The sequence below is a fragment of the Megalops cyprinoides genome, chromosome 12 (genome assembly GCF_013368585.1).
Source record: "Megalops cyprinoides isolate fMegCyp1 chromosome 12, fMegCyp1.pri, whole genome shotgun sequence".
NCBI lineage: Eukaryota > Metazoa > Chordata > Actinopteri > Elopiformes > Megalopidae > Megalops > Megalops cyprinoides.
The window spans coordinates 29775258-29845916 of NC_050594.1; the positions used below are offsets into that span (position 1 = coordinate 29775258).

At 42.8% G+C, this 70659-nt stretch overlaps 5 protein-coding genes across 6 annotated transcripts; 2 read left to right on the top strand and 3 right to left on the bottom strand.

The window, feature by feature from the left end:
• The first annotated feature begins 18586 nt into the window (after nt 1-18586).
• Nucleotides 18587-20181, top strand: chrm5a (cholinergic receptor, muscarinic 5a). The gene has a single exon (XM_036542594.1). It carries the CDS (start codon nt 18587-18589, stop codon nt 20165-20167), a length of 1581 nt encoding a protein of 526 aa, XP_036398487.1. The 3' UTR covers nt 20168-20181.
• A 588-nt stretch (nt 20182-20769) lies between these two features.
• Nucleotides 20770-25051, bottom strand: zgc:194887 (uncharacterized protein LOC571819 homolog). Of its 2 annotated transcripts, none has more exons than XM_036542778.1 (3): nt 24888-25051; nt 24254-24414; nt 20770-23061 (listed from the first exon to the last, which is right to left on the bottom strand). In XM_036542778.1, the coding sequence occupies exons 1-3, from the start codon at nt 24950-24952 to the stop codon at nt 22367-22369; spliced, it is 921 nt and encodes a 306-aa protein (XP_036398671.1). In that variant the 5' UTR covers nt 24953-25051; the 3' UTR covers nt 20770-22366. The 2 variants fall into 2 exon arrangements, with proteins under 2 accessions (XP_036398671.1, XP_036398672.1); XM_036542779.1 differs by having other exon boundaries at nt 24254-24419.
• A 1016-nt stretch (nt 25052-26067) lies between these two features.
• Nucleotides 26068-29100, bottom strand: LOC118787178 (ER membrane protein complex subunit 7-like). Its single transcript, XM_036542643.1, has 5 exons — nt 28735-29100; nt 28402-28524; nt 27857-27995; nt 27644-27724; nt 26068-26704 (listed from the first exon to the last, which is right to left on the bottom strand). Exons 1-5 carry the CDS (start codon nt 28962-28964, stop codon nt 26555-26557), a joined length of 723 nt encoding a protein of 240 aa, XP_036398536.1. The 5' UTR covers nt 28965-29100; the 3' UTR covers nt 26068-26554.
• A 641-nt stretch (nt 29101-29741) lies between these two features.
• Nucleotides 29742-35158, bottom strand: katnbl1 (katanin p80 subunit B-like 1). Its single transcript, XM_036542086.1, has 10 exons — nt 34990-35158; nt 33588-33718; nt 33072-33109; nt 32551-32827; nt 32258-32373; nt 32112-32162; nt 31915-32004; nt 31700-31804; nt 31494-31587; nt 29742-30168 (listed from the first exon to the last, which is right to left on the bottom strand). Exons 2-10 carry the CDS (start codon nt 33702-33704, stop codon nt 30136-30138), a joined length of 921 nt encoding a protein of 306 aa, XP_036397979.1. The 5' UTR covers nt 33705-33718; nt 34990-35158; the 3' UTR covers nt 29742-30135.
• On the top strand, nt 34132-58362 carry acp7 (acid phosphatase 7, tartrate resistant (putative)). The gene is made up of 15 exons (XM_036542085.1): nt 34132-34614; nt 36148-36260; nt 36887-37020; nt 38244-38444; nt 39686-39868; nt 40252-40277; nt 42544-42641; nt 51836-51898; nt 53210-53324; nt 53659-53772; nt 54744-54810; nt 55348-55415; nt 56582-56653; nt 57113-57250; nt 57511-58362. Exons 3-15 carry the CDS (start codon nt 36912-36914, stop codon nt 57574-57576), a joined length of 1320 nt encoding a protein of 439 aa, XP_036397978.1. The 5' UTR covers nt 34132-34614; nt 36148-36260; nt 36887-36911; the 3' UTR covers nt 57577-58362.
• The last annotated feature ends 12297 nt before the right edge of the window (nt 58363-70659 follow it).

Genomic DNA, 70659 nt, shown 5'->3' on the forward strand with positions numbered 1-70659 from the left:
TTTGCTTCATACATCTCAATTAAAATCCTGGTGTCCCATGACACGGAAAAGGTACTTTTTATTTTTTGTTAGTTTTGATAACTTAGGTGCTTGCTGTATTTGAATGCAAAAAATACTGATCACCAAGTAAACTGTAAGATTTTGCATGCAGACCATTTTTTCAAGCATTATGTTATGTGGGGCTAAAATGTAGGACAAATTGACTAGTATGCACTTTAATACTGCCATCGTCAACAGGACCAAAGGAGAGCCGAGGCTGTATCAGCATGCAGAGGAAAAGCAGGCTGTGTTTTATTGACTGCTTTGTGTGACTAAACAGTGAATAGGCGCATAGGTCTCTCAGGTAACACTTACTGCAGTTCTGGGCAGATGTCACCTTCTGCCTCATCCAGTCACGGTCCTTGGCTTTGACACAAAACCTCTGTGGGACAGTGTGATATCAGTTTTCCTAAACTTTGAACAAAATGCAGTCCCTCAATAACAGTTCAATCACAGCAAACCCTGATCAAATATCCTTTGTCATAAAATTTTCAAACTGTCATGGCAAGAAAAATGTGTGATTAGCTCCTTTGGGTAGGGGTGAACTTGGCCTTTATCTTGGTGAGTTATTTGTATGTCTTGTGGATGACGAGACCTACCTCCCTTACTCTACTGCAGTCTATAATTGTACAAAACATCCAAACAAGATTCTACTGTGCATCTCATCAGCACTCCCTTATTGCTTGAAAACTGGCCATGTTTCTCATATTTTGAGACACATTTAATCAGAGTTCAGAGTCATAAGTCATTCAGTTGAAAATCTGTTACAGTGGCCTGTAACCTATAGTTCACACGTACTTAGTAACCAGTCAACTTTGACATTCAGCTTTTCTAACCATATCATAGAAATACAAAGAAACAAAAATCTTACAGCAAACAGTTTTTCGTTGGAATGTCCTAGTTGGGGTAATAGATGCCACCATTCACATAACAGTTTTCAAAATCTCTGTGCCAACGTTGAAAACTGCAAAAGCATAAATGATGTTATTTTGTTTGAAAAAACTACTCATGTTATTGTTTGGCTCTCGGAACGGATAAGCCTGTTTCTGACATGAAAGAGGCTGTCCTTTGATGCGAATCCTAGAGAGGACAGTCTGGATAAGCGGCGGGGAATTTGTAAATCCACTGAAACAAGGCCCGCTATCGATTAATCAATATTTGAGGGGGGGGGACCGCGCTGGGAGACGCAGCAGAGAAGGAGACGCCTCCCTGATCTTCTGAAATGCTGAGAGCCTGGGTCGCGCGAGCCGCTTCAATCAATTACAACAGGCAGGGCGCCCCTCATCACGCTTCAAAGCCCTGATCGCCAAAATCCTCCGCTGTCGGCGTGGAGAGCGAGAGGTTCCTGGAAAGGCCGGCTTCATTAACCCTCGGCTGAACTGACTGAGGCGGAGGCGAAAGGTGCCCATAAACCGTGTGGCTGCCTCCCTGCTCATTTATCAGGTGGCCATCGCTTGATTCAAGCCCTTTCAAAGGTGACAAATTAAAGCCGTTATTCTTACTTGCTCGGGCAGACACTCTTATCCAAGGCTAACTCAAATGGTTTAAATTTAGCATATAATCAATTTGCATAGATGTGTATTTTATTACCACAATTTAGGATAATTGCCTTGCCCAAGGGTACAACAGCAGTGCCCTACCTTGACTAAAGAAGTCAAGCTTGGATTGCTACTACAGGATTGCACGGCAATCCCCCCCCCCCACCCCCCCCCTTGTTGTTTTTTGTTTCCAGTTCTGTCAGCTCTGTGGAGGAGGAACAACGCTGGCGAAGTCACACAGATATCCGCATGTGTATTTTTGATTGCTCAAACCTGGTTACGCGTGAACCATCCAGAGCGACTCCGCAGAGTCATTAGCATTGTAAGGACGGCCAGCTTTATTCCTGTAAAACAAAATTGCAGAACGTAACCTTTAAAGCGGCGTACGAGGCGCGCAATTGGGTCAGCGATAAGCGAGACGGCGCGGACTGATGCGCAAGGGCTCCGCAGCCGTCGGCACATATTGCCCCGGCAGATAAGACAGCGACCTGCAGAGAAGCTCAGGTCTGAGGGATAAGGACAGCGGCGTATCACCGATCAGCCATTAGACAATGACTCCCATCACATCTCTTCATTTTGGAATGAATTGTGCTGCAAGAGTTCAGATTTCATTCCCGCGGGCGTCACCTTGTTGGCTTGATTCACTGCTTTTGTCAGTCGTTGACCCTTGACATCATGTCATTTAAGCGGCTGTGCTCTGGCAACGCTGATCTATTCTCCCTCTGTTCATTGGCAAAGTTAATAATGCATTTAATATTGATGTCAGTGCAGAATCCATAAAAGATGTGTTTCTACCATCCAGCTTTCGGTAGCAAGGGGGACCAGGCTTCCACAGAGGGACAGCAGGAGAGGGAGAGGGAACCGACCTGCTTTGGATGAGGCATGAAAAGTGCTTTAACCCTCTTTGAAAAAAAACAATCCCCACATAAAGAGCCTATATTCCTACATAAGCGCCTGGAAATAGGAAAATCCCGATCTGCCTTCATCATCCAAAGTGGAGAGGCAGAATGCAGCTCAGCTGTGCATCATCCATGAGCCAGCCCATGCTTCAATCCTTGGTGGGGCTGCCTAGCTGAGCACTCAAAGGGGGGGGATTTGGACACAGATGTGACAGGATTTCATGAAAAGCGCACGGCACATTCCCCTGTAGCTTTGCGGTGGCATCATTATCTGAGAAGACGATAATAATATGGCTCGGCTGGAGTCCTTGCCCTGTGGTCGCATGCTGGGACTCATCTGTGCTTTCTGTGTCATTAGCACATCGCAGCCACTGTGAAGCTGACACGCTTTAGCTGACCCGAGCGGGGCTGTGACAAGCAGGATGACAATGGCCGTGGTTTCCTCCCAGTCCCGTGAATACCACGTTCCATGATAAGGGGCTAAATATGTAAAAATATTCACCAGGGAGAGAGGATGTCCTACATCCTTGTTGATCTACAGTATCCATGCTATTCTTGTTCAGACCTTTTCCATGCTGACCTTTTGAAAAAACATGTTACAAAACACACTGAAGCATGATTTTATTTTTTTTCTCTTCCTTTTTCCCGATTTTCCTTTCCCTGAAGTCTTATAATCCCAAGATTTACAGATAAGGAAACATACTGCTCCCAGAGGAGACAGCAACGCGAAGACAGACATGACAAAACAATAACAAAACTGATCAGTGTATTTTGCACAATTTTTGCAGCATTAGCGGGTACAACATCAGCATATTGGCATATGACATCTGGATTAAAGACACAGGGGTAGCTGGGGGAGGTTATGTTTTTAAATCCCTGACCACACACCCCACCCCCTCATCCCAACTGCTGTTAAGAATATGCCTCAACAAACAAAAGGTCCACTAAAAAGACTCTGGCACACAGTAGCAGCCTTATCTTCGCTGGCCAGGTCAAACTCTCTGCGTGAAAGAGGGGAAGGAGCAGCGTGATTGGTTCCTCATCACACAGAGCTGTGTACAGGGACTCTGATAGGAGCCGCTCGCCGAAAGCTGTTCAAACACATGGATACCAATTGCAGGTGACAAAACAGGCTGCCTCTCTTTCTTGTCTTTTTAAAAGCGGAGGCAGCGTGTTGGACTACAGGGAGGCTAATTAATGGACTCATTATGTATTAGAGGCGTCATCTTATCAGAGCCCTTCCTGCCTACCGCAGCTCGCGCACAAACCGGTGGGTCCTCCCTCCCCCGCCCCAACCCCCCACCCCATCTCCCCTCCTCTCAGAGCCAGCCTCCCCCTCGTTCAGCGCCTGTATGCTCACTGTCCCGAAACACGATGAGCCATCCTGCCCTGTGGGAATTTCTCCTCCCAGTCAGCGACAGCTACATCTGTGTCTGTCAGTGAAGGCAGCGAGTAGCAGCAGTAGCAGCAGCAGCAGCAGCAGCAGCAGCAGCAGCACACAGATCCTGGCTGCTCTCCCTGTGCCACTCAGCTCCAACTTCAGCACAGAGGGAGGATGATCGTTGGCCGCCTGCTCCCGGTGAAACTTCTCACCGCAGCTCTGCCCCGCACACTCACTCCACCTTGGGACCTCTGACCCCCCCTTTAGACTTACAAAGACACACTAAGCAGCGGGGGAGGACCCCTGGCCACTTGCAAACACTTTTCTGTCCTTTTTTTACTGCTCTGGCGTTTGCGGTCTCATCTCTTCAGCAAGGCTGATGCTGGTCCATTTTTCAGCTTCTCTGCTGACCTGCGCAGCCCCCAAGGATGGGGCTGGGGTCCTGTGACATCATGCAAGGGAATACCAAGGGTGTCTGATTAGTTTCCACGCAGTTTGGACTTTGCGACATTGAGCTGAAGGCAAACACACTGAACGCTGGAATAACTGAACGCTGAACACCTGTCCTCAGGTGGGAAGAGATGCCACTGTGAGGTTGCTGTCAGAAGATGTTCACTGTGAGTATGCTGTCAGAAGATGTTCACTGTGAGTATGCCTTTCTCTTCTGCTTTGCCTTACTGTCTTGGGCGCTCGGAAACAGAAGCTGATTCACGGCGATGCTTTTAACTCATTTGAAAGCCAGCTCAATCAAGCTGAACACAACCTGCTACATGCATGCTCCGCCACACGTCCAAGAGATCTGATCATGTATTTTTAATGCCTCCTTTTAACTTAAAGAAAGGTACCAGATGTTTCGAACTGCCCAGTGAGAAAAAAAAAAAAACACATCACAGAACAAAGTTAGAGACAAAAAAGAACATGTTCTTTTATTCTGGCGGGAGTAGCTGCCCTGCATTGTTTAAAGTCTCAAAAAAGCGATGTTGCTCAACATTTTTCATTAATCACAGACAAGCAAAGCGAGCAAATGGCAGGGACTAGCGAGGAAATTAGAGCTGAGGGCAGACCCCCTGCCCCTGTGGGTCTCTCCTGCCTCTCTGCCTCCCACAGTGCCCAGACAGGGGCCGTGCGAACATACGCTCAGAGAATAGATGACTGCCATCTGAAGTCAATAATTCCAGAGTCTTGATTGTAGCTCTCATTACGCTAACTAAACCTAATGAACGAGCAGAAGGGGGGTACAGTGTGCATGTCAGTGGGCGTCTGAAGTCGAGGTGCTCCTGCTGTGGATGTCCTGTGAATTGGTGTGCACTGACACTAACCCCCTCACCCTTGTGAATGGGAATTAGAACTGCAGTGCTCACTATCAGTGGGGGATCAAACAGTATTTTTTGGAGCACCACACACACTAAAGAAACAGACATGTCATGTCACAGGTACATTTGCGTGCATTTGTTATTCACTTATAACAAGCAACTGCAAAGTATCAATCTACAGTTTTCCCTCCATCAGAACGCAACAGACATTTAAATCTCCAGTGAGTGGATGATAATTCTGTAATGCTTTGATGTTTGTGATAAGTGAACTGAAACGAATGTGCTCCCCCCTCAATAACAATCATGACAAGCGGGGGGAATACAGTGACCCCGTGAATGAAGTTGTTATGACGTTGGGGGTTGCAGCGTGAATAGCGGGCCAATGCCATTGACATTTTCATCGTTGTTGCTCTTTGGAGGGTGCTGTTGTGTGTACGTCAGAAAGGACAACAGCTCAGAGCTCGTCCTCTCCTCAAAATACATTGACTCCACTTGAACAAGTTGGACAGAGAACTGGGCAAAGTGTCCACTCTCAGCACATTTGCGCTCAGTGTCCACACTTCCTCTGAGGAAACCGGCCATGTTCCTTGCTCCCTTGAAGGCATAACAGCAATATTTCAGTCAGGCTACAATGGTGTGAATGAGTATTGAGAGGAAGAAGAAGCACTGCGCCAAAAATGCCACACACAAACAGCCGTCCAATCGCGTTCCACCTATTTAAGAAGCTGCGTAGATGCTTTTCCTCAGTTCCCACTTAATCAAGAACGACAAAAAGGGGGATTAATCATTCAGGCGTGATTTTAACGAGTTCTTTCAAAGCCCGCTAAACTTAGTGAAGCGTTTAAGACATGCGGAGTGGTACTTGGCTACACAATGCTTAGAGAGGGTTGGGTGGGGGGTGGGGGGTGGGTTAAGTTATTGTGAAACGGAAACAATCTGCCTGGCCCAGGAAATCAGAGAGAGTGGTAATGGCAGGAGCATGGGCAAAAGCAGGTGAAACTGTCACCCGCGATTAGCAGAGCAGCACATCTGGCTGAATCATGCAGCCCTCCTGCTCTTAATGCAATGAGTAAGACCAGGGGGAGGAGGGGACAAGGCAGTCAGCAGCAGCGCCAACCACCGAACCTACAACTCGTTTCCTTCTTCGCCTTTGTGCCATTTTCTCTGCTGCGCACAGAGAAAGGCTCGGTTTCATGAGATGAAGCCCCACCTCTCAAAATATATCTGTTTTAAGCATTACGGCTACAGTGGCCTTAAACAGATGAATCATCCTGGCCATGATCAGGACATCTGAGCACCAAGCCTGCCCTGATCTGAATGTGAAAAATGAGTCACTGGCTGTTTCTCTATATTTCTTAAATCAGTCCAATGGAGTACACAAGTGAGGGATACAACGCATAAACTGCTCGGTGGGTTGACACTTTTAAATGAGGGTCATTTTACAAAACTGGCAATTGTTGCAGCATAATTGCTGGTTTTATAAAACTGCAGGATTCACGGGATTTTATTCAAACAAGGTTTTTTTTTTCCGTCATGATGAAACCAGCACACATTCCATTGGTTTTCATATATCAACTTAATAAGGATGATCTTGGGGTTCTGCACATGACAAGAAAAATCGAGCCGTCGACCTGAATTTGCAAAGGAGGTCTGTAAGCCATTTCTTTTGCCTTGGCAGTGGTAGAGGTGCGTGTGAGATGTAGGGCAACAATTTGTGCCAGAATCACTATCACAGCTGATAACTATGGTGGCTTATAAATAACGTGAAACATTAAACATACGGCTGCGGTCACAGTGTTTGGGGTGGGAGTGAAGGTCTGCTTCCCCTTTTTCCAAACAAAGAGGTCCAGGCTGCAGAAGGAAACAATTTCATGACATAGAATGGTGTAGAGGTTCACAGCAAAGCCTTTGAAAGGTACTGGGAATATGCTGCTTAACTGTGAGGGAATTAACATATCTATGTGTCTAAGATGTGATACCCTGATCTAGACAGAAGCTGTTTAAAGTCTGTAAATTCTGGGTATTTAAGAGGAGGAAGAAACAAGGAAAAAGCCATTCAGTATAACCTCAGCCATCGTCTGTCTGCTGTTCGGCTTTAATGCTACTGAGTCCTCTAAACCTCCACAGCTCTCCTCACCCACACACTAATCCGCTCTCAATCTGGGGGGACAGATGCAGCAAACAGAACAAGTGGATTGTGTTCTATTATCATACTGTTGAGCATAGACTACATAATACATAATATTATGATTGATTATAAACATCAGTACAAAGATATAATTTACTGTCAACAATTTAACACAAGTGGTGGCTTAAGGATATTCCTATATTCATATCTAACATGTATTCATGGGGGATGGTTGGTGCAATTGAAAAAATAATAGGTGAAAAAGACCCTTAGGCCAACAAAAATATCAGAAGGTCACTCAATACCAAGTTACAATAGGTGCTTAATGGATGCCCCTCCTTAGGGAAACCTGCACTTCGTACAGTTTGCAGCTGGATTTTACTCCATACATATTGCCTTTTTCCCTGGGAGTCGCCAGTGCAGGCCGAGGGACAGACGGGGCGTTCTGGGAAGGCTCTGCTAATGGGCAGTGGGATTGCTTCAGGATGCTGCAGCAGCCAATGGCACAGGAATGACTCCGTACAGGGCTAGGACAGGGCAACAGTAAGCCTCACCGCCCACCATACGTCCAGGTCATCGTTCTCTTTGCCTGTGGCTGTGTGAGCATGTGTGAGTGTGTAGGGGGGCAGGGGTGTTCCAGGTGAGGCTATTAGGGAGGTCAATGGGCCACTGCTGCTGTGGCTGAAGGTAAGGGTGCAGTCATCTCTCTGTCATTGTCACTTTCGGCTTGACTGAACAGATTCCCTCCACGTCACTGGTCTGTGTCCCTGCACGCACGCACACACACACACACACACACACAGAAAAGAGGACAATCTAACTCTCCATTAAGAAGGCTTTTACTCTCACCAAACAGGCCCTGTCAAGCCCCCTTCCCTCCATTTGTGTTGCAGCTGATGTGGTGCTGTAAATATTCCAGCACCCTTTCTGAAAACACAGACCATATCCACTATTTATGGGCACTCAAAAAAATGTTTGAGTAGGCCTGTATCTGAGGATGCCATTAAGACTTTTTCTGCACAGTTCCAGTGGTCAATAATAACAGAAAAACACCTTTGACAAGGTCATGAGGTTGAGATCTGACAGAGATATAACACAGGCCTACGGAAATCTGAGAATTCTCTGGGATAATTCATCATTCAGGGTGGCAGTCCCGCCAATTAAAAGAGCTTAAATAATGAGGAAAAGCACCACTTAGATAAAGAACATCAATAAATGTACCGCTGAGAATTAGAAGTCAGCAGCCTTTTCTTTGTCATTAGTCGACTCATTACAAGGATTCCACTACAATGGTGGGAACATCAATAGACCTGCATTATGACCTTATTTCATTAAAATAACGAGTTACCCAAAAAAACATGACGAGGATTAGCTACCCTGTATTCAGTTAAAACAAAAACATATCATTGTTCACAAAATCGCCTCTGTGTCAAGAACAAGACGGAGAGGCTGGGGGACAAGCCAGGAGCAGGGACCACGCATATGTGTTCATGCGTGGATGGTGAGTCAGGGCCGCGTGTGAGAACACCTCGTCACTCGAGTGCCCTTGCGCTCAATGCATAAGTAATTCATGTGGTTCCTGGTATAGGCGGGCTGGCTGTGCGAGAGAGGTGCCCCTCTCTTCTGGGTGCTTTTCAGTGGCTGAAACTGCAGTCCTCGCTTAGAGGCCCTCCAGACTCAGACGAGACGAGGGCTCCTCCTCTATAGCAATGTTCCGCTTCGTCAAGAAGCCATGACAGGGCAGAAATCCTAAATGCAGCAGAAACAGGTTTTTATTAAAAAAAAAAAAAGCTGCTGATGACATGAAACACAAACCGAAAATCAGAGCAAGGAAGTGACACTCATCAGGAACAAAGAAAGCCCACATGGGCCTGTCAGTAGTCTACTTTATATTTCTCACTCAGAATTATTAGATGAAGGTTGCTGTACACAAATGGTAGGCTACGACACTGAAATATGTTGCATGTGGTTGCATTTCAGAATCCATCCACATTGTGAAAAAGATATGAGAAAATACTTGGTGGCTTCATTGAATGTTTTGTTGGGTGCTTCCTTAAACCACTTGTCTTGTAAGAATTTCCACATTTTAGCAACTACTGCCAAAAAGCAGAATGTTATCACAAATATGAACATGCTAAATTAGTACAATGTCAATCAAACAGATTACCTCTGGGAAACCATTGTAACCATAATAGCAGAGAGTGGACTTTAATCCAAATAAAAGAAATACTGTCACATGGCTCCCAAACCAAAATTTTGTTGTGAGTGTAAATTTACAACAGCTCTTATTTTTGCATTGGGGATCTACCTCAGAATCATATCACATAAGTGATGTTGATGTGGGTCTATGCATTGGCCCATGATTGCTCCATAAACATTTACCCAACAAGGGTAGGAATCAAACAGAAAACAGAAATCGAGCTAAGTTTGAGAAAGTCACTTTGCAACAGCAGAGGCAGTATGGAAAGCATCACTGATTACATTGTTGATTACATTAAAGTGCGTTTTTTAAACTCAATGAAAAAGTCCTGTTGTGTGGTAGACTGTGTGATAAAGGGTTGTGAGCAAGGTCACATGTCTATGGGCTTTCGCTACTACAGGAAATAAATGTGTAGAAATATTTACTGGCTTTTGCACAGAGTCCTTTGAGTTAATTTGAAAGCGCATCTGAAAGTGAGGTGCAAACGGTTGGCTGTTCATGGTTCATACATGTAGCTTTGGTTAGAGATCATAGATGCTTTTAATTTTTTTTTTTCAGTTAGTATTAATGCATCTGAAATCTGAAAGATTAGAAAAAGTAATTATATTTTTTTCCTTCTCATCACTACTTATGGAGCCATATAGATAAAATATAATAATGCTCTATAGCTATGTCTAGTTCTATTGCTACATCATTCATTTCAATGTTATATGATAAAGCTATCGAGAAATGATTCCCTGCCGATGTAGTCAAATGTACAGATTTTAACGTCTACTATTGATATAGGCCACTAATAAGGTTGTGTTTAGGCAAATTAGGTAGTTAGCAAAGTAATTTTATAAAGTCATTTCAACAAGATATTACTTGACTTCATTTATCCATGTTTGAAACGGGAGCGTTACCACCCTGCAGGGGATCATATTTTTCAAAACCAGACAACTCCAGCAAATAGCAGTGCAAGCCAGCACTACTGCAAACCCATACTCTGACCCAGGCCTAACTGAACTCTCACTCTGACAGGGACAGTCAAGCAGGTTCAATTCGTTCACCAGAGTATCTGTATTCCAGTGTGAAAGGTCCTGAAAAGGTACAAAGAGATGTCTGAGTCCTCTAATAACTGTACCCCCTCCTCTATTTTTGATTCATTTTGTGATATTTTTGAGTGTTTGTGATTTGTTTGTTATGTATATCTGATGCATATGCAAAATGAGAACCAGTTACATGGCCCTCCAACTATGCTCCTTTTTGCTGCTTGCCAATCCTGTGCCCCACTATCACCACAGGGGATGTGTGATAAATGTATGGCATAGAGACTATGGCATAACATAAGCGGCTCATAGATATTGCTATTAGGCACATTATGCACTGCCATACTATGATGTATTTAAAATGCCTTAAAATATGAACAAGAACGCACTGTGGTAGATAAAGTGCATTTGGAATTTGATATTAGCTATATATGAGTCTGTATGGGCCTAAAAAGGTTAAGGGGAAACAGGCTGTTGCATATCATTCCATGAATCTCTTGCCATCCTCAGTGTCAATGAAAGCCAAATCCTTTCCCTAGCAAAGCAGATGGAGCATGATGTCACAGTGCAGTTCAGAAATCATCTGGGGTTTGTGTTTGTTATTTTTAAGGATTACCTCACTTTAATACAACTCACACAATACATCTGAAGGGCTTTGATGCCTTTGTTGCCAGCCAGAAAAAAACTTGGTTCCTTGAAGTTAATGCAATGAAGTGACAGGGTCCTTGGAATCTGTTCCATCTTGAGGTTTAGATGCAAACCTTTCAGAAATCAAACGCACTGTGGAGCTTACCAGAGAGCTGTTATATGGGACAACACACACACACAAACATACACAGAGAGAGAGAGAGAGAGAAAGAGAGAGAGAGAGAGAGAGAGAGAGAGAGAGAGAGAGAGAGAGAGAGAGAGAGAGAGAGAGAGAGAGAGAGAATTTAGCCAGTACATAATAACCGAGAAATGACTTCTGAGCCAAAGAGAAGAATGGTGATTTAGTGAGAGGTTGTTATGCTTATGTTTGGACCTATACTGTGAAAATGTTAATTCAGGTACAAACACTGTATACATTTTTATTCTATTGCAAGACATGTCAGCAGGTACTCCATGAGAGATGCACATCTCAGACCATGTCTAACCCTGAATAAGGGCCTACACAACCTAATTTTAATGCCCTACAGCTGAAGCATAATGGACATCTCAATTATTTATTGAAAATGCAATTATAAAATGGCAGAAGCTATTAAGGTGTTTGTATCCGGCAGCCTAACCCCACTCCAGCTCGCTTCTGACATATTTTACTGTGGAATTTCTTGCTGCAGTTAAACCCAACTGCAGTGAGAAAAACACAGGAGACACAAAGAGACAACAAGAGCACAAGCGGCTTTCCAGCTCCTGGCAGACAGGTGTAAACAAAAGAAACATGGAAACTTCCCATTAATGACTTTAAACACAGCAGCGCGGAGCCCTTCAGCGCACTGCCAAGCATCAGTGCCCCGCAAAAAGTGAGAATGTGCTAATGAGACAAGTGCGAGGTATGGAGTGGGGGGGCTTCCAGGGGCAAGGAAGCAAGAGAGAAGCGAGGGAGCCAGGGAGACTGGACAGAGCAGAAAGGAAGAGATTATGACAGAGCATGAGGGAGAGAGAGGGATAGAGAAAGAGAAAAAAGGAAGGGAGAAATTGATGAAGAGAGAAAGAGGGTGGGAGGAGACAGATGGGGGGTGGGGGGTGGCGGGGGGTAGCTTGCTCATAATATGGAAACATCAATAATGACTCCTATCAGCCAAGTTGTACCCTGGCTTTGCCAGTGCGACAATGTTGATTACACTTGTGATAGGAAATGTCACGGTATTAAGCTGAAGGGTAAACAGTATTTTGCTGTTCTTTCTCCCCCACAGAGAGCAGAATTTCTTTGGATGAGCCTCAGGCTGGCATTGCTGGTGTTGCCAATCCAGTCGTGTCAACAGAATAATAATGAGGCTGGGAGTTGGGGGAAAAGGAAAGGTCAGGATGGCTTAAGACCTAAGCTGGGTGGGGTTTACTGGTGTGTGCATTAAACTGCCCCACGCATCATCTCCCACGATGCTCTGCGTCAGGACCGATGTGTGATGACAGATGAGCGTATCCGAAGGCAAACTACATCGGCTATGGCGGGAGGGCCTCCACTAATACACAGTGACTATCACAGAGTCAGCAGTTCTCACAAAAAAAAAACGAAATTGCTCCACTTGAAAGCGGCTGAATTCACATAAAAAAAAAACATTCATATATTCATCTCCAATGTGTAATGTCAGGGGGCAGACATACATAGTAAGAAAACTGAATGTCACTATGAAAATCATTAAATTCTGTTCAGAAAATGGATGGTAGGAGGTTAATTTAAAGCATTAGAGTTATAGAATGACAAAGGCAGTTGGCACACAAAGAACTAATGCTTTTTTTGATTTATCTGGTTGAAGTTCAAGGCTCTGTTGAACATTTTATTCAGACATTTTCAGGAAGAACATGACAATGTAGGGTTTGCTGCCTATTAAAAGGCTTAATAGCGTTTTTGTTCGTTTAGCACGTAGCTGATATTACAGCTAAACACCCTGTAGTGCACACATACACATCACTTTGCTTTTGCTAGAACTATTTCAGGGAAACAGCAGTTACAAAGACACTGTGGTAGTGACTCAACCTTCTGCCCTCATTCTATTCTCTATCATGTAGCCACCTGAATGTGCTGTAGTAGCAAGCTGAGCTGACCCCAGAACCACACACACTGTTACTACCGACCTCCAGAGAGCTGAGGCATATCAACAGAATATAATACTGGTGTTTCACTGGAGCCAGCAACTGGGTGAGGAAAGCACACCAGAGGCATAGCGTGATATTGCGGGCAGTAGACAATAGCGTATCTTAATATAATAATATTGTAATTTACAACCCTTTGATCAGTACGAGCTGTGACACAGTGACACAGCACACATTTCCATGCCAACACCTACTTCCTAACTTCTGCATGACTCTGAAATTAAATGCATTGTTTTCTGGGGGATGGCAGATGTCCTAACATAAACATAATTCAGATTCCTGATTGCATGGTTACCCTAATTGCTCAGAATAACAACTTTGACAAGATTACGCCTACATCTAATTCGAAGCTCTCCAGAGAGTTGTGGGTTCCTGGTTTTGCTGATGAATCAGTCTCTGTGGGCAACAAACATAAAAAGTAATGAATGAATGGAATGATTGCAATCAAAGTGCATGGGCTATGTCAAATCATCTAAAGTCCCACCCAGAAAGGATGGATGAGAGCATTCATACCATTCAACATGCAATGCCTGGAGTCAGTGGGTGTAATTAACCCAGAATCATTTAATCAACAGCAGTTTATGATTATCTAACAAGGGATCGCTCAGCATTTGGCAAGATGTCAGAGTGTGCTTTGTGAATGCTAGAAGACAGGTTCAAGGCTACGGCTTTAGCTTAACCCAGGTACATGTTGGAAACATGTAACAGTGACATTCCATGTCCACAAAATCCCACAATTATCCCACAAAAAATTACAAAGCATTACAAATTGCCCAGCATGTGAGGTCTTAGGAGAAATGAAACTCCAGCAGTTTCCCTGAAAACACCCTAAAACTGTCACCCCAATAACATCCCAATACCCACACACACACACACACACACACACACACACACACACACCTTTAGGCGCACTGAACGGCAGCCAGATGCTCACCAGCCATGGCGAACAGCTGGATGCAGAAAAGGGCTTGCTGGTTAGCCATGTGGACAAGGCACTTTTTCTCTCTTGTTGTCATACGCCTATTGCCAACAGCCAACAAACACACACTGTCTGAATATCAATATAATTTGGTAAAGAGGCTGGTTAAGAGAATGAGAAATAAATCCCGCTAAAGCAACTTGGGGGAAAGCAATGTGATTCACAGTAATCTAATGTACAGGTGGCAATTCGATCTTCTCTTAATAAGAAAAACAGATTCTCAAAAGCGAATCAAAAGAGACTCAAAACTAAATTACACAGATGGACTTGTTAGGAGCAGGCATCATACTCATATGTATTCACTTGAATACAACAATGTATGAGGAAGCTGTAAAGGCCTTGGTTTGATTGTGCTTATGAATCACAGACAATACCCACAGGAAACAGTTAAGTGACCCCAGGCGTGTGACGCTGCTGGACATAAAAGAGCTGCTGTTTGCTCAGGAGGGCGAGCTCACCCTGGCTAAAATGTCAACATTCGTTACAACAGTGGGACAATTCAAACAAGCCGTTGGAGTCGTCAGAGGAAAACAGACACCATAATTTCTTTTTGTGTTTGTTTGTCTTTCCCCCCGGTGGCTTAAGCACTTTCGCTTTACCAGAGCTGATATCAGCCTTCGTCATTCAGGGACACTCTCTCCATCATCTCCCCGGTTACAAAAAGCCAGACAGGAGCCTGTGCCACCCACCTCCCAGTGAATCGGCACACCATCAAGAACAAGCATTCAGACTTCAATCAGCTAGGACCTTTTCCCCTTCATGACCTTGTCCTCAGAGGGGTTACAGTTGTCCAGTAGAGTGCCTGTTAGCGCTTTGATATGCCTGTGTCAACAGCATGGTAAATCTGAAAATAAACCAGAATTCTCATTGACACACATATGAAAGGTTTTCACAGACTTGTGATAAGTACGTACCGATGACTCTTCAAAATTGATGAGCAGAAATGTTGGGTCCAGTTAAAATGGCACACTATATTTTAAGTCTGGTTTGTAATTGCTCCTATTTGTTGTAAAAAATATACATTTCTGAACGGTCTGTCTAATGGACACTGGGAGCCCTTCACACCATTTGTAACGCTTTATTTATGAGTACTTTTAAATTACCTATATTTACCTCTAGGTGGTGCTATAGGAATGCTGAAAACAAAATCCCAATTTTTAGTTGGCACAGGGAAATTGTTTTGGAGAATGAAAATAATATTCCATCTGAAGAGTAATCCAATTGCAGTACTTGACAAAGGCCTCCAAAATTCAAAACAAAACAGACTGAACTGAAATCAAACTTATTCAAAAATGGAACGAAATTGTCCTGTTTCTCTACTAATTACAAAAAACTATTGTTGTAAGTATCTTACAATATCTTACAAGTCTAAAAAATTCACACAGCAGCATCATAATTCGGTGAATAAAGACTTCCCTCTGGTTTCGCAAAAAATGTAACCATATTCATATTCATAGACTTAGTCATACAGCAGTCTCTTATTGATGCGGTAGAACTCCTTCTGCTCCTTGTGTAATGGTTCATACTAAATAACTAAAGAATTAGGAGAGCACAAAAAAGCCACACACAGTGAACTTTAATTTAGATCAGTGCTTGGGTTGTGGTGGGACGGGCTGATGTCACTGGTCAGTCAAATCAAAGTTTGGCCCCATTCCTGCCTGATACCTTGGGAGCCTGTCATTTCCTGTCCTGTCCAAGGCATTCTCAATGAAACTGTCACCCCAGGGCGCTTGTCACATACTGTTTGTTGTCCCACTTTAACATGGACGCTAATGGGAAATTCTACTGTACCATATCTATCAGCTCTTACCTCTGCTTACTGCCCAGCTGACTTAGGCCATCAATGCTATCAGATTCCCCAAGAATTGTGTGCTTTAGCTTACATCAACTATTAGATCAATGTGTTGGTTTCTTAGATGGTGATGGGGCTAGTGTGAGCACAGCTTTTTCTCTGTAACTCCACGATATGCAGCTGGTCACTTTTTCACAAAGATGGCAAATGTCTAACTCCCTATGGATCAGTCTGAAAAATCGACATACAATAACATGACAGCCACTACCTCAAGGCTTTTATGATAAAAGCAGACATGCAAACACCCCAAATGCTAGTCTCTTTGCTTACACACCACTAGAAAAAGTAAAAAGGAGAGGCTGAATGAGCTGGCAGACTGGCAGAAGAGGGGTAACGCCTCATTTGAGATTCGGTGACACGACCGACTGCCGGGACAGGCGTCTCACACGGCACCCAAAGGGGCCAGCACTCAGATGGAGCAGCTGTGAGGGGAAAGCGTTCTGACCCGTGGAGGATGGGGCGGTCCACTCCCGTCTGCCTTGGCCCCTCCCCCTCTGCATCATGGCGGTCCCAGATGGACTCCAGCACCCTCTTGGAGAAAACACCACACTTCTTTTCCTTGAGGTTCGCCTAATGTTGTTTGCCTTACCCTGACCCTAACAACTCTCTCAGGAGGGGGGGGGATACCGTCTCTTCGAATTTCGTCTGCGTTTGAGTGCTTGCCACAAGGGCAGCTTTGGTGGTAGCCTGAGAGAGCGAGCAGGGAGCACCTGCATAATTATCCAATCATGGGGAAAAAAGATGCCGCTTTTAGCTCTCTGACCTCCATGGATGCCTTGGCCCATCACTGGAAAGACAGTGAGAAATACACTGTCACACACCCAGAGTGCAAGAGCATTTCATAAGGCTTACCTGCGCCTTACAATTGTCTGTGTTTCACCTCCAGGGGAGGGAGGAACAGCACCGTGAAAGTGCATGCTCATGAGCCCATCCACAAAAAGGCGTGACATCAAAAGAATATAAAAAAATGAAAAGAAAAAAAAAAACAGAAAATGGGGAAAACAAGAACATCCCATTTGAATTATATTACATTAAATTATATTACATATATTACATATTAATTATGATAGATGACATGCCTTCCACATGATGTTGACAGCGTACACAGACCCATATGTCTATTAACTCAATTACTAGCTCTGTATTCCTGCTCCAGAACTTGAGGGCACACTTAGTGTGCTGGATTTTTTCAATTTCTTTTCATTGATTAGGTTCGTCTGAGCAGTTGCGTGAATACTGACTTACAGTAAATTTGACGTCACTGGGCTGTGATTTGTTTTAAGTTCATGGGGAGAGAAATGTGCTGCTGGAAGTGTGTCAGAAAATTGAAATGAAAGGGTTTTATTCCACATATGGCATTTATTAGTATCTGGCTCTTAAACAGTAGTGGCAGCTGCCTTCATTAAGCTTAATTAGTTGCTCAGTTGATTGTTCAAGGCCTTACAGTCATTCATTGCAGCATATCAAATCTTTATGGGTCAAATATTGCTCTGTAATACTAATTTGTTTGTCAAATCCAAATCAGCACTTAGTAAGAAACTCAAACAGATGTGTCAAAGTGCTTGATGTTACTGATAACCTTACATACTGAGTATGCCTCCCAGACCAAGACTGAAAAAAAATGCTGGTGATGTACCTCATGAATATAAATCTATTTCCCTGTTTCATGACTCACTGACACTTCCTTGCTGCTCTTGGTGTTATCCAAGATTATGGTTTAGTCCAGAAGCTCTACCACTTAATCATTCAAATTTTACTTGATATTACGCTCTAAACAAAAGAATTGTCACAGACTGCTTCACAGATCGCATTGCATACCCATATCCATTCCATATTCCAGTTAGTTTATATGATAATCTACAGATAGCCCTTAAATATATAAACATGTTATATAAACAATACATTACATGTAATGTCAATCACACAGAAGATTTGCCCTTGAGAAGATGAAAACCGCAAAAAACCCTAACCCTTAGGCAAGACCATAGTGCACATTTCCCCTAACCAACCACCTCCCTGGCTGTAGTTTCTTCTCTCACTTGAGTCTCACAAATGGTGTCATATTTAATATTCTCCCTCATTTGTCAATGTCTCTCATTTGCTCTGCCTAATAAGTTCTCAACTGCGTAATACAGCCAGTTACTAATATGAAACATTTTTATCTGTGTTGAACAGCTACATTAAAACAGTTACAGGACCATAAATAGATTTCACTAGAGAATATAATATTTTGAATAACAATGGTTAATATCCTTACATTCAATAGATTGGCTCAAAATGGACTATAAAGGCATGATGTGCAAATGGAAATCAATGACAATGAAATGAATCATATTTTGACATTGTTATGCTTTTCTTTCAGGAGAACCCGTGCCACTTCCTGATGGAGTACTTCAAGGATTGCTCTCTCACTGTTCTATAGGTAGAGACACAAGCACCATGGAAGCAGAGGAGCTGTCAAACTCTACAGTCAATGGCAATGCATCAGATATCCAGCCAATCACACACAGTCTATGGGAAGTCATAACCATAGCAACTGTTTCAGCGATTGTGAGTCTGATCACAATAATTGGGAACATTCTTGTGATGCTGTCCTTTAAGGTCAATAGCCAACTGAAGACAGTGAACAATTACTATTTACTGAGCTTGGCTTTTGCAGACCTTATCATTGGCGTGTTCTCTATGAATTTATATACCTCCTACATTCTGATGGGATACTGGTCACTGGGGAGTTTAGCATGTGATCTGTGGTTAGCCCTTGATTACGTGGCTAGCAATGCCTCAGTTATGAACCTGCTGGTTATCAGCTTTGACAGGTACTTCTCCATTACAAGGCCGCTGACTTATAGAGCCAAGAGGACTCCAAAACGAGCTGGGGTCATGATAGGCTTGGCGTGGCTGGTGTCCTTCATCTTATGGGCACCTCCCATCCTGTGCTGGCAGTATTTTGTTGGAAAAAGAACGGTTCCTGCCAGGCAGTGCCAGATCCAGTTTTTCTCTGAGCCAGTGATCACCTTTGGCACGGCCATAGCGGCTTTCTACATCCCAGTTTCCATTATGACCATCCTGTATTGCCGGATCTACAAGGAAACAGAAAAACGTACCAAGGATCTGGCAGAGCTCCAAGGCCTAAACACTTCAACTGACACCAGCAGTGCCAAGCCCCAGAAGACCATCATCAGATCCTGTTTCAACTGCAAACAGCCTCCTAATTCCTCTCGGGAAAGGAACCAGGCCTCCTGGTCTTCTTCAAACAGGAGCAATGCTGCAAAGTCAGCAGCCATATCCAATGATGAGTGGTCCAAAACCGACCAGGTGACAACCTTCAACAGCTACGCCTCCTCTGAGGACGAGGAGCGCCCTGTGTCTCCAGGCATCTTCCAGACGTCATACAAGAACCAGACCTGTGGGCAGAAGGAAAGCGCAGCCACAAGCGAAACTGAGCAGCTGAGCAGCAATGAAGAAGGCAGCTACTTCCCTTCCCCACCCAAGAGCAGCTCCCAGAAAAGCAAGAAGTGCGTTTCCTACAAATTCAAGCCAGTCCCCAAAGATGGCAGCCCCCAGGAGAGCAAAAACGGGGATACCAAAATGGCACCATCGTCGTGTTCCTCGGCAGAGTCTATGGGCGCCCCTTCCACCTCCTCCTCCTCAAAACCCATGGACACCAACCTGAAGAACCAGATCACCAAGAGAAAGCGAATGGTTCTCATCAAGGAGAAGAAGGCAGCCCAGACTCTCAGTGCCATCCTCCTGGCCTTCATCCTCACCTGGACCCCATATAACATCATGGTGCTTATCTCCACTTTCTGCTCTGACTGCATCCCATTGTCACTCTGGCACCTGGGCTACTGGCTCTGCTATGTCAACAGCACTGTCAACCCCATGTGCTATGCCCTCTGCAACAAGACCTTCCAGAAGACCTTCCGCATGCTGCTCTTCTGTCAGTGGAAGAAAAAAAGGGCAGAGGAGAAATTATACTGGTATGGCCCAAACCCAGCAGTAGGCAGCAAGCTAACATAATATTCAGTGATACAATTCACCAGACTTTTTCATCATTGCCCATATATTTCTCATTGAAAATACTTTGACATCTGAACTTGTGCTTGTGGTCAACTTCATGGATGTAACTGTGGAAGAAAAGAGGGGAAATGCGCCCAGGGTGTAATTGGTCTTTCTTTCATAATGATGTAATATCATAGCATTTGGCAATAATTAGCACCTGGGGTTACCAGTGGAATTGGTTACATGCAAAGCTTTGGTAATTTGTCATTGTTCTACAAAGCGGATAAAACAATTGTATTACAAAGTTACCTTCAGGTTGCTAATTAATACAGATAATAGTATATCAAAATATATGACTTTCTAAAGATATTGTGAAATGCTCCCTGTTCATGTCTATTTATTTTTACTTTCATCTGTACCAAATGAAAAATTACAAGGATATTACCAGATGTATATTTTTCGAATTCCTATTAGTAGTGAATTCACAAGTGTTTAACATTCGCAGATATTTTCTCCTCTCGCTTGTACTCAAGGGCTAACTTTGTTTTCACATTTGCAGATTTTGGAGGTGTTACCCTGTAAGCACAGAAAGCAGCTTTGTCTACAATCATCCTGTTTCAGTGTCAGCTGGAGACCAGCAGCCTTTTCACGATTGTACATGCTGATTTTAAAGGCCTTTTTCACTTGTGCCATTTTAAAAGTACTGTACTGCTCATGTCTCCAGTGTGTCACGTGAGTCATCTTTGAATAAGTCACAAATTATGAAATATTTTTTCTTTATATAAAAATACACAATGACACACAAAAAAGATGACTAGACTGTCTGCCTCAAAGAAACAGCAAAGGCAGGAACTTGACACCTGAAAGTCCTGCAATGGAAGAAAAACTGCAGTCTCTGCATTTCACTTTTTTATCATGAAGTGCACTGCATTAGAAATGTCCTTTTTTAGACTGTGTGTTTATCTGGATTCGCAGACAGATGATACTCTCAGCAAATATGGAATCTCTCTTTTTTGATGGTACAAAATCAGCCTTGGTTCAGTCAGCCCTAGCTGACTAGCTAGGCAATATATCTGTTGACAGCAAGACTGCTTGCTGCCTGTACATATTTGTGTTAAAACTGTAAGGTGGAGAGGATATAAGTAATGCACTGGATATTCGCTTTTCTTTGTGCAATGTGTGTATCTTTAAGTTCTGTTATTTAGTTAATCTCCCATGTATTGCTTTGAAATATTATTTTGCCCTGTACTGTTCTCTTATCCCATTCACAGCATAATAATGAGGTTTACAGAATGATTGTTTGTGTACAGCTCTTTTTATTATGAATGGAGTGTGGGAAACTAAAGCTCAAAATTGAGAGCATCCATTTAATGTATTGTGTTGGAGGAAAAATCAAATAAGCCCTTTTGAGCTGTAAACAGAAAGCCATGAATACCATATATGCCCAAAACACTGCTCCTGACCAGTAACTGAAAACCTCATTTTACTGTGAACATTTCCCTTCTTAGACTTCCTTTTTATTTGTTTTTTAGTGAAACAATTTATCATACATGACACTAAAACAACATTCCAGTCGTACAGATCCATAAATAATATTGACATACTTTAACATCACACCTACAACACATTTTGATGTGCTGTTACCCATGATGCAGTGATCACATTTTCCAAACTTACTGTGATCTTTAAGGTAGTAAAAATTATAATCAATCTTGGAGATAATAAAAAAAAGAATTCAAAGATTGGGCACATTGATTCTGTATGTTCAACATTTCCCATGCATGTTTTTGTACTGATGAACTACACATGCTTTTAGGTCATTTGCAGTTGTTTTGAGACAAATCAGTCAATATTGACTTATCTTTTCTGTATTTTGTGACTGTGTGTTCCTGTATATTCTAACATTGAAATACATCTAATGTAATGTTTCAAAAAATGTATATGTACTGTTCTTTTCCTAAAAAAAGCTTTCTCCATTCTGGCTCTGCAAACACTACTTCTCACATTGTGCAATTCTTAATTCGACGTTTAATCAACTGGAAACCACAGATGGGTTTGGTGATGAGATGCTAGACATGATTAGAGGAAGGATTAGACAAAGTGATCTTCACCCAAAGTAGAAAAAAAAACAAGTTGCAGGGTATAATCTCAAAGGATGGCTGTTCATATTCCCCATGATCCACTTCCCCCGATTTCACCTCACGTGGACCAGTGCCATCACAGCTCGTCCTTCTGACAGCCCCCAGTGTGGATGACCTTAACCAGGTCAGACGGCTTCACCATCATCCAGGCATACTTGCAGAGATGCTCTTTGTTGCAGTCCTTTTGCCAGTAGATGACGTTCCGGCGGTTGAGGTTGGCCCCGGCGCAGGCATCGTACCACCAGCCCCCTCCCGGCACACCCTGGAACTCCAGCTTGGCGCAGTTCTGGAAATAGTTGTCATTGTCGCGGTCCTTGGTGGTGAACTTCTGGTTGTCATGCAGGTAGTTTTCTGTGTCTTGTGTGAGGGCATCCACTGCTGTGCCTCTGAAGAGGCCCAGACGGAGTCGGTACTGGGCCTCCTCACTCTCCAATAGGACCGGGTCGTATTCCCCAATTTTGGTGATGGCGTCTTTGTCCACCAGCTTCACCCCCAGCTTGTAGTGGCCGCTTCGGCTGGTGAGCTGGTGGAGGTACTCATTGCCCAGCCAGTGGTCGCCTGTGAGGGAACCGAAGCCCAGCTTGTATTCTTCCCAAGTGCGATCGAAGTCCACGCTGCTGTTGACGGTAATGTGCTGCACCACTGTCCATCCCCCGTCCTGCATGGCGCAATAGGCCATGATGAGGGACCCCTTTGGCTGGATCAGGTACACTCCATCCCGTGCCTGGCCCCCAGAACTCTGCCAGATCTCATAACAATCGCTGGGGAATTCTAAGGGACAAACAGCCAGCACCTTCAGTCTCACTATAAACATTTTAATAAATAGGGGAGACAAAATGGTGCACAAGACAGTTCTCTCTTTACTCAAAGAGAGCGCCATTCAACCACCGTGGCATGGAAAAAATTGCATTACTTCTTATTTTTAACCAAAGGGACCACAGTGGGTGCTGGATTACACTGTTAGAACGAATGTTTTTCACAACAACAGAAACTGTGGTTTAAGTCAGACTACGTAAACACATCTTGAGTATTTAACTGAAAAAGGAACAGAAAGTAGGACAACTGACTTTCAGAGTGTATTTCAAGGCTTAAATCTATCAAAATCACTAATGTCTACACAGGTTGGCTAGGGCCTCCAATCAACACTAAAAAATGCACCAATCACCAAGTCTTTTTTATCAGCAATATACAGTGAACACATTCAACCTTGCTCTAGTCTAGTGCCAAGAATTCTTAGTATCCCAGAGAACATATACTGCCACCTACTGCCTGAGATAGGATTTGCCTCTGTGCCACCCTCAGGATTCCAAAGTTTTTTTTTCCCTCAAGATGATACAGTTCAAAAAATAAATAAATAGGTAGGTAATGCATAGCACCAAACCATATACAGATTTTTTTTCCCCACTAAGTACTAGCTTGCAGCTAAATCATTGCTTAGTTCATTTTTCAAACCATGTGACCTACAGAGAGACAACCTGCATTGAGGTGGTTATGGGTAATCATGAAGTAAAATCAAAGCATAACTAATCAACATAGCATCCCCTAACATCTAACATGTGCATTAGTTTCAGCAAAGAGATTGCAAAGCAAAGAAATAAAAGTGTATCATACCCATAGCATTTCAGCCACTGACAACAGTACAGGAGCCATGTACTGTGGTGTATAGTGACGTGTTTTTGACATTGTATGAGTCATTTATTGTCCCAGATCCTGGAGTTTGAACTAATTGCCTACAACTCAGTATTCAAAACACAGCCTGGTATATCTTTCAGTGATATCAGTGAAGATAAGACACTACACAAGAACTAAACATAATACTGTATAGAGCTACTCGTTCAGGTGTGAATGCGTGGATTTCTGCTTTAAAGTAGGAGAAGCACTTGCAAGCATATTCAGTCTGCTTACCAGGTATTGTGCAATGCAGTTTTGCCAGAATAAACACGATGGAAACACCCATACTTGCCTTCGAGTCCCAGGTTGAGGACCAGTTTGTGCTCTTCAAGGGGGAGCACATGGACGTTCACTGCAGGGGCCAGTTCTGCCTGTGCCCCCATCACACAGAGAACAGATGCCATCAAAGCCCCCATCCAGCCTCTTAAACTCTTCCTATTACACTGCATGCTCCTATACTATGCAAAAAAATCAGAAGTGAAGGGTTAATGACAGTCAGTAACAGCTGCAGTGTATTCGTACACAAATAATTTATAATAATCTTTGTGCGTTATTTGCATCCAGAACCAAAGAAAATTTTTTTTGATGTTAAAATGTCATATTTTTAACCTTGGACTGTACCTGCTAGGATGTACCAGGCAGTTAGCAATGCATGGTAAATGAGAACTGTTCTGCCAAATTTTAAAACCTTGATTTTTAATAAAAATATTTTACTCATTTCTGTGACATTAACATCAGACTAAACATGACTAACAGATAAGAATAATTTGTATCAGCATGTTTCTTTTTCACAAAAAAGATTAGACTCATTCGTGTAACACAAAGAAAACAGAATAGAAAATTATCAGTGGACATATATATCACGCAATGACAGTCAAACACTTTCTTCCCTGTCAAAAGTGAGGGCACGAACCAAACAGACTTACCTGTCCTGCTTGCCCTGGAGTGAGTTACTTATTGAATGAGCTGAGGACTGCAATGGCACTCTCATTTGTACTGTACTTTGACTGCAACTTGACAGGGGAGAGCAAACACCACGGTCCAAGTTGGCGCTCCGAGACTCAGAGTCCAGCCAGGCCCTGCGTCTTCCACACACACAGCTCAAAAGCTCAACCCGCTGGACTTCAGCCTCCTCTTCACGTCACTCTGGGACACACCAAGGGTTAAAGCCTGCCTTTATCTGTGTCAGTGAGGCTGGTTACTCACTTCATGCAAATCTTGCTTGGGGCTGGCCGTCTACGCAAGGATACCTCGGGCCGCATTACAGCGCGCACACACATTACAACCTTTGTGCTTGTTGTAGTCACCCGGTTAGTTTGTTTGAACAAACAGATTGCAGAATGTGATAGGTCTGTACTCCACTGAAAGTGCTGCAGTCTTTTTTCAGAAGAGGAGTCTGAAAGTCATCTTTTCGTTTGTGGAATACTCTCTATTGTGTAATTGCACAAACCCTAGATGATTACACCAGACAGGAAGCACACGTAACTTTGTACAATTTTCCTGTGAACAGCTTTACAATGCATAGTCAGCTGGCATACTGCTTTTCAACACTCCATAAAGAGATGCATCCAGAACCGATCTGCTCAATATTGAATGTATTGAATATTTTAGTTGTGGAACACTCTAACAAATATTAAACAAATGTTCAAATAATTTTTAAAAACATGTTTAAAAATGTACACCATTTGTTAATGTAAAAAAATATTTTGCCTTTGTTTCTCAGGAATTGCCATTTTTATGCAAATTCCTATTTATTTGCTCAAATACTGAGGCTTAAGGTGGCTGTTGAAAGAAAAGAGAATCTGTCAATTGAGATGCATAATTTGCTATGAACAGCATGCTGTTAAAAGAAAAAAAAACTAACATTGCAACACTGAGATCTTTTGAGATCTTGTTCCTCATCCACTATATCTAAGTAGCTAACCTACCTAACTTCAGATTTCACACCACAAATGTTAAATAAAAACACTGAAAACTGCAGTAAGATCATTTGTTATCACCTTTATTTAAATATGTTTTTTGATGAAACATTTTTAAAATGAGAAAAAAAACAAAAACTTAAGTTCATTTTCATTCATAGGTATCTATCCCAACTCAGGCAAATGAATCTCTAGTTATATTAGCTCTCATTCAAGTAGGTGCAGTGTAACTATTCAGATAAATTCCAGAAGCAGCATAAAATATATACATAGTGGCAACGATGACCCCATGGAACACAAAAATTAACAGCATTAATTCATATTTAACAGATCAAAAGCTTCAAGGAAGTAAATCTTAATGTACTTGCATCTGAAAAACTGGATGGCATGATAGCTAATGTGCATTGGACAAATCGGATTGGATATTAAAACAAATTTCCATCAGGCATCCCCCACAAACCAGACAGTCAAAAACATTTGAAGGTGACAAAGACCGTTTCTGAAGTGTACACTGGATTTCTTCAGGCCAGGTATCTTTCCATTCATATCCTAAGAACTGCTGCAAGGACCAAGCATAACGCTACGATCCCACCCAATAGCAATAAAAAAGGGGTAACATGACCGCTGTTGTCACGGTAATGCCCAGTGGAGACCCCCCAGGTACGGAGGCGTTACTACCTCCTCTTCAGCGCGCCACTTTTGCCTCCCTTTCCTCCTCCCCCAGACTTGCCCGAGCTCTTGGAGGAGAAGAGTTTGGTCATGAACTCTGAGACATCTGGTAGCTCATGATTTGGGTTCAGCATATTCATCGACTGCTCCATCTCCTGTAAATGGAAGAAATCGCAAACGCTTTATAACAAATTGATTTTTTTATTTTATTTTGCTTTTTCTTGCCAGCTATGACATTTTTGTGACATACAAAGCATATTTCAAAGCACACAGCTGGACTTCATATGTGCACACTCGTGATGCACGTCATAAGTACAGAATTTGTCATGGAGGTCATGGATCGCTGGGAATTAAGAGATGCTTGTGTAATCTACAGAGTTACTGGCACAACTTTCACAAAAACAATACGAGTACTATCTTGGTAGGAAAAAAAAAAATCATACACACCACTTGTGTGATTTAAGAAATAATTAATTTAAAAATAACCTGTGAAACAGTGTTCAAAATACTATGTTCCTTAACATTCTTTTATTGTGCAACTTCCATGCTTTCCATGGCAAGTTTAATCAATATAGATGACTGGATATACTATGAGTACAGTGTACTGCAGTTTACCTGAACTAAAATCAAAGCTGGTTAGAAAGGCAACGACTCATTTATGATGCTGCATATCACATGCATAGTGAAAATCAACTCAAAGACTTTGCAAAGAGCCACACATTGAGCACACCAAATGAAACATAACAGTAACACAACACTATAGTTTTGTTGTCAAACAGACCAAAACTCTTTTTTGAGGCGGTCTCACTTTACTTGTTTTTGGTTACCTTGAATTTCCTCTGAAACGTACATTATATTACATTAAAGACAGCATGCCTGGTGTGAAATACTAACAAGGTGCAAACACGCTCCTGACTCACTACCAGTACACACATTTTGCAGCTGTTTGTATCTTGCTCACGCCATTTTAGTTCAGACATTTTGATTAAAACATCACCCTAGGAATATCATAATGGGCGTGAGTACATGAGACCAGTTTACCTGTACTGCATGTAAAAAATGAGCAGAGGTACTGGGCTAGAGGCTGATCTTACCCTTCTCATCTCGGGGTCGTTGGTGTTGACAACTTTTGGTAGGAGGACAATAATCAGCAAAGGAAGAACCATCATCATAACCTGGGTAAAACAAAATCCACAGCATTAAGGGAAAAGAGACTAATACGACCTTACCATCTCTCACTGGACGGGCAATCAGAGTGGCTGACACAACTATTTTTATCCTGATCAATTATTAAATATAGATCATACCATTGGGTTCATGAGGAAATCAGTCCAGCCCCATGTCTCGCGCTTCATGAAGTATGAGTGAGGCCCGTTGGACCTCATCTGCAGGGGGTATGGCTGCCTAACCACCTCTGAGGTCTTAATGTAGTTCACTAATCGTGCCCTGCGTTTCAAAGGACACAGATTTTACCACCCAAAATCAGCGAACATATGACCGTAGCACATCTTTCACCTCTCCATTGCGAAGCAGTTAGCAAATAATTCCGGAGATTTTCCGTATGATATAAATACAAAAACATTAATCTATTAAAATATTTAAAATCTGAAAATCTGATTTTTTTCTTAACATAGGCTATGTTGTTTAATTTGAAGCACCCATTTATTCTGAAGCTTGATTGGTTAAATATTCTGGGACTTACAACAATTCACTTGACAACTAATCAGTATTATTCAAATAAGTCAAATACCAGCTCTGTGACAATTAATTTTTAATAACAGCTATATAAAGTGCTATCGGACATACGGTCAGACATTAGTGCAACGCTTACTGTAGTTGCCTAGTTACCTACCTCATTTTCCCCTTGGATGATATATCCACGCGAACTGGTTCGAATCTGTAAACTGGCGACACGATCTCGACAACATAGGAGCCTCCCGAGGGAACATCATTTACGGCGAAGCTTCCATCCGTCCTGTGGAGAGCAATCGCAGAATTCGTATCGCATGATGTTGCACAGTAATGTAGCCTCATGCTAACACTGCAACTGATCTCACAGGCGAGATGCTATCTTCAGTCTAAAAGCTACACATATTTGAGCAGACTAGCTAGCTAACTCAACATCACACAGGCTATTAAACTGCAAACAAATGACACCTATTTTTCCTTTTTATTTAAATCGAACCTGAAAAAGCCAACGTATTCTTCTCCTTCCACAAGAACTCGAGCCGTGGAAATCCAGTCCTGTGCTTTAACTCCAGGCACAACTGCCCGGCCTTCGATTTTGAACCCATCTCCATTTGTTTGCGTTGCAGCACTTCCAGGCCCCGATTCCATATCACTGAAAGCATTACAAATCGCAAACAAAGAAGAAAAAACGATCCATGTCCGTGAGACGCTCCACTGCGGCAACATTCTAAGGTCGGAATACGGCTTTCGCCGCTAACGTTAAAATTTCGTAATAGCGATGTTTTACTTTAAAGCAACATAAGGACCTGAAGGGACTGTCACCATTTGCTGAAGCACCTCTTTCCCAGCCACCGAATCACTATGCTACGTCATGTGCACTAACGTACAACGAAACTTTATTGACAAACCCGGAAGTCAGCGAAGGTCCTTCCTCTGTGAATGGCGTCGAGTCGATCGGTTAGCAGATAGGCAAAACATTTTGTCGTCACCCGTAGCTTTATAGTTTTCCTAGATCAACAACCGAACTCTCACTAAGAATATACTAATACACGTATTTGTTATAAATAACACTCATGGGCGTTGACGTCTCATTGCCGTACGCACCATGATATCAGGTCAAGCTCGAGGTCAAGATGAATTAGCCAACTACAAACCTGAATTGTCAAGATGGTATTAATGACGGCCATAATTACAGATTACATACTGTGATGTCAAAACTACATTTTCAACAGCATATGCAATACTTCTGTTGTTATTGTTATCTGTCCAACCACTGTACTGGCAATCAATTCCTTGTCCTTGCATGAATATGAAACATTTTCAAACACAGGCATTTCAAATTTATTTAATAATTGATTAAAATAAAATCTTATGTACATTTTACAGTCAAAGATTTTATTCATGACTAAGCACATGAAAAAAATGTTCTAATAACTTAAGACAGCTGTAGTTCAAGTTCTTCATTCTGAGGGCCTGGCGGGGGGGGGGGGGGGGGGGGGGGGGCGTCTAAGGATGAGTTACAGTCATCTACACAAATCCATACGACGTGGCAGAACAGTGCTGCTGTGGAAAAAAAATAAGCTTGGCACTCAACCGAAAAGTCTTGATTGACAGTCTCTTGAACCTCATGGAGTGGAACGTGTGCCTCTGAGCAAACAGTCTACTTCAATGTGAAGCAGGCATTTGCATTTCATGGAAGACTTATTTTTGTCTTCAGTTTTAAATTAAAAGAGCATGAGAGGGTCACTCAGTTCATTAACCCCACAAATGAACTGTGATTCTGGAGCCTTGGTCAGTTTCAGTCTGTGGTCCCAGGAGTTGAATCAAGAGTAGAAAAGCAGCGTTTGTAAACTGCTATCAAGTGTGGTGGTGGCTTCCTCTTAGTGCTACACTGCAGTCAGTGCAGCTGTGACAAATAGGACTCTATAGCCTGAAAGACAAGATGGTTGATCGTGAGTTACAGCTCTCTTACGCTTTTCTAAATCCATCTATGCTCACTAAGGGCTGTATTCTCCCATGCGTGTAAGTCAAAAAAAAAAGCGCGCAGCTACGCACTTTTCAGCCTATGTGTATTCTCCCCTTAAGTCTATGATTTGCGCGGCATGTAGGCAGTTACACGCTTCGGGTGGAGCAACCCCAAAATCTGGGCGTTTCTTATGTAAACACCATTTATGCGTATTCTGCCCTTGACTTACGCACTTTTCAGCTACGCGCTTCTGAGGCCTACTTTTAACATTATTCAAAAATTACGATATTTGTGTGACATTATTTACAATAACAATTCAATATTTACAATAACTACAATAACATTTCCTGTAACCCTGTATTACATTGTTAAATAGAAAAAAAGTATAAATAGGACCAATCTTCTAGTATGCTTTAACAATCCTAAACCAAAAGGCCTGCTCTGCACTTGCTTGTGCTCCTGAGAGATTGGGAAAGACGGAGAGAAGCTCGCCAAGCGCAAAGATGGCCGTGAGTATTTCAACCTCGTTTGGATATAGTGGGGCTCACTGACACGCAGTACATGCAGCGATTTCGTCTTGACCGTGAAGCCATCATCCACCTGTGCAGACTCCTGGACGAACATCTTTCCAGCCACTGTTATCACCTGTATTCCCTCATGAAAATCACCAGTGCTCGGCCTGTTCTTGCATCTGGGTCATTTCAGAAGGTGGCTGAAGTTTTAATAATAGGCTACTCTGCATGAGTTCAAGCGTAGACATTGGAACATGCATTTTGTTGCACCTTTTCCTCAATAGTGGGTTTTTATTAAAGAATCTCCACACGCCAAACATGTCTTTATACATAGGCCCAGCACGTGTCGTTTGGTATATTTACTTTATTTTTGGGTTTATGTCATACATAGAAACAAATACTTTCCTTTAAGGCGATTCGTAATATAGCTCTCCCTTTGTATTCATTTTCAAAATCAGTCTGGTTTATGGTTTGAATGGATTTCAATGACATTCACATGGTAAATGCATAAGTCCACATTCCATGTTTTCCCGACAGCCAAAATAAACAAAGTTGTGACCCAGTCTACTTCTATTTTAAATAAATCACGTCTCTTTCATGAGTCTGCCTTCATCCTGAAGTTAAGCGCTGTGGGCTTGATTGGATTGTGTAGGGGAGAATATGCGTAACTGAAATGCGCGTAACTGGAGGCGTGCAAAGAGGACTTGGTGCGCTTATGGAAGAATACGGCCCTAACATACTACATGTCAACAAGAACACTGGAAATCAGTAACTCACCTTTGCCACTTCACCTGTAGTTCCTGGAACTAAACTTAACCGACCTCCATGTTCCCATAATTCCTGCAGCTGCTGCTTCATTGCTTGAATATTTCTACAACAGACATTCACAACCAATAAATAAATACAACAGGCATGGAGAAACAAAGAATAATGAGATATGTAGCACCTATTATAATTTAAAGAATAGTGGGTAACCAACTTACTTATCATCGGAATGACTGTCAAGTGTGCTTCTACCATTTGCAGAAAGCTCTGGCCACCACTTTTTCACCACAGACTGAACCCAGTGTAAACCGACTATCAGGTATCTGAAAGACAGTATATTGTGTTTGCTTTACTGAATATCGTATGGTCTTAGGACCCTGATACATTCATCATTCATCTAAGTCAGTATTTCAGAAAATATAGTGCAACTCACTCTTCATATTGGCTGTTAAGAATATTTTTGACTAGTGGTAACAGGTCCACGCAACAACCAATGGATATACTTGGCTTTTCTTCTTGAAGGCTATGAGACAAAGAGAAACCTCAAAGTTTTCAGTTAAACTTCTCTGTTTTTACTGACTTAACTTGACTGACAAGCACAAAAAACAACAAAAAGAAAATCACATATACCTTTTTGTAATTACAGGTAAGCAGTCAACAAGCACACCTGTATCTTGGATCCTATGGAAAACAAATAAATTATTAGTGAAGCCTAATAATTCTCAAAGTGATGCCTTTTGTCAGTTACCTTTCAAGTTTTAAGCCTTGGGTTTTACCTGATAAGATATGCAATTAATTCGCCTGCATTTCTTCTCCACAGAGTCAAAGCTACGTTGAGCCTGAGATTTCTTCCAAAAAGCACTTGTGTCATCGTATCATGATCCTTTGACAGCTGTAAAAAATAATAATTACAGGACTTACACAGGAGGGTGGGGACATGTTTGTTGAACACAGCAATAGAGGACTTGAGAAAGAAGTGAATAAGAGTAGCCAAATATAGCTGCCAAATGGCTGAAAGTGATGTAACAGAACTCTGCAGCCTGCAACACCACTGCTTTTGGCCCCTTACCTCCGTGAAGCAGTCACTGTATTTTGACCCGGCCCCTTCCATCTTGGTGGCCTCGGCTGAGTTTAGGGGGAACCCGCGGTGTTCATTGTAGAGTATTTCCTGCCGGTCCCCTGTGCAGGCCAGTTCGTTCTCCTTGTTTGCCATGTCACAGCCCCTGCCAGACACGGCTGTCCTCCGACGGCCGCCGGAACTCACAGTCACGTGACGCGTCTTCCTCTTGCACGACACCACTCGTTTCACTTTGCCAGAGTTGTGTGCAGCTTGACCCACTGGAGATCTGAGGGGTAAATTAATGACTTAGGCCTTCCCAAGGCATCTGATTCTCTCCCTTACACATGGCACTGGGACAGGGCTTCAGGCCCTCTTTCTTAGGTGGCTTTTGATACTGGAGCCTTAGGAATTAATCAGTTTGTTTCACTTAACCGTAAATGGATTTCCCTTAGCTAATGTTAGCATTGCTACCATTATGATGATTAAACATGAGGTGAGTAGCCAGCTGGTGACGGCTCAAGAAAACTCACCTTTTCTTATTAATTTCTTCCTTATTAAAAAAATCCACCTAAAAGGAAAAGAAAAGTAATAAAAGAACTCCCCCAACTTTTTTCCATGTTTGTCATCTCAGATGGGCTGGAATACATTTGCCCTCATTGCCTTATATTCAAAACACTGCTAATACTGCCATTCAACTTTTCAACAGCAGTCTTAGTTAAGACATAGGCCTAACCCTACTGAATGAAACTAGACCAAAGGCTTGACTTGTTATACAATGTGCAATGATAGGTTGCCATGAAGGGCTGCATGGGGAAAAACAAGTGACATTTGGATATTTTTCCAGTTCAAAATAAACAACCTTGGTCTGAATCTCAACCCTACATAGAGCATCATTCCCATATTAGTGACATAACATTAGTGTGGCTGAGTAAGCTCTGGATGCTTGCCAATACTTTGCACTCTGAGCCGTACTTGCAGACCACATTGGAAACGGGGTCAGAATCTTTGGATTACTGTCTGTCTGCTCAGACATGGTGCCTACTTGCCTCCTTCATGTTCTTCACAACCTTGGACACACTGCTGTGTTCAAGATGGTCACTGGGTTGGGTATCCTCGAGACTCTGGAATTCTGTTTCCGTACAATCATGATCTCCAGAGGCCATAATAGGTGACGACCCTGGAAAATAGGTTCAATTTGGCGTTTTTATTTCTTGCTCAAAGCGTACGGTCAGCTGAATAAACAAGACATTAAAGCAAAACACAGCCAGGACAGATTCAGTTCCAAGTTCTACTTACCAACAACAAAACCCAATGCCACAAATTTGTTTCTGCGTACTGCATGCGTTTACTGCAACTCCCAAGATCAGTATATTCCAATGAGTTGCACACAGACGTCATGACGTTAATGTCAGTGTTACTGTGATAAAATTACTACCCAAACACGATTGACAGAAAGGTAGAGATACGACTAATAAAAAACAAATACGATAGCGTGACTTTGCAAAAACAATTGCTTTCGTTGCTTTTATTGTTGCCAAAACATTCCTAACTACTGTATACGCTTGCGGCAAAAAAACAATCCCCCGGAAATGGAAGGCAAACTCCTGCTTCTACGTTGAGAATTAGCTGGGGTACAACTGCATGCATTTCTACGTGTATTTGAATCAATTATAACCGCGTGACACAATAAGAGGAAGTTTGTTTTATTGTTTCAGTTTCACGCACTTAATTTTCAAAGTGTCCTGTACGAGGGCAAACGGCAGGAGTTTGAAAGCCTACTAAAATAATCTGCCTATTTACCCATAATTCTTAGGATCGCTATCCTCCTCAACTATTAGTTTAACAACATGGCGTAGTATTTATAAATCTATAATGATCCAGGGATTGCTTATCTCGGACATGCAGACGTATTGAACCCACTGTATGTGGACGTTTAACTATTGCAATATGCAAGGTGTGCTGATCCGACGGGAAGCTCCCTATTCGATTAGAGTTCCGAGAATTCTGGCCCACAAATACGTATAGTTGCTTCGACAAATTCACACAATGAGTCCTCAAGAATGAGACAACACGGTAAGATTCAATTTCTTACAGAACCGTAGTACTTGCAGCTAATACTTAATCCATAAATGTTACTTCTGTAATACTGGAGAGCTATTCCTGAATAATTATATGTTACTAACGTTATGTGTTCGAGGCCTTGATGCAGCGTAGCTGGCTAGCTAGCTACGAATAGGTATTATATTTTTAATATCAGCTCATAACGTAATTTGATGGTTGCCTGGCTAAGTAAACTGAAATGTGACTTTGAACATATGACACTCACAAATGGCTAGCTCGCTGAATAACTTCCTACCACTAATAACAATCCCTATACTGAAACGCGGTGTGGCTAGCTGTATTATTATCATCGACTTAACTATTATGAAAAATCAATATTTTACCTACCGTTACATTTTCATAGCTCCTTTAGAGTCTACCTGATCAATACAAAGTGTCCACACTGTTGGGGATTCCTTTGTTTCTATAATATCAAAGCACTTTAAAATGGAAAACCATAGCAAATGCAGGTGAGAAGAAACCTTAGTGCATTACGACCAGAATGAAGTCTACGCCATTCAAGCATGCACACAGTGCATGTTGGGAACTCCAGCAGGCAGTCACATGGGCTTGGGCGCCCCCCAGTGATGATCGTATGAAACACATTTATTCTCTGCTGAGAAGTAGTATTATTTCAGCATCTTGTAATGAAAAGTAAGTTGATAGAGGTTTTGATTTAATACTGATCTGGATTTGACACGTCTCCCAAACAGTTATCTGCTCCATGCTTTATCTTTCATCTGCTCTAATAATGTGTTTTTGGAGATGTGCTATTCAATTGTTTGTTTTACCATTACCATTTATACCGTGGATGTTCAGATCGGGTCTTGTACAAAGTTGGGGCAGCTCTCTCTCTCTAACTAAATGAGAGCTATGTTGTGATGAAAACCAGCAAACACAGTGTGCCTGTAGGAATGGGACAGGGAAACATTGTTGTGCTGTACTGTACAAAAGTACTGTACTTGATCCAAGTAAAAGTAACCTGGTGATTCTCAAAGACCTACATTAAATATGTTAAATATTATTTTGATTAAATATGTTTTGAAACCACTTCAGACCACTTTTTAAGTACCTCATTATGTTTAGTTGTGTTATTCTTTTTTGAAAATTTGACAGTTTTCAGCTTGTGCCCCTCAAGTAACATTTTTTAAGTACATGTTGCATGCTTTGTGTCATTCCAAGGTAAAATAAATTGCATTCTATATGGTGTAATTAAGATTCATAAAAAACATCTGAACTTGAAGATACTAGGCCTAGACAGTTTGATGTTGACCTGCATTTACCAGGTAAGGTTTGTCTGCCTGAAAGGAACACCTCATTATGACTGGATAAAACTATATTACCATACTGAGGGGTCAGACCAGTTCAGCTAGCTCAGCATAGTTGAAAAGGCCATGTCTCTTTAAGAGGATAGTGTACCATAAAAAAAAATCATATGATAAAGTGCTGCCTGTAATGAGGGAATTCATTGCCTGTGTTACTGACAAAGTTAATATTTTCTCTCAGTGTGACTGGAAGTTATGTGATACCACTAATAACATCTAGAAGCAGTCATTGACAAAGTAGCACTGAAAGAAGAGAAGAACGCTAAATCAAGGCTGTAAATAAGACAGCATAAGGTAAGGTCATGGTGTCTTTGTTTCAAAACTAGATGTTGTTTTGAGTATTGAGTTATGAGTAAGTGTATGTGTATGTAAAAGGTTGTCTGACTGTAAGCCATTTCTTTCTATTTGGAATTACTTTCATAGTCAGACAGAGTGACAAAAACAAAGACAACAGTGATCAATTTTTAAACCCCTTCTATCTTTTCCACTGAATAACAGAGTATGAAAGTAACAAATACTTCGTGTTTCACAGTTGTTTCATATCGTCCTTTCTGATGACTAATATTCTGTTTCCCTACACAGAGATATAAAACAGCACTCAGTAGTGCTTAGCCAGAAATGTTCGATTTAGGGCTGCAGTGTCTGGCTCACTCAGTGATCTATAATCAGAGAGAAAAATATTACAGTCCCCTGCAGGACATGGAGAGCTTGGTGCTTTTGTATAACATGGAGAACTAGGTGCATTAGTATACTGTTTAGGGCTTAGTGCCTCTGGGTAGACTGAAAGGCTTGGTGCCTGTAAACAGAAGCTAAGAGAGCAAGGTCAGCTGAATGCTTTTGAGTGGGATGAACATGAAAGTCATGGGACTGAGCGCAGGGCCTGTCTCGTGTGTCAATTACCGCCCTGTTTACCCTCACAGTGCGCTGCAGCACAGGAGAGCAGACATGGCCTCCCTCCGTGCTCTCTTGGCACTGTGCTCTCTGACAGTCCCCCTGGCCCTTTGTGTTCCACCCATTGAGACCCAGCCAGAGCAGGTGCATTTGTCCTATCCAGGTAAGGTTTCACTGCGCTGATTGATTTCATGCAGGTGTTCTCTAACAGATGTTTTTATGTAGGGTGAATTAAGGCCAAGTTAGTGAATATAATAATCCCTTTTTTTCCTACATTCGAGTTAATGAGGATATGCAGTTTGCGCCCAAAAAATGGTCTGATTTTGATTTTTATTCTTCATGAAAAAAATCTGCTTTTGCTGGCCACGTCATGTGAGTTGGCCTTTACTGTGTACAGACTTACAAATTTCATAGAAGAGGACAGCTTTTATCATTGTTATCATAATTTAAAACAAGGTTCTTAACAATATCTGAACGTAAGACCGGGACTTCCTCCTACAGCAGGAACTGAGAGAACATGAGAAAGGAAGGACAAAGAAGATTAATCTAAGAGGAAGATTTCTTTAATCTTCTTTAAATAGAAAATAGAATTACTCAATCAACTATCATTAAGTAAAATGGTCATTTTTTTCTCTGTTGTTCAATGTAGTTTTTGTTTGTTTTAGTAATCACTAAAACAAGAGTTTATATATCACTAAAGGAATAAAAACAGATGCTGAGAAAATGCTGTTCACACTTCATCTAAGTATTTGTTTGGGTTTTATACAGTCAAGCCAAATGCAGCTCTGGTTTCATAACAGCTAAATCAGGAAGTAAACGTGATCATAAGCTCTTGAAACAAAAGTGCTGAACTGTACGATGAGACACAGAGGGAAAAGTTCCCACAGAAATCCTTATGTGCTTCTCAGCAGATCTGTACAAAACCTAAATCAGCCTTTGTGCAGCTGTTTCATTAGATAAGGCTGTGGAGCCATACTATGCTAAGCTTTAGGTTTGCAGACTGCTGATCAAAAGTGTGAGGCCTAACCACAAGTTCACACTGCAGCAGTATCACCAGCTGTGTATGGTTAACTCAGCTATAATTCTTTTGAAATTAGTGCCTGTGTATGTATAGGAGGACATAAGGTGTTAGGTGTTCGATGATTAATGGCGCCTAGATATGGATTCATTTCTGGTGTCCAGCTCTCCCAAGGCTACATTTAACAACGCGGGAGAACAAATGTACCTGAATATGAGTTACCAAACACTTTGGACCTGTTCCACAGACAGTTCATGAGTTATATAACTGGAACACCGAACATAAAATGCAGGACTCCTTTTTGCCTGTGTTGTTAGTGCGCCTGGGCTGCAGGTGTTAGCGCCAGATAATTGGGCCTGTCTTTCCAGGGGTTCCCTGCTGCATGGTGATTACCTGGACGACCTTCAACGAGACGGAGAGCGTGGTGGAGTACAGCGCGTGGGGTGGAAAGCTCTTTAATCAGGTGGCCAAGGGCACCAGCACCGTTTTTGAGGATGGGGGATCAGAGAAGAGAAGGCTCTACATTCACCGGGTCACACTGGCAGGCCTCAGGCCTGGTTCTGTTTACGGTGAGTGCGTCCAGACACGCATTAGTGGCACCTCTACATGCAGCCCCTCAGGTTCCAGGAGCTGTCAGGTATAGATTTTGTCAAGGACTTACTGCATTCCACGACTTACAATGAATGGTACCCAGGCTCATGGCCTCAACTACAGTGGTAAGTCTTGCTCTTGGGGGGTGGCTACATCCTACTTGCCTATGAGGGTGACCAGCTGAAAGGATGTTGTAACACAATTGAAACAACATACTTTGAAAATGACAGTTACCTGGTCTGATTAGTCATAGACTTTCCATAGCATTAGCCACTCCCACGTGTATACAAGTTACACAAGACTAAACATGACAGGACTCATATAGCTTAACTGTCTAGCCTGCCCAAACAGCTTCAAGTAATACTGCGCTAACAGCTAGTGGAACATTAACTCTCGCCACAGTGTTTTTGTGGGCTGTTGAGGACATATTACTGTATTAACATTATTCATAATATTTTTCTGATGATATAACATGGCAGGAAAATTAAGAAGTGGTGGTAGCACAGGGAAAAGAAGGTATGGAAGTAAGTGAAAATATCTCATCAGTTAGGTTATTAGATATAAGTTTAGTCATTTGTTGTGTAGCCATACGAGACTGTATTAAATTTCTCTGTGTTTAAATGAGGTTTGTGATGGGTGAGAACACCACACCATTGTGGTTATTTCTGCAAGAATCCCAAAAAAGGGTCCTAACTCTTACTGCTGTATGGGTATGGGGTATGCCCTGCCAACCTGTGAATTGGCGGATGGTGTGCCTGCCATCCCATTCCAGGCTGGAATGGAGGGATACAGACTTGTGGTATGGCAGGGCTGCGCACTCGCTTAGTCATGGACACACCTCACTTATGGCTTGGGTGTAGCTTTGCTGGCAATTGTGAGCATCAACATAGAGCCCTAAGCTCACCAGAAGCCCAAAATAACCACTGCATGTGCCTCAGTTGATTTAATAAAGTCTCACATATATTAGTGTCCCAGGTTTACATAATTTTAAGTAAATTTCCAGTAATTGATAATCCATCTCACACATGGGCAAGCTGACGTCTGGCATGAATTTGTATTATTACAGGAGCTGTATAGTATTGTTTTTTGTTTAATGAGGGTGCTTTGTGGCTTCTCTCCCAAGAGGTGAAAAGCTCTCGAAAAATAACAGTTTATGGTGCAGAAACTGTTGGTGAGTCCTGCTTGGGTGACTGCTGTTGTCTATGCATTTGTGTTGCAGCGTATCACTGCGGCAGCGAGGCTGGCTGGAGTGAAGTCTTCTACTTCACTGCCCTTAATGAAAGCACCACCTGGAGCCCCAAGTTCGCTCTCTTTGGGGACATGGGCAATGAAAACCCCCAGTCACTGGCCAGGCTGCAGAAGGAGACGCAAATTGGAATGTACGACGCCATCTTGCATATTGGTAAGAGGCTAGCTCACAGTCTCTTTGTTCAGTGAATGTTGAGTGGATGTGTTATACAGTTAATATAGCTGCTGAGATTTGTGATGTGCATGCATTGACAATGAGTTTCAAATCCTCTGCATTATTTCTATATCTATTATTTATATAAGTTAAATATTGTTGTATTGAAGTGTATACAATGTATTTTTTTGTTTGTATATCTAAAGTGTGTCTACTTTACAGCTATGACAGTTGTTATAGTCATACGTGTGAGTTCAGATAAGCAGTTTAATAAGGTGTCTTGATTTACAATTTCTTTATGAACTAAACCCAAATTTAATACCCAAAAAACCCCAAATTTAATTTAAAATGTGAAACTAAATGACCAATATTCTTTTTTCTAGGGGATTTTGCATATGACATGGATGAGGTAACAGAGTTCTTTTTTTTCCTGAAATTCAGAAACTCAGTTGATAGACCTGTGTGGCAGGTCTTTGCTATTTCACTAAATAGGAAATGACTGTCTGTTGTGTGATAAATCTTTATATGTTTCTCAAACGGAAATCATGATAATTGACCACAAGGTCATGTCATACTGACAATTATACAAATAACTATGAACCGCAATGATCCGTCTATTATTTGCTGGCACTCATGCCAGAAATTATTTTTCCTTCCCCACCCCTGTCAATCAAGTACTTTATCTCTGTCGCAACCTTTGACTTATATTAAATACACTGTTCAGGTAGATATGTTTTATTTTAGAACAGTGAATAAAAATCAATCTTAGCAATAGCCACAATATCATTATTGTTTGAGTTTTTGAGTTATGATTGTGGTGTGGCCAGCACCCTTTATTAGACTTTCAGGGCTTTATGTATTTTAGTTTTATAGTTGTTATTATAATGGCTCTAAGGGTGACCAGATCTTCAGACTCTTCCACAGATAGCTGGTGACACTGTGCATGCTCATCCAGAGGTATGAAGAGAGGGGACCACAGTCAGACAGAGACACCCATGAAAGGGGCCTCTGTTTATATCACCAAAGCCAAGGCACGCCTTGCAGATGCGTGATGAGACAACAGCCAGGCCTTCTCCACAGTCAGTGGCCTCGGCCATTTTAGAAGGTCAGGATCTAGGTGCATCAGTAGCTGTCCTATCCGGGGTGCTTCTACAGTTATGACATGTTGCCAAAATAAGGCTTAAACCCCATAATTGCAGGGATGAAGTGCTGAAAGACAGGGATGGGGGAGACTTAAGCCACTGATTAGCGAGGGCAGGGTTCTCAGCCCAAGTTGACTGACTCACCTGTCAAAATGTGTAGCGTGTTAAAACCAGCCACCAGCTGAAGAAGTGGTCATCTATGTCAGAATTTTAAAATTCTTCTGGCTTCTTTAATTCTGATCACCAAATGGAGCTCTTTAAACATGGGTCACATTAGACTAGCTGGGAGGAGGAAGTTGAAAGTCCCTAACCAGATGTATTCAGCAGGGGACAGTGGACAAAGAGCTCTTTGTAGTCACGTCTAAAACCATGAAAAAGAGGAGGCAACCCATCTCTGGAATGTTTATGAAAACTATTGGCTTTGGGTAAACATTACACGCAGTATGTGTTCCCGTAACATTACCTTCTTGAATTTGACTTAATATGGGCAAATTAAATGTCTGGACATTAATGTCCTTATTTCCCATTTTATAAGTGCCAAAGGAGAAAAAAAAATGAACAACTCAATGATCAGACGACCGCAAAAAAATTAATCACCCCGGTTCAACCAGTGCTTTCAGCTGGAATGTCTAACTCCATTCCACTGCTTCCTGGATCTTATAAATAGAAACCGAGAAAATCTTTGGGGACGCTAAGAAGAAAAAAAAGCCAGCCACCAGAAGCTGATCTCAATTGCCCCTCTTAAATTTGCTGTCAAATAAACGGGTCTGATTTCATTGGGTTCTGTTTGGTATGCAGATACATTTTTCTGAGGACATCTGGAAAATGCATCTACGCCAATTACAGGCATAGCTGCTGGTGAAATCACACCTTCTCTTTCAACGCACGCATTGTCTCTCTAGTGTCCTGCTCTCGTGTTAAATAATAATAATCCTTGTTCTCCTGACACTTCAGAAATAGTGGGGGGTTCTGCGGGGTCCTGGCTGAATTCCCAATCTGTCTGTTTCAATCTGGCCACCTAATCATTCCCCAGTTTCTTTAGCTGAATAAATGCCTCCCTCTCCAGCTGATGCATAGTGAGTATTGTTCTGCAAATGGCAGTTGTGTATTATGTATTAATCCATCAAATTTTATTTCTTATAGTGCATTTTTACAGTTGAGGTTGTCACAAAGGTCTGTACATATAGAATAGTGTATTTGCCAGAAGGAATCAGAAAGCCAGAAGACCTAGACCAATTGCGAAAAACTGGAAAATGATTCCCTGACCCCAGGAAAAGGCAGTTGAGAGGCTCTTGGAAAATAATAATGGAAAAGATATCAATGGCATAGCACATAAGAAGGCATCAGTTCATCAGAACAGTTACATTCCAAAGCCAATGAGGTAGACAGGGGATCAAATATACAATGTATGTGCCCTGCATTGCTGGTGGCTGGGATGAGCCTGCTCAGGATTCAGATCAACTTGTAGGTCCCAATTCCCAGTTGGTCCTGCTGGTACTTATGGTTCAGGGGGTGACCTCTCCTGTCTTATAGGACAATGGCAGAATTGGGGATGAGTTCATGAGGCAGATCCAGTCCATCGCTGCCTATGTGCCATACATGACTTGCCCTGGGAACCATGAGAGCGCATAGTGAGTACCCCTCTCTGTGTGTATCTTTCACATTTTCCTCCTTTTTCTGTTCTGGCCGTGTGATACAAAGTACCCTGGCTGTACCGAGAGGTATTTTTGCAGTAGTGCATAGGTGCTTTAAACATGGAGTAACAGTGCTATGCCCTCCTCACTTTTTTATTAGGAAAAAACCTATACTTCCCTTTCTCACACCCTGCACCCTACCATGTATAAATGTAAAAACACACACACACATACAGTACTGTGCAAGTTTTAGGCACTTGTGGAAAAAGTGATGTAAATTCAGAATGCTTTCAAAATAATGAAATGAATAGTTTTTAATGTTTGTATTAGCAACATACAAAGTGCACGAAACAGAAAAATCAATAGTTAAATCAATATTTGGTATGACCACCCTTGGCTTTCAAAACATCACCAATTCGCTTAGGTATACTTGTGCACAGTTTTGTAAGGTACTCGGCAGGTAGGTTTTTTCAAGAATCTTTGAGAACTCGCCACAGTTCTTCTATGGATTTTGGCTGTTTCAATTCTTTCTGTCTCTTCATGTAATCCCAGACTGACTCGATGATGTTGAGATCAGTGCTTTGTGGGAGCCACACCATCTGTTGCAGGACTCCTTGTTCCTCTTTTTGGTGGTTTTTTATCACTCTGGCTGTATGTTTGGGGTCATTGTCATGCTGCAGAATGAGTTTAGGACCAATCAGATGCCTCCCTGATGGTATTGTATGATGGATAAGAATCTGCTTGTATTTCTCAGCATTGAGGAGGCCACTAATTTTGACCAAATCCCCAACTCCATTTGCAGCAATGCAGCCCCAAACCTGCAAGGAACCTCCACCATGCTTTACTGTTGCCTGCAGACACTCATCCTTGTAGCGTTCTCCAGCCCTTCGATGAACAAACTGCCTTCTTCTAGAGCCAAATATTTCAAATTTGGACTCATTGGTCCAGAGCACCTGCTGCCATCATGCTGCATCCCAGGTCTTGTGTTTTTGTACATAGATGAGTTGTTTGGCTTTGTTTCCACGTCTGAGGAATGGCTTTTTGGCTGCAGGTCTTCCCTTGAGACCACTTCTGACCAGACTTCTCCGGACTGTAGATGGGTGTACCAGGGTCCCTGTGGTTGCTGCCAGCTCTGAGCTGATGGCACTGCTTGACAGCTTCCGATTGCGGAGGGACGTCAACTTGATGTGTCTTTCATCTGCTGAACTAAGTTTCCTTGGCCGACCACTGCGTTTCTGGTCCTCAACCTTGCCTGTTTCTTTGTGCTTCTTCAGAAGAGCTTGGATAGCACATCTGGAAACACCTGTCTGCCTCGAAATTTCTGCCTGTGATAGACCTTGCTGATGCAGGATGACCACCTTGTGTCGTGTCTCTATGCTCACCCTTGTCACGGTGTAAGATTAGCAATCTGTTCTACAACCTCACCTTTTCGGTATGGCTGATCCTCACCCAGATTTATTTCCTCTACACAGGTGTTTCTGTTTCAGTTAATAATTGTGGTTAAACCTGCTTATGTTGCTAATGATTACCACCTGTTTTGTTTAGTTGTTTGGTATAGTTGTTTTATCATGCATTGGAGTATAATGCCTACAAAAAAGGTTTGGAGGGTCTGGAAGGTTTTGTGTTAGTTTACCACTTTCTTTCTTTATTTAGTCTTAGTGGCACATTTCACTATTTTCAAAAGAATTGTTTGGAAATCTAAAATATGATATTTGTTATTGACACACTAACGCAGAAGATAGAAAAGAACTGTTTTAAGACAAATGTTTTGTGAAAAATCTTACGTGCCTAAGACTTTTGCACAGTACTGTACATACACAAACACATCCACCATAAATGGTCCACACATACTGACACACATATGTAAACACAATGGCATATTTCAACAAAGCAAAGGGCCACTCCATTGGGATCTATGTGAATGCAAGAAAATCAAATCAGTTGTTATGTCATGAAGACTCCATTTTTACTCTGACCTTTGCTCCAATTCTGCGCACAATGAGACCACTGTTAGAAGAGAACAGGACAGGATGAGGTCAATTTTGAGCCAAAAGATGTTGATTGGAAAAATTGTGTGGTGCTTCAGTTACATATGTAACATTTTGAGAGTACCTCCCCTAATTAACTGCCAAGGGGCCCGGCCTCTGGGAACATATTCAGAATCACGCCTGCTGTTAGGTAGTTTATTCTAATGGTGCAAATTCATGAAAACACAGTCATCCTCACATCATCAGCGAGAATGAGATGTCCAAAGTCAAACCGCATTTCAAAGGCAGATCTGCCAGCCACCTCTCATGGTTCCATAGAGGTGCATGCTGCCTGGGTTGGTGAAGTTTCCAAAAGCCGTCAGTAGCCTTTGTAATTGCCGCTGGCGTGAGCTGAGACTGACATGGATCAAGTTTCTTGTTTTTTTTTTTTCACTTTCGGATCCGGGTCCTTTGTTTATTTTTCTCCTCTGCCCAAGAGAACAAATGTTGGGTTTGGCAGCTGCCGATTAGTTCATCTTCCTCCAGTGGAAGGAACAGACAGTTTGCAACAGTAATGTGTATTTCTGAGCTTGAGGCTATAGTTAGAGGAGACAGGCATGCCAGACACTCAGATGTCCCAGACCAGCGTGGTGCCGCTCTCCAGGGAAAATGGTACGTTCATAATATTTACTGTAATAAAAATGGATATAAATACCTACAGCATTACTGCTAAGGTGTACTTTTCTTGTTTTGTGCCCGAGAAGAAGGGAGTCTGTCAGACCAATGGTGTCACCCTTCGTGCTAATTTATTAATCGCTGCTATTTCTAACTTCTAGTGAAAAGCAAAGGATTTTTTTAAATAGTTTTAACAAGGCCTGCTCACAGGCACGTTACTGTGTTTTACCGCTCACTTCCCTCGAAGCCCCAGGTTGTTCATAAATCATTCATCTCCTGGCTATAGAGATATGGGAGGGGGAATCCAGTTGAGGACAGTGTATGGAATAAACAATGGTTCTGCACTGGCATAGGGCTCTCACCCCCAACACCTGAGGGAGAAGCACACAGATTAATACAAATTTTCTTGAATTTCTCCCTCAGACAGAGGGGTTTGCTGTTTCCCTTGGCCTGCCTCAGGACCCGCCATGTCTAGGCCTGGAGGGGGCGCCACTGGAGCCTGGCCCCTCCACTGTGTTTTGGCTGCAGGCTGAGGAGGAGAGGAGAGCTGATTTATACTGAGACCATGCAGGTTAATGGTGATTAGAATAGCAGAGACCTCTGGCACTCCTTTGTGTAAAGGACCTGGCGCAGGTATAGCACAGATAATTGCTAACAAAACATTTCTGCATCTCTCAGAATCCCAAAGCAGGCCCAGGATGGACACCTCCAATGCACTCCACAGCAGCTGACTCAGCTGATTTTTTCTGTTTTGCTCAAAAGAAATTTCCATTGGCTGGCTGGATTTACTGCCTTTTTATAGTACAAATTTCCCAAGAAACATCTACCCTTCCAACAATCCGAAATGGGTAGGGAGCTTTGAGGTGTGCAGTTGTCAGTGCAGTGCTACTGAATATGATTTGAAACAGAGTTGGACACAGTCAGCCATATATTTTTTTCCGGATTTGCTCTCTCAGTATTTTGCACAAGAGCATATCACCATCTTGCAACAGGGATTTCAGTGCTGCAATCCCTCATTCCACCCCCGTCCTCTCTGGTCATCCATCTCTGTCGCTGTCCACTTTGCCCCTAACTGAGATCTGTCTCTCTAGGTCACTGTTTTTCACAAACGCATGTCAGTCACACAGCATCAGACCGTTCTGAGTCAACAAGATGGAGAATGCGCACGAGCACTGGAAAATAGTTTATACTGTGGGTAAACAGCGGGTGCATATGGCAAACGCTCTGCTCCCCACTGGCCAAGTTGCTTTTTCCTCTCCTCGATACATATGGCACTGTGCGCTCTGTTGTGCAGATTCCATCCGTTATAGTATTAAAATTTTGTTTGGCAGAAACTGAAAACAGATTTCATAGAGAAGAGAAACAGTACTACCAGTCAGTGTTCCTGATGTTCTGTCAGTCTGCTACTGTATGGCTGGAAAGGCCTTAGAAAAGCATTTTCTGGTCACTGCTGTGAGGACACGGTTGTTCCACAGCATTAAAGACCTTGGTTAACTTCACTGTAATACTAAAACAGACACAGGATTATTTCAAGACCGGTCTGGAACCGGTTCAAGAACCACCAGCGTCAAAACAAGTAAACCGTTTCCAAAATAAGACGTGGCTAAAAAAAAGATGAGCTCAGAATTCAGTCCTTTGGGGTCACGGTGTGAAACTTGAGCGGCTTTAAATCATAAGCAATGATTTTGTTATATTCATAAATAAATACAACAGACACTGCTAAGTAAACCTCTACAACGGCCATTTAAAGATGTGTCTTTACTGTGTGTCTGTACTCACGTCATCTGCTGGATGTTCCATCTGTGAGGTGGTGTTTTTTTATTGATGAATAGTGCTGTGTGTTGAAGAGGTTTTCACTTATTACAGGGCTTGTTTTCATTTGGATTTCAAAATCATTCATAACAGAGGTTTACTTTTGAGCATTCCAGAGACTTAATGATATATTTGCATGATCTGTGACAAACTGCAATTTGGCTAATGAATAAACTAAAAAAATAAAAAATAAATTACCACGTCCCCAAGAATACTTTGAAGGAAGAGCACAAAGACCTCTAAACACATTACACTTTTTCCCAGGAAAATAACACTGTGTCAAATATGGTATTACTTACATTTTGTGAAATGGGATTAAAAGATTTGCATCAATGAGACTCCAATGGACTCCTTTGTCAAGTGTAATCTATATCCAGAATTGTGTTGTGTTGTGTTATGCTGGGTCAGCCCACATCTTTAAGGTACTTTGGGAGAAACAATGCTAAGCTCTTAAAGTGACAGTTATGCATGTTCTCTTTTTTAAAAAATATGGCTCATAGTTATTTCATACTGGACCCATTAAAACAGGACACAATTTTTACAGTGGTTCCCGTAAAATAAACGTTTCTGCAGTAACCAGCGTGCGCTAATTGAGAGATACCCCCTTCCAAACAAACAAAAACAAAACAGATGTTTGTCCTTGCATTTTGGCTTGGTTCTTTGCTTAATGCAGGAAGCAGGGGGGAAGGTTGATGCTTATTGGAGCTGGCGCAAATTTGCAACAGGCCTACTTTGCATCTTCTACCCCTATGTGCCATTCCCATCACGCATTTTCTCCTAGGCCTTTAGTCACAGCAGATAGCGGCTGCTGAAAACTCACGTCCCCTCCCAGGTTTCCTGATAAACTCAAATTTTTAGGGTGTTTTTCCCCCTCTCCTGTTGTGAAAGGACAGCCGAAAGGAATGGGTGTTGATTTAGAGCCTGCTGTGAAGCCTGAGGGGAGGGGGTCTTCGTGGGGGGTCCAGGGCATGTGAGGAACGCAGGTAAGCAGGCCCAAGCTCAACTCTATTTGGTATTAGAATTACAGAACTTCAATAGCAGAGAACTGAACACCCACAGAAAGGATGAAATAGATTCTACACTGCATATGTATATAGTTTTTTAACCAGATGGAGGGCCTTGGTGTCCCCTGGTCCTTGAGACAGTTGAGAAACTCAGGGGACTTTTGGAGTGAGCTGTGATGATCCTGAGTAAGCCCATTGGCTAAAAGAAACAATCTGCTGAAAGAGGCTGCGGACAGAGGAGTTCCCAGGTTGTGGGGGGGAGTTCATATCCTGAGGATCAGCTGCTAACAAATTTTAATGCCTTCTTTTCTGGAGGAATTAGGAACGGGGAGTATATCAAACACACTGAATAAATTTGTTCAGTGTTACGTTGATGCTCCCTTATCTCCATTTTCCTGCCCTTGTCTCCCGTAGCATTTACTGTCCCTGTTCTCTCTACACCATTGCATGCTGGGAGCCTTGGCTCGAGATAGTTGAAAAACGGTAGCCTGTTGTTCTTGGCTGTACCTCCAGACATCGGAGCTTAATATCAATAATTGCATTTATATTACATAACCCGGCTTCGAGCGCATTTCCCCACAAACATCTTGATGTTTTTGAGGGTGGCAATATGCAGACCCGAGGTTTTCAGTGGCCGACTCTTGTTTCATTCCAACCGCAAAACCATTGGAGTAAACGACAATCGAAAGGCCCGGCCACAAGATTCTGATATTTCAGCATTCCAGCAGAATGATACTCACGTCTCCACACACACAGCCTAGCTCCAGCTTTCCTTTGTTCCACAGCATGGTGTATAGGTCAATCTGTGTGGCTGAATAGGAATCAACCAGTGATGTTTTGAACAATGCAATGGGAAGTGCAAGAGAATTGTTCCTTTGATTACCCTAAATATTATATGGCCTTGAGTATGCATCAAAGTAGTTTCAGACTTCAACATGGCAGGACAGAAGCCAAAGCCTGTTTCATTTAGCTGTGATCAATTTTTGTGGTTGTAAAAAGAATCCATCGGACCGCTAGAATGTTTTAAAATGGATTTGAGAGGTAGATGGTTTTGACAAAGCCCTGTTGGTAGTGTTTAGGGTTGAGTGTGTTGATTATATTTGACAAGGCTTAAACTGAAACATTTACCTATCTCACCATCGACATTTGTTTCATGATACCATCAGAGTGCAATGTCTTGGAAAAAGAAACATGCTTGTACAGGAAACCATATACGCTTCTGCTCATCTAGAGTTACAGAGTACAGCTTTAAGTTTGCAATGTGAAGAAAACATAATCTAACTAAACAAATAAACACACCATATTGCGTGGATCAGATTTTCCACAGTGCATTTTCAATAATGTAGAACAGAACTGGTAACAGCCACTTTTAGCCAGTTGTGATATCTGAGCTCAGTTTCCTCTTGGCTGTACACTGTGGTACGTCTCCACTGCTGCTTCCTCATGGTTATATCTTCAGCTGACTTAACATAGAAAATTGGTATGAATCAATGCGCCATGATTCAGAATATCGCTAACTAAACATTTGTCTGAGGTCTTGGGGAATGATTTCTCATTTGGAAAACTGCTGCAGAGAAAGACCAGTTGTCTTCCTTAGGAAAGTACTGATGGGAGGTAGTAGAGACAGGACATAGCTTACAGTTAATATTTACTGGGAGACGCACTACAATAAGATTTCACGCATTCAGAGCCAAAGGTCTTTAGTGAAGGTCTTGTCATTCACACAGAGAATGTTGACTACATCCTTAACCACAAGATGGTGGTATGCACCTGTGGATCCTATCTGTGTCTGTCACGCAGTGACTTGGTGTTTCAGGACGGAAGGGGTAGGACTGCCGACTCATCCTCCACCGGGAGCTAGATGTGAGTCTGAACACAGAGTCCCTGCATGCCTTTACACTACACAGCAAACACTCAGGAATGTGTGCCATTCAGTGCACTTATACAACACAAAATTATTTTTGGTAACCAAATGTGTCATTAGGAATGAGAATACAGGGTCTGTCTAGGTCATATTATTTTGTTAGAAGTGCCAAAATAAATGATGTCTGTGCTACTGGTTATGTAAAATTCATTGCTCTCATATGATGGAAAATGTATATTTCCAAATATAAAATGAAAAAATGGGCCACATATGCCCATGAATTCTGTGATGTATCTGATAAGATTAGAATTGGCAATCTAAACGTAATATTCGGTAAATAATTATTTTTGTAAGCTTATGTAAACATAACCCTAATATCATCCATACATTTTGACATGAAACTTGACCCTTTAAAAAAGCATCAAGTAACATAACTCTTCCAACCCTTATCTCTCTTTGAATCTCTGACCTTAATCCTCTCTGGTTGCTATTACCTGGTGTTAACCTTGTCACCCTAGCCCCCGATTTCAATAAGGTTTTCCATTGCGAGCCATCATTCCACATCCCTCTTACATAAGAGCTCAAAGCAATCAGGCTTCCTACAGCCATGAATCTTATTTGAAAGAAGATTGGCTTTCCACTTTATGGCAAAATTACATTTTTGCTAACCACGAAGGAAAGCTAGCTCGTGTAACGACAGCCTTCTTAGAAAGCGTTTTCCTTTTTGCGGGTCATATATCAACACCAAGAGGGCCAATGAAAATATTTGGAGGATCATGTGTGAGGAAGGACAAAAACACTCCCCAGCCCAAACCACGTTTCTCTGCTCACACCTCCAGGTTTGTCCTTTTCTGAAGAAACCGCCCTGTTCTATGTTTTTTGGCCCAGGTTGAGTGACAGTTGTTCTTAGGTGTTTTTAAATGGGGGATCAGACAGTGGGGGTGGGTGGGTGGCTAGGGGGTTGTTGGTACTAAGTAGGAAGAGCCTGTATTTACCTCACCTTGCGTTCTCTTCTGCTGACCGTGAGTAGACTGCATAGGGGCATTTCCTTTTGGAATTCTGTGCTGATTTGTATCAGTATGCAGGGTCCTCTGTGTGTGGGCCCAAACACATAAATTCATATCCCTGACGGCCTCAATTTTCCACATAGTGTACCGTGGCAGCATGTCTCTTGAACCCTCAACATTTGCACAAGTGTATGGAAGCGCGCCACCTGAAAAATTCTGCTTCATACACTCTGCTCTATTGGTGACAGAGATAGTGATACAATATAAAAAAACAAATGGTAGAAATGGTAGGTCAGACTTATCAGCATCCATTAAAATCGACTTGAAGCGCATGACTCTCCCATGGTGGTGTTTTGGCCACTGAGGGTGTAGTATGTAAAGGCTGAGGTCACCTCCAGCCACTCAAGATGTACAGCCACTGTCAGAAGGAGTTATTCTGTTCAGTGGCTGCTATAGCAGGTGGAGGGCTGGGTTCAGACCAGAGGAAAACAAGGCAGAGGGGTGGATTGGTGGATTGTGGGAACATTCTGCCTGTGTGCGCTGTTCCTCCTAACTATGTTGGAAAGTTTGACTGAGCTCTGTCAACAGAGGAACCACCTGAGCTCATCTGCCCATAATGTGCTTTGTACAAAGGTCATCTGGCCTACGCAGTTTTCTGCAGGTCAAAGAAGTGCTTTCATTACACTCCTCATTTCATGTTATTTTTGTATGCCTTTTTCCAGGCTCAGCTGAGCAGCCATGGTGGGCAACCACAAAACAGCAGAGGGGAAAGGATGCTTTCGCTTAACGAGCTATGAAATTCAGTGCCAGTTCCACAAACTCCTTTTCATTGGCTTTTCCTGCTCTGTTTTTGTTTTCACAGCAACTTCTCAAACTACAGAAATCGCTTCAGCATGCCGGGAGACACAGAGAGCCTGTGGTACAGGTACGAAAACACCCCAGCGTTTGTTTGGAATGCCCGGACTCACGGTGGGCCTATCCTGTCACCCTGAATGGAAACTCTACACACGGAGAGAGCACATGGTGGAGCCACAGGAGGGAGGGCTGCTATCTGCTCCTGTGATTGTTGCGCACACCGCTATGTCACTCTTCAGCAGGAACGGAAAGAAACACATTAGGGGATTCATCGTGAACTGCGTGCCATTGCTGAAAAAAAACAGGCCTGTTAAAATGAGAGGGGAGGAGGAAAAAAATAGGACCCAAACAGCATGGAATGAAGAAATCATTCACCCGACCAGCGTTTTTTTAAACATACAGTAGGTCTGAGGGCAGTGATGGCAGAGGCAGCAGAGATCCAAGTGCTGGTGGGCGTGCAATGCTCAGCTGGTTCTTTAGGCCGGTAAGGTGATACTACAGTCCAGCAGTGTGTGGTAGACCACAGGCCCGCGGGCTGCTCTCCCAGCCCAGGATGCAGCAGGCCTAGGACTCATCCATCACAGGCCCCTGTGCTGGTGGCACACCGCTGGAACGGTTGGCGGGGAGGGGGGGGGGGTCTAACATACCCCTGTCTGCCTGAAAGAGTGGCACAGAGAGGCCCCGGCCACGTGCGCCCTCCGCCAGACCTCATAACAAATGTCTGCCCGTCACTCACTCAGTGCAATAACAGGGTGATTAATTAGATGCTTGCCCTAGGCAGAGGCAACAGAAATTAGGAGGAGCGCCTGCCTCACCCAGTATCACCCCCTGCCCCCTCCTCACTGTCTGCTCTTGTCCTTTATCCACAGAGTTCTCACTGCCTCCTCCTTAATGCTCACAGCCCCCAACATTTAATACACAGAACAGAAGTGAATGCCACTCCCAGGGACATGATAGAGTCACATTTTAGGTGCCCAGAGTTGTAAAGCTGCTGCTCTCAGTTCAAACCTGTATCTGTCCCAGGATTAGTTCATAATGGAAGTAGACTACCAGATTGACGCTATAAAAAGGGTTGCTTTTTGAAATCAAAATTTATGTCTTGAGATTCATCCTTAGCCCTGTATAAAATTTCATTGTAGATACTGGATTCATTCTGGAACTTCAAGTGATCTGTTTTATTATCTTGTCTAGACATATCACTTTTTCACAGCTTATTGTCAACATCTTTGGACATGCCTTGGGAATGTTCTTGTGAAAATACTGAACAATATTGAATGTACTTATTCAAAATTGGGTGCATATTTATTTGTTACTGTGCATATTTGGTGTATTTTTGTTGTCAGTAATGGGAGTCGGCATTGTTTATGTCTTCTCTCCACAGCTGGAACATAGGGCCAGCTCACATTGTCTCTTTCTCCACTGAAGTCTACTTCTTTCTTGACTATGGCGTAGATCTCATTTTCAAGCAGTACGAGTGGTTGAGAAAGGACCTGGAGGTACAGATTTTATTTACATTCCCATTATTACTGGACCTGTGCCTCATTTCTGCAATTCGGATAATTGTCCAAAGTCAGCCAAATAGCCTGTTGTTTCAAAATGCTTGTGTATAGTTATTACTTTGTGAAATGCTAAACAAAAACATTTGTCCAAGTAAGCCAGGCATGCGTACCTTTCCATAATAATTCTGCCAGTGAGAATAATGCTTTGTTTATTAAATCGATGAAAATGTAGACTGGCATAATTCCTCGTTAAGCCAGCGTGAGCAGGAGCTGCAGTTCGTTGTCTGTCTTCCGTGGCGCTTACAGAGCAGCGTTTCTCACACTCTTTCAGGAGGCCAACAGGCCAGAGAACAGGAAGGTGCGACCCTGGATCATCACCATGGGACATAGGCCCATGTACTGCTCCAATGACGATAAGGATGACTGCACTCAGTTTGAGAGCTATGTACGTCGCGCCTCACCACTGGGCTGTCGGGAGTCATGCAGTAGTGGTGGAGCGCATGTGATTTAATGAAGTAATCAGAATATGAATGAATGAGTGGCTGGATTGATCAATGCAAGGAATGAATGACAGCAAATACCCCTTGAAAGTTGTTCTAGGGCTGGTTTGACTGAATGAGCTGAAATATAGATATGAGGTGGAAATGTATATCAAGTTGGATGTGTGTTTGTGTGTTAGTCTGCTGCTGACAGGTAAATGGGTGAAAAAGACGCAAAAGAACACAGGGTTTAAAAGGGCACTTAGTTTGGCGCCAGAGAAACTGGACCCTCAGCAGCAATGTCGTGGCCCTGTGTCATTCTATGTCTGGCCCCAAAGCACATATATCCTGTATCTTGCCCTGCAGTCTCCCCACTGTACCTGTGATAAAAAACAACTCTAAAAAAAAAACTCTCACTTGTGATAAGAAAAGTTCATGGTCAGAAAGGCCACATTCCCATTACCCAGTTAAACTGCCAGTTATACATTGTTAAAGATTTAACTGGCCAAGGAAAATAAATATATCATTTTCACGCTTTCCTCAAAATTTAATGGTGTTGTGGTTTCCTGGGTTGTGTACATTGTTTTTTGTACCGCATGCTAGACTGCATAATTGCTATTTCCCAGTTGATGTGCTGTTGTTACACAAACCAAAAAGGGGATTTACATTATAGGGCTTAGCAGCATTGTGAGGCACATTAATGCTGTCTCAGTGTAGCATATCACTTGAAAGGCATTCACTGTACCTCATGGCCAGTAGCGTGTGTGTTTTGCAAGATATGCGATTGCTGTAAATTTCACAAAATAGTTTCCACTTGGGCCTTTCGCATGAAAGTCTCAGAACGTGCCTCCATCGACAGCTTAGGTTGGCCTGAGCAGGGTGATACCAGATGTGGTTTCAATGCTAATTATTCGGGGTGCTCGCTGCTCTGTTCCAGGTTCGAGTGGGGCGCAACGATACCAAACCTCCTGCTCCAGGTCTGGAAAATCTGTTCTACCTGTATGGTGAGTGGGTGCCTCTACGGTGGGTACACGAATCCCATCTGCTCAAACGGCCGAGCATCTCACTGCTCCAGCAGGCTGGAAGTGTCAGAGTGCATATCCTTACAGCTCTGGCTGACACAAAGCAGATCCTTTCCTGGCAGTAGCCTTAGCAACTGTTTTTAGCAGCCTGCTTTAGCATGTGTGCACTCTTGACTGTTTGCTTTGAAAAGCTAATTTGAGGTACAGTCAGCCGAAATCAAAATGGGCCTTTGGAAGGCGCAAGGTCAGATGAGCTTACCTTGACATTCGTTCAAGCATTACCTTGACATTGGCTGGCTGAGATCTCAGGTCTCCTGTGATCCCTCAGCTATTTAGCCCAGGCAGGCTTCCTCTGATGGGGGGGAAGATAAGGCAGATCTCACAGACAAGGAAACGCTGCAATGTAAACTCCAAGCCTGAAAAGCAAACAGGTGATGGGAGTAAGATGAGATGCTCCAGGTGCTGTACGGAAGTGCATTGTTTGGCTGATAATTGCATGGTTTGGGGTTCCACTTACAGGAGTGGACTTGGAGCTGTGGGCTCATGAACATACATATGAGAGGCTGTGGCCCGTCTATGGGTACAAGGTAAGTGGACTGATAGAGAGGGGGTGAGTAAGAGAGCTTTGCTGGCAAGGGCTTGTGGCATGTGTTTTCACCTCATTCTCATCATGGAAAATAACAGCTCCGATTGAAACACATCAGGAAAAGGCAAACTTTGGTTAGCAATCAGCAAAACAAGAGACCAGGGAGGCATATGTTTAAAAATCCGTGGTCTCAAGCCACCACAGTCAATATTTACCATCACTAAAAATTAGCAATGTATGTAAATAATTCCCCAGTCACCATTGTGATTGTTTGGCAGAGCTTGTTGTGAAGACTGAAGAGATCCTGGCATTTCATCCAGTGATGTTGACAGCATTGACTATGTGAAGAACAGCAGCAATGCTAACCATAATAGTACCACCAGAAAAATTCAGCAAAATTTCATGTTACTCAAATGTGTTCAAATGCAAGATTCCGTAAACACTGAAAAATGGCATGATGAAAATGATGAAAAATGATCAGATTGCTCTAGATTAGGTTACTTCTGATGATGTCCAGTTATGCTTCACTTTAAGGTCATGCAAAGGTCATGGCTCAGTGGTTAGCACTGTTGCCTCACAGCAAGAAGGTCCTGGGTTCGAATCCTGGCTGTTCCAGGTCCTTTTTGTGTGGAGTCTGCATGGTGTCCCCGTGTCTGTGTGGGTTTATGCCGGGTGCTCCGGTTTCCTCCCACCATCAAAAGACATGCATGTTTTAGGATTAATACTCCTGTCAGTGCCCTTGTACAAGGCACTGGCAAAAGAACTGGAGTTGGTCCCCGGGCGCTGCACTGCGGCTGTCCACTGCTCCTAGCTCCTGGTGTGTGTGTGTGTGTGCCCCTGGTGGGCTCCTGGTGTGTGTGTGCTCACTGCTCACTGTGTGTGTAGGATGGGTCAAATGCAGAGGACAAATTTCCCCACGAGGGATCAATAAAATATATTAATATTATAATTATTATTATTATTGTTATTATTATTATTAAATAAAGAATGAGATAAATGACACAATGCAATGCAATCCCTTTTTTACATTGCTGAAGAAGGGTGCCTTTCTGTCAGGTGCAGCATCATATTAAGCTTGCGTCTAACCATGCAAACATGCCCATATGCTTAAAATAGTGATTCATTATAATGCACTATGAAGATGAGACGATATCTTATTTTTCTCAGGTGTTCAATGGAAGCATAGAAGAGCCGTACATGAATCCTAAAGCTCCAGTTCACATCATAACTGGCTCCGCTGTAAGTACTACCACTGCTGATGAGAGGTCAATGAAAGTTTCGCCTGTCATGTATAAATCACTGGTTGCTTCATCCTGAATGATGGCTCGTCATAAATAATGTGATTAACTGTATTACATCTGTGAATCATCAGCGGACATCATGCGTATCCTCAGATTTCCTAAACCCCCAAAATCAAATCTTTTCTAAGACCTCAAGAACATTTAACATTTGCTAGCAGTATCAGTTGAGTAACATAAAATTCTGCAGTCAACAAAAGAACCACACAATCATCAGTCATCCACCAAATCAAAGTGTCCTCTGGAAGGGAGCCATTGCCCGTCTTCCCAAAAGTCACAAAATTTACCATGAGCTCAAGGGAGGCACACATTTATTAAGAGTGATTCAGCTAAAAGCCCCTGGCTGAAAGCAAGCCAGGAACAACCGCAGGACCCGTGATGAGCGCTCTGTCTTCCGCAGGGATGCCGGGAGAAGCACGACGGGTTCGTCCCCAAGCCAAGGGGCTGGAGCGCATTCCGGAGCACTGACTACGGCTACACCCGCATGCAGGTGCTCAACCGCACACACCTGTACCTGGAGCAGGTCTCTGATGACCAGGTGAGCAGAGATCCCGCACCTGCTCTCGAGATTGTGAGCTTGCCAGCCCGAGGCCGGGTGCCAGGCCTCTCCAGCTCGTCTACGGCCGTGTTTTTCCACACGCCCCAGGGTTCGCCTCGCTTGTTGATTGCGTGGTCACTCATCACATGAAGTTTGGAAGAACAGATAAAACCTGGGTGATGTCAGGGTTGCGGTGAATCTGAGTTCAGCCTGGAAGGAGGAGGCTTCTGGGAGACTCACACTCCCTGTTTATTTTTCAGTACGGCAAAGTGATCGACAGCATCTGGCTGGTGAAGGAGCAGCATGGGGTGGCAGCCTGGCTCTGACCACACTACTCAATGCAGGGATGCAAGGATCTAAATCAAACCAATCTACCTGAGACTGCTCTGACGCAGTGCACTTTCAAATCACAATCAACAGTATGCTGCACTTTAGTCTCTTAAAGGGACATAATACTAAGTTGTAATAACATGGTAAGATAATACTAACTCCCGTCAAAGGGATAAGGCAAGTGATTTTTCTTTTCTACATTAATTCAATATAACTAGTGATAACACACAGAGTGTACTTTCTGAATTGGACAGATGAGATGATTTCTGGAGGCTGTCTGGTCAGGATTTATAAAGTGACCTTTTGGATGAATCTTATTCTAGAGCCATAATGAAAAAATACAACACTTTTGGAATTCTGTAACTCCATCTACAGTGTCCCGATATAATTAAATAAAAGCATTCAGCAAAGAGCACATGGATGCATGCTAGAAAGTTCTTAGATGGTTCATAAACGATGTTTGACTGGATCAAATGTAACGTGAATCCATAATGTATTTATGTTAGCGGATACACATGTTGTGGCTTACTGCCCAAAGATAAGAGGTTTACTTTGTAATGTTTTGATACTGTGTAATTTTTAGCCCATGTTTCATTAATCTTAACTGCTAAAAACCAAGACTGATTAAGCCTTTCTTATCAATTATGTAAGTATAATGGTTTTAATGTAAATAAAGATGATTAAACTTTTTTCAGTTTTTTTATAATGTACATGGAAAGATACTGTATATAGCCTTTGAGATGGAGCAAAGGCTTTGTGATTGTCTGTACCAATAAAATCCATGCATCCATGCAATAATCTGTGATTTTCCCTTGATCATTGTTACGAAAGTTGTAGGACTGGCAAGTAATGGCATGTTGGAGACTTGTGGACCTTTAGAAAATCTCCATTGTGAAAACTGTCCTCTGTGTTGTGTGTGCTGCTTAGAATAGTCTATAACTTGATTTCCAGAGCTCTCTTACACACGCATTGTGCCTCAATGGAGACTAATTGGATGCACCTGTCTGTAACTTGAATCACAGAACCCTTTTACAAAATATCAACAGGAATGCAGAGCCAATAACAGTCAGGCTTATATCAGAAGCTCGTATCAGAAACACTAGCAGCAAGAACCTTAGGCTCTCAAGCAAAATAGAGGCTCACACGAAACACCTCCCTGTGAAAATCAAGGCAATATTTTCTTCATTGAATTAAACAGTGGAATTTTAACAACCACAAAAATGTTTAGTCACAGATCTCTGCGTGCACAGGATCAGATGGTGAAATCTGATTGGCGGAGATCAGCGGGGCCACAAGCCGTGGAGGTCCTGCGAAAGGAAGGCCCACATGTGAAAAAGCAAGCCCCCGTCTCATACACAGCCGAATCCATCACAGCCGCAAACACACACAGACACACACACATACACACACAGATGGGCCAAGGGCTTACACAAGCTGCGCTCCTGCATATTAAAATGTCAGTCATCTCTCCGCTGCAACATCCTGTCTGTGTCTTTGAAACCTTCACAGGAAATGCGAGAAATTCCATGCGCTCCCCGGGGTTAAACCAGGACACGAGACGAGAGCCGAGTGCTGACAACAGTCACTGAAAGAGCAACAAAATGCCACTGCTGTGAATGTGTTACCCCATCTGCCACAGGCAATTACTTTAATATACCTCTGCCTGAGACTAAACAAACCTCGGGCAAGCTCACAGATCAAATTAAGAGCAAAATAAACCACATATTAAGCAGCATATATGTATATCTTGGTATGTATACATTGAGCACACTGAGAGAAATGTGGTGTACCTCAAGGAAATAAAGTCAAAACTTGCACTAATAAATGGACTAAGACCTTTCAATGAAGGTTTGCTATGCCATAGTAAATATCTCGGAAAAATTAACAGTACTGGTGATTTGACCCCTCCATATATAATTCACATGGAATACTTTACCCAGTAATAATGCCCTCAGTCTGGTCCAGTAAGGGAACAGGTTAAGTCCAGTCCAATAAAAAGTCCATTCAAAATAAAGGAACTCCTCCTAACATGCAGGAACACAAACACATCCAAAAAATAATAAAGGGATGTTTTCTGTTGGCTGCAGGTATGTAAACACAGTTAAATGCAGGGCTTGGTTTCTGTGGGTCACGTTGCTTCACGTCTCCATGCTGAGGCACGGCAGAGGGCATGCCCATCTGGCCACGTGCGGTTGTGGGATAAGTGGGCAGGGCGCTGCTATCTGTGATTGTGCCAGTGGAGATGGATGAGAAATTAGAAAGATATATCACCTGAGGCTGACTTTCTTTTTATCGGCATACAGCTTGAGTCAGAAAAACCGAAGTTCTGTCACATTCTGCTCAGCCAGCCAAAACTGTGTAGTCACAGAGTCTACTGGAATACCCAAAGTATTTCAGCAAAGCAGGATAAAACTGGATAAGGACTTCTGGATTTCACAACTCGAGCAATACAGTGCATGTCATGCCTGGGGAAGGGCAGTGAATGGATTCCATCACTGCTGACTACCAGATAAGACTAAATGCATGAATTGACAGAACCCTAAAACTTTTGCTCATATGATAGCACTATGACAAAAGCTAGTGGTAGACAAGGATATAGTCTATTGATAAGTGCAGTGGACTCAAATCCTGCATTAGAAACTGCTGTTGGTGGCATGCTTGCTCCACTTAAACAGCCCACTAGGTCAAACGTATCACAGTCTATGTAAGACATAACATTTTACGCACGGTGAATCACTCTCGACAAGAATGTGCACCAAATAAAAGTGAATTAAGATGAAGACACATCTTAAATTTCAGTGGTTTACTGCTCAATGACTGCTTGTTTCCTGGCAGTGTTGCGGAACAGTCTGTGACCCCCCTAAACATGTGACTTTCAGAGGTCATAAAGCTATTTAACATCAGGAATCTAAGAGGAATGGGTCCACCGGAATGAAGGTACATACAGTACACGTGACACTGACATGTGCCCATGCATCATCCCTCCCTTCTCTCTGATGTTAAAACAGGTTTATATATTATTGGCAGAACTGTAGCCTTACATGTACATGGCAGATATTGCTGAATCGGCCTCTGCTTTGCCAACCACCCGCAACTGGAATCCAGGCATCCATTGGATTAATGCCACAGAGCTTCACTGTTTCTGGACATTAGTAGACCAGCACAGGTCCACCCCCTGTTGCAGCAGCAGCAGCCTCCGTGGTGCTGGGCCGAAACAGGAGAAGGGCTGACTCCTCCACTCAAAGAAAACGCCAGTGTCTGAAAGCCCACCACAGACATGTGCCCCCCATGGCCTGTCTGCCTCTAATTAACTGCTTACCCAACACTCTGTTGTTATTGTAAGAGTATCTAACCCTGTAAGACTTCAACACCATAGAATTCCTGCCCTTTACCCCTCTCACTTTTCTCTCCATTATAACCATAAATTTTTGGGGGGGTTCTCCGATGCAGCATGTGGGAAGGAACGTCTAACCCGATGTGGACACGGGGCTCCAACAGTGACTATATCAGGATGTTTGTGTTTGTTTACTATGATTGGTGACCACATTTATAAGTCTATAAAACTACTCTGTTTTCAATGTAAATAATAAAAAAATCTGACTTATTACACCTAGGGGGACAAAATATATTTTTTAGCTCACAGTGGCACTGAGTTCAAGCACATGGTGTTCTTTATTCAGAACATAGATATGCCAAATGAGGATCTGTCACTCTGAATTTGACCTTTATTTATGTCTGTTGATATATATGTATGCTCATTTATATATACATTTATTGATAGTATGAGAGATAATACGCATGAGTAAAAAAATGTATGAAACCTGAACATGTTTGACGTGAATGAAATTCCCTCATCCCACCTCGAGCACCTTTGTAGCTGTAGGATACAGGTCATAGAGTTGAAGTAGGACACGTCTGCCATAGTTTTGCAGAAGCCACCACAGTTTACCATCGCTCATGGAATGAAGGCAGCTTGCTCCGATGATGTAGAAGCGTTGCAAAACAGACCTGGGCTTTGAGGCAGCCTTCTAACCAGACCACGTCAGAGTTCACATTCCTGCATGGCAGGGCCATCCCCTGAATCTGCAACACCTATAAACCACTCGCACCCTGCTCTAAACTTCGCCCTGTGCCTTGCACTGCCAGCACTGGTGGGCTCCTCTTGTTTAGAAAAACAAGAATGCAGTCCAAATGTGTTCATCTTTAAGAGCTGGAAAACAACAGCTGCTTCCTGTTTACCTATCCAGCAGTGGATCATTCCATCACTCTGCAAAAAAAAAAGGTTTCTGTCTCTTTTCTAAAGGTATTAAACGTTCCTCCTTACATCCATTTGTTTATGTTAATTTCCATCACTAGCTTTATATTTTATTTTCTCATGCTATCCTTGCCTTTCTCATACTCAAAGGGTGGTAGAGCGTTACTGAAGATCAGGTGGAATAAAATCAGTGAATGGCAAGTGACAAGTTGTGAAATATTTCTGCTATAAATTAATGTTTATGATACCCTCATGTGCCATTTGGCTGCTTATTTGTTATGGGATCGGGCTACCGCCAATTATTATTATTATAGAAATAAATCCTATTCCAATGGCAGTTCTGTATGAATTGCTGATAACCTGTATGAGATGTAAAAGGTATTTTGACATCATGAGATGTAAAAAATATGTTTATGAAAGAAATAACCTTTTATTTCAGAAAAAAGAATGTTTTCCAAAGGACCGCAGAACCTCTTGTACAGAATTCACATCACCTGTGAGAGGGTGAGAGCACCTCTTGTTTACGATCCCATAATTCCAGGACATTTCTAATGATGTAACGCACGTTGCAGCGAGGGCCTCAGGAATTCAGTCCCAATATCCTAACCTAAACACCTCCTCAGAGCTGATCGTAGCTGACGGGCATAATTATAAACAAGCAGAGTCCTCCACCCTCCTGCTTGTTACCGTGCGCGGATCCTGTCAGTGCTACTGCTGGACTGAGCAATCCCACGTGTGGCTCATTCAGGAGTTGGCTCTCCTTCCACCGCTCTAACAATCGACGGTCGCGGGCCAGTCCTCACTCTCAGAGGGACCGCGCCGGTTTGGCCAGCCACCGCTCCTCCGGCTTCATCGGCTTCTCCGAAAAGCATTAGAACGTGTCACTGGCTGTTCACGTTTTAGCGTTTTTGACTTCATGTGAGTGAAATTTATTGCAATTACTGATTGCAATCCAGGAAAAAAAGAGAGGAGGGAAATAACATCTCCTTTCAGATCATATGCCCAGTGTTAAAAGACGAATTCTGCATATTGCTTGAATTCCTGTGGGAACACATCAGGTTGGGTGCAATGAAATGAAATCTTCTCACAGTCGAAAAAATGCTCCAGTGATAATTATTACTACATTCATGAACAGTGATGTTGCCTGTCTGCTCCCTAATGTAAATATAGTTTAAAATAGTGCATACTTGTCATGCCAGAGGGAAAGCAGAATGATGTGTGATAACACTTGTTTCAGAATCAAGATGCTTATGTTCCCAGGCTTTTTCAGAGCGCTTGCTTAAATTCATTCCTCTGGGTTAAGGATACAGCACATTGCAGTTCTTGGCCCTTTTTACTTGTGTTTGCAGAATGTTGGCAAGTCTCGTGCCCTCTGCAATCACCAACTACACTATATCCAGGATTTTACATACTTACTTTTGTAATGATTAATTATGTTTTTATTACCAAAGGGAAAATGTAGTCATTTAAATTGTGGAATAAGTGATTCTGGTATGAACTGAAATCTTTAGTAATGGACAAACAACAGAGAACCACTGGGTTACAGAGAGAGGGAGATGTAAGAAAGGTAATCTACGCTACACAATTACTGGCTTGCATCCTCACCTGAGCAAACAGAGCACATGCCATCACAGGTATGATGTGTCTGGCACCCTGTTGTTATGTTATGTTAGTGTTATGAAGATTACCTTCTAAAAAGTCACTCAAACTTAAGCTTGAATACTTGACAGAGTTATTTTCTAAAGCTGAGCCTCTAAGCCACTGAAGTAGGCTGTTCTGAGGATCCCCCAACCCCCCGCCCCTTCTTCATTTACTTGGTTGACCTCTCCTATCTCTTACCCACTAAATACACAAGTTCAGATATCTGTTTATTTAGTTTGCTCCTGTGTTGGCCAAGGCCAGCACTTAAACTGGTCACTGAAATGTACAGCATAGACAGATAGCTCAGGTTGGCTCAAGGGGCCAATTTAGATAGAAACAGTGACCCTTTTAGCCCAGGAAGTGAACAGACCGCTCTGGTGTTTGACTTATCTCGTGTGGACGGGCTGGAATTCATCAGACGCCTTCCTCTTTGTACTGCTGGGATGTTTTGAAGTTTTGCTGTCTCTGCATTTTGCCCAGCCTTAATCCAACTGGACTTACCACTTCTGGAAGCCATTAATAATTCTGGCTTTGCTTCATGATTTTGTAAAAGAGTGCAGCATTGCTATTACTCCATCCGGGATCTGAACCCACTTGTGGCCCTGTACTCACGTGTCTGTACTCCCGATGAATTCTCCCCTTCTTCACTCACGACTAGCTATAACTGAATACCCAAAGGCAGATACATTTGTATTATCATTGAAAAAAGTCATAAACATATAAGAAAAAAACACCTAACATGACCATTTATGGATGTTTATAGCTGTAAATGTTTGAAGTCCTTAATGGTTGGGAATGAGGAAGGCAGTGACACTTCAACAAGCAGATCCCCTGGTGTACTTTCACTTCTTGTTCTGCTGGACGTGCTGTGGTATGCTGCGGTCATTGCTCAAAGAGGGACACGTTGCTTCGGTACAAACCAGATGTATTTGTGGTTTGAGAGATGGATGTCTGAGAACACAAATTTTGAAAACCTGAAACTTGCTCTTCAGCTGAGGAGAAAAGCAGAGGCATTCTTTCTCTGGCCTCTGGATCTGCCACTGGCCCTCATTTAAGATATTTCTGGACTGGACTGGACTTAGACACAACACTGTGGGCACGCCCCAGCTCACTCGTCTTCTGAAAATCAGATTTAGCACTACAGGTGTTGACTGCTGAACACCTCTAAAGCAACCAGCTATGCCTGAAGCAAGATCAGGTGACAGGCTTTGTAACATAAATGTTTTCTTTGAAGACCACACATTGCAGTGGCTTGGGACATTTATCAATCAGGAAGAGACAACAGCAGCGGAACACACGCAACAGATCTGAATTGGTTAACCATTGTTGTGAGCATTGTGTGTACTTTTTGAGCGATGCCATGCAGCTATTGCATCAGCATGGTTCGCTTTTAGCGTGGTGGCTAAGGAAGGCAGAGATGAGCTGCGCCTACTTTTCTGACTGAACACTGTAGAGCCTCGTTCTGTGCAGCATGTGGAAGACGATGAAGGGATAGTTGCATGGAAAAGGGACGCAAGGCCAAGGAGGTCCAGAGAGACGAAATTCCTCAGTGAATCTGCGTGAGAACGGGCCAATTCAAATATGCACAGCTAGCCACTCTGGAACATCAAACAACGCTTGGGAGCCTCTACAATAGCACCATGTGGAAATGTCCTGCCTGAGTCACCGTGGTTAATCCAAACTGTTTATCTGATTCTTTAGGAGTCTCGGTGGTTCTCCACGCCAACAAAGCTCCCATAAGTGGAACACACTGTGTGGTATTTGTCCCCACAAGAGATCAAGGGAAGGGTTTATCTCGACAAAAACTTTTGTCCTTCCAGCATTTCAGCATTTTAATGAAATCTCTGTGTGACAGAGACTGATGGGGAACCATTCTTACTCTTCATGAACTCTCAGATGGTTAGTATTGGAGATTCCATCAATCCAGGAATCAACGTGCTTCCCCCAACCACAACGCTGTTGTTCTGGAGAGACATTTTCTCCATTCCACTACAAAGAGCCCTTGCTGGTATGCTCTGCACTCTTCAGAGATTCACGCTGTAGGTCCTTGCTTAATAACAATCCCGCAGCCTTATGGAAGCCAGGAATGTGGTGTCAACAAGAGGACCGTAGCACGCACACTTTGAAACTGCTGTCATAAATCTGAAACAAACACGGCAGTGTGCCTGCCCGAAAAACAAACCCACAGTAGTCAATGTGACAAAATGCAAAACACATTTTTCTTTAACTCAAAAAACGTATAGAAAAGTGGATTAGGAGTTTTAATGAAGCCAGTATATTACCCCTTGGGACGTGGGAGGTATGCGCTTGGGGTCCAAAAAAAAAAAAAACAAAAGCAAAGTTCGAAGTACATCCTCTATGTTCACTGCGAGTTAGACCTAACACAGAGTCCCAGACTTCAATCGAAAGTATGTGCGCATTCCCTGTCACATTCCCAGAGAGAGACTAAAGCTGCAAGTTTGTCATGTTATCTCAGAGCTCAGCTTGAGAAGGTGGCTAGTTTGAATGATCATTGTTTGTACAGGAATGGGCTCCTGTCACCTCCACTTAGAACGGCATCCACTACATCAGCAGATTTGATGAAAACAGTTATGCCAATGAGAATATTAGTGGTCTACCAGTAATATTATCCAGTATATCCTTACCCTACTGTAAACCTGACACATTGAGTTTACAGTCCCCATAAATAATAAGATGGATGACGCGTGAGAACTTTCTACTGCGGTGATCTGTTTTGGAATTTCAGGAAAAGAGGAGTCATACTGAGCTGGAAAAGGGGTTTTGCTGAGGTCCAGTCCAAAAACACACAAGAGCCTGTAGTGGCGAGGAAGAAAAAGGGTAAGCAGCACAGAAGGACACAGTAAGGCAGGGGTCTTCCGTGATGCTGTAGAGCACTAACGTGCCTGCCCCTTTTCTTCAGTCCTCATCTGGAAGAGGTAAAACCTTCTCAAGAATCACCTTTATGTGTGACTCTACCAGCCTTTCAGGTTTGTGCACAGTGGAAGCTAATGCTGATTTAGTCATGGCGCTGTGGCATTACAGAGCAGTGAGGAGGGCTGTAGATCAGTGCGCAGCGGGTGCGAGTGTGCGGGAGGTTGTGTTTTCTCCTAGCATTCCAAGCTAATCTGTTTACATCCTTCGCTGTGGGTGGGTCTTATGCATAGATGGGAAACAGAGGACCAGCAGAGTGCCGTGCACCATAATGAACAACAGGGTGGAAGGACACACCTCATAACTTCTGCAGTGATGATGAGAAAATGCTGGAAGTTAACATGACCCCATCCGAGATGAGACACGATGGCAAAGAGCAGCTTCTGCTTGGTGTTCATATAAATAATGTGAACGCTTGTATACAGCCAGTCGCATTCTTAACAGTGTTAGTGCATTAATATGTCAGATGAGATACGTGGGTAGATTCATAATTTACTCGGCATCGCACTATCCAGTGATTCATGCCTAAAAATATGTGGGGGGATGTCCATTCAGCTCATTGTCAAACTATGCCAGTGGGTGAGCTGCGGAATCTTGAAGCTCAGTGAAGGAAGGAAAGCTTTCACCAAGGCTTAATGTCAGCCTACTGTGCATCAGTAAGCTTATCATCAAGAAGACATAAAGAACCTCAGCTATAATTGCTTTTCTCAATGCTAAGCTAAACTCACCTGAGTTAATCAGACTTCACACATCCATTGCCAGAGTATGAAGGTCATGCGGAAATTAGTGCAAGCAAGCTTTAGAAATTCAGATGGCCAAAAGAAGGACCAGGCTTGTCTGGTTTTCAGTGAAATGAAATCAGTTTTTTTTTAGATGAGAAAAGACCATTATGGTTATTTTCTATCCCAAAGAGACAGAAAGAGGGAGGAAGAGAGAGAATATCAAAATATTTTTTCAGTCCAGCCCAGATCAGATAATATTTGCAAGTTTACATTTAAGTTCAAGAATATTGTTATCAGTAATGAATATGAGGTGGAGTCATGGCAGTGAGTGAGTATATTGTGTATTACTGTTACAGTCTGACAGGAAGTCGTCACACAACACCTCTCCCTGTACTTTGCTCTGCAGACTTCCTAATAGTCCTGGAAGTGCCTTCCTTGGACATAAGATATATTCTGGAACCACGGCTAAGGCCAAAGCCAAGGCAGCTATGCATTTCTCTTTAGTACTCCAGAAATCCACTATACTCATTGCCTCAAACCACATGCATATTGCCTCACTGCTCTCATGCCCTTCTCTACGGTGCGTCAGTGGGATTGAGGCCTTGAAAACAACCTGTGCCACCCTGAAAATTTTATCACCTCAGCCACTGTATGGCCTTGTTATCTTTGGGTGTCTTTCCTCTCTGTGCTGCCCATTGTTTCTCTAGAACATCCACATCATCCATTGGTTTCTCACTACATGTGTTACCCTTGCCAGTCTCCTTACATGTGCCATCAGGTCCCTCCAGCCTGCACTCTTACCAGATCACTCTGCTCCACAACCTCTGGCTGCCTTGCCATCCCTTCGCTATAGAGTCCACTTGGTCAGGTCACCTCTGTACTCTAGCCTCCAAGTGACAGAAGGAGCTTCCCACAACAATCAGCTGAGTCATTGTCCATCTTCTGCCACAGACTGGAAACTCTGATTCATCTGGAACTGCATCATGATTCAACTAATTGGTGGTATTGGTGCGACACATTCATGCTCAGTAGAAAGCCATTCTTTCAGATTGTCTGTTTCTCTGAGGAGCTTACAGAAATCTGGCATATGTATCTCTCCATCTACATGTCCCAAAGGCTTTGTTGAGTGTTTACAAACTTGAAGCTTTGGCAGAAAAACTGGAGCTGCACAGGTTCAGTTTGCGCTAAAATGGCTGCTTATTTGCACTGCACCAAAGCATGTGTTCAGCTCAGCCAGTCACTTGACATTCATCGATGGATATTAAAGCAAAGAGGGCTGGCATGGAATGCGTCTCTAGAGCTCATAATATAACACATAATTACAGTGTGGGCTCAGACTGGGCAGAGATGCATGTTGTGGCGCTTGGAGTGCTGGGAACAGCATCTCTCTGTCTCATAGGCATACATGCCCAGGCAGAGATGAGCAGGTGGGCAGGCAGGCTGACTGCATGGCAAGGAGGAATTTGCATTAGCATACCTGCCTGGCCTTGTTCATATGAGGCTACTGCTAGCAGGTGTCATCTTAACTACTACCAGGCGGGTAGGGGAGGTGCAAATAGAGAAAGAGACATGGTATCACCCGTAGCCCCATAATGTTATATGTTTGTCGTAAGGAAACAGACAAAAATTGAGCATTGCGTCTATAAATTAGGCAATAATTTGATTGCTACTGTTTGTTGAAATATTCCCTTACACACGTAAGTAAATTTATCCACTATTATAATTACTAACAATATGAAAAGCATTTTGGGGAAAACTAAGAGGAAAAAAGCACTTTATTAACTACAACAAATTGTACAACTTCAGCGACCAATGGAAAAATATACACTTTTCTCTACACTTGCACAGGAAGCAAGATACATGCAATCCACAGTTACACCACTTACTGACAGCTGCTCTGGCTGTTTACCACACTACAAATCCAACAGTGCACTAGAGAAGAGCCAATGCATAGGCACCTGATAAAACACTGTTATGGCAAACACAGCACTTATTTCTGCAGTTCATAAAGAAAGTTCCATTTTTGCTCTTGTGAAACATGTAAATGATTTTTTGTGGTAAACTCAATTTCAAACCTTGCTATTGGGTTATAAACATGAGCTCCTCTAAACTGCTGACCGCTATGTTAAGAAAGCCTTTATGTGTGAAATAGATGTTGGCTGAGGGATAGTGTATTGCAGGGTTTGTATTGGCACATACCTCTTTTCACTGTTTCCCTGCATAAGTGCGGGAAGGTGTCATGGTGTGGCCAGCTTAATGCTCAATTAATGATTCTGGGAAATTGGGGTGAAAAAGGGACCAAAAAACAGTCCTCTCTGTTGAATGTAAGCTGGTGTCATTTTGGCAAATGGAACCACATTTCAAAATTTAGCATTTGCAAATTTGACTTGCCTGAAAATAAAGGGCAAGTGATCGTTTTTTTAAAAAAAAACATACTAAGGGGAAAAATTGCAACCCTTCCTCTTTCAGTTCAGCTGCAGAATGGAGGGCATGCAAAACAAGAGCCAGCAGTACCGGCTGCCCACACTCTGAAGGCAGCACCTTTAGGATGTCACACCCGGCTGCAGTGTTTGACAGGATGTTACTTTACCCAGCACAAACAGCACAGGAAGTAAAACTGCATGGACTCCTCTGAATCCTAATGTTGTTGTAAGTGTCCAGTGGAAAATGGACAACTCCATTACCTTTAGTTCTGATAACAAACTACAACATTTTTTTCCGGGTTAGGATCAATGAGATCATCTTAATCAAGTTGTTCAAACGGAACCGTAAGCAGAACCCATTATGATTGCTACAGGCAATTTAAGTTAGAGAATTTAACAGCCCTTCTTTAACAGCCCTTCTCCACCACTCTCCTTCTCTTATAGCCCCTACAGCCTCCCCAGGGACTCTGCATCAAGGTCAGCCGAACAGTGGGACTTCCCTGGGGGAGCTCTCTGGCCCAACAGCAGGCTCTTTGAAGGCTGGGGCTGGTACACGCCTTCTTTGAAGTGGCTAAAGTAAACAGGGATTGAAGGTGAGTCCTTGCCAAGCGGTACACTCATTTGCTTTGAGCTCCCGTGCTTGTGGCAAGGGAGGGGTGGCAGGGGGGCACCCTGACAACAAGAGGCGCTAATGGTTCAGGCAGTTTTGGCAGGTCCAACAGGGCCAGGGGAGAATAAAGATCCCACTTGGAGCCACCATACCCCCCGATTAACAGGTGCCTGACATCACAGCCACATTTGGGGCACACCTGCCGTGGGAGTGCAGCCATGCTCACAGCACACCAGGCCCTCCTGGAGACTCGCAAGGGAGATAACGAAGAAAAGGAGGACACCACTGACCCAGTTTTCAATCCAGGAATGTGTAAAATGCAACACTGATCATACAGGAGCCATGTGAGTGCAGTCATGTGACCCATTCATGCTAGCAGCCATACACACCTACAGGAAGTTAGGCATTGACACCATGTGAATAATTCATCACTGAGAGACTGCCCACTTGCTGGAAAGTCAAAACCATCAAGACCTTCAAAAAGTGTGCTAATTTAC

What these genes read in the sequence shown, in the direction of transcription:
- chrm5a (XM_036542594.1), top strand. Translation starts at nt 18,587, where the DNA reads ATGGAAGCAGAGGAGCTGTCAAACTCTACAGTCAATGGCAATGCATCA.
- acp7 (XM_036542085.1), top strand. Translation starts at nt 36,912, where the DNA reads ATGGCCTCCCTCCGTGCTCTCTTGGCACTGTGCTCTCTGACAGTCCCC. An exon ending in CAGGCCTGGTTCTGTTTACG is followed by an intron (nt 38,445 to 39,685) that starts GTGAGTGCGTCC and finishes TTTGTGTTGCAG; the next exon opens with CGTATCACTGCGGCAGCGAG. An exon ending in ACAGAGAGCCTGTGGTACAG is followed by an intron (nt 51,899 to 53,209) that starts GTACGAAAACAC and finishes TTCTCTCCACAG; the next exon opens with CTGGAACATAGGGCCAGCTC.
- LOC118787178 (XM_036542643.1), bottom strand. Translation starts at nt 28,964, where the DNA reads ATGTTGCCGCAGTGGAGCGTCTCACGGACATGGATCGTTTTTTCTTCT. An exon ending in TCATCCAAGGGGAAAATGAG is followed by an intron (nt 27,996 to 28,401) that starts GTAGGTAACTAG and finishes TTTGAAACGCAG; the next exon opens with GGCACGATTAGTGAACTACA. An exon ending in ACGACCCCGAGATGAGAAGG is followed by an intron (nt 26,705 to 27,643) that starts GTAAGATCAGCC and finishes TTCCATTTACAG; the next exon opens with GAGATGGAGCAGTCGATGAA.
- zgc:194887 (XM_036542778.1), bottom strand. Translation starts at nt 24,952, where the DNA reads ATGAGAGTGCCATTGCAGTCCTCAGCTCATTCAATAAGTAACTCACTC. An exon ending in CTCCAGGGCAAGCAGGACAG is followed by an intron (nt 24,415 to 24,887) that starts GTAAGTCTGTTT and finishes TGCATAGTATAG; the next exon opens with GAGCATGCAGTGTAATAGGA. An exon ending in CCTCAACCTGGGACTCGAAG is followed by an intron (nt 23,062 to 24,253) that starts GCAAGTATGGGT and finishes TTTGTCCCTTAG; the next exon opens with AATTCCCCAGCGATTGTTAT.
- katnbl1 (XM_036542086.1), bottom strand. Translation starts at nt 33,704, where the DNA reads ATGGCCTCTGGAGATCATGATTGTACGGAAACAGAATTCCAGAGTCTC. An exon ending in ACAGTGACTGCTTCACGGAG is followed by an intron (nt 32,374 to 32,550) that starts GTAAGGGGCCAA and finishes TATTTTTTACAG; the next exon opens with CTGTCAAAGGATCATGATAC. An exon ending in CTACAGGTGAAGTGGCAAAG is followed by an intron (nt 30,169 to 31,493) that starts GTGAGTTACTGA and finishes CTTGTCTTTCAG; the next exon opens with GCTATAGAGTCCTATTTGTC.